The sequence below is a fragment of the Muntiacus reevesi genome, chromosome 3 (assembly GCF_963930625.1).
Source record: "Muntiacus reevesi chromosome 3, mMunRee1.1, whole genome shotgun sequence".
Classification (NCBI taxonomy): Eukaryota; Metazoa; Chordata; class Mammalia; order Artiodactyla; family Cervidae; genus Muntiacus; species Muntiacus reevesi.
In genome coordinates, this window is record NC_089251.1 from 53,031,516 (window position 1) to 53,103,604 (window position 72,089).

The 72,089-nt window shown below is 39.1% G+C and overlaps 1 pseudogene; it reads left to right on the forward strand.

The window, feature by feature from the left end:
• The first annotated feature begins 28,541 nt into the window (after positions 1-28,541).
• On the forward strand, positions 28,542-29,097 carry LOC136163984 (cytokine receptor-like factor 3 pseudogene; annotated as a pseudogene).
• Positions 29,098-72,089: the final 42,992 nt, after the last annotated feature.

Genomic DNA, 72,089 nt, shown 5'->3' on the forward strand with positions numbered 1-72,089 from the left:
GGGAAAGACTCAAGGAAGTAGAAGAAGGGGACAACAGAGGATGAGATGGCTGGATGGCATCACTGACTCAATGGACATGAGTTTGATCAAACTCCGGGAGATAGTGAAGGAAAGGGAGGCCTGATGTGCTGCAGTCCATGGAGTCACAAAGAGTCAGAGATGATTCAGCAACTGAACAACAGCAAACACAAAAGCAAGCATGAGACCTTCTTATTTTCTGTCTGAGCAAACAATAACAAGCATCTTTCATGAAAGTTTCATGCCAAGGCAAATGTGACAACATTTTGAGAGCAGGTCCAGCTATTCTTATAATTCGATCAGATACCAGAATCTTCTGTTAAACAGAGGGACATACAATCCAATGAATTCTACATTTATTTTAGGTGTCACTTCAAAAGCTACTGGGATACTGAGATTCTTATATCTAATCCCTGTAAGGGCAAAGGTGCCTGTATAATGTTTCTCATAAACCATGTGTTTGTTCATTACTCATTTCACCAGAGCAAAAATTATTTCTTACATCTCTTATGCTAATTAACAAACTGCCTAGTGCAGTGATTCTCAAATTAAATGTTCACAGAATCCACTGGGAGTCTTATTAAAATGCAGACTGATTCATTATGTCTGGGTTGAAGGCCTGAGATTGTACATTCTAACAAGCTCATAGGTGGTGCCTGTGCTACTGGTCTCTGGACCACACTTTGAACAGCAAGAGGCTAGTTCAGATTTAGATTGAAGTGTCTGCTTGAACCTCCTCTGATGTGTGAAATTCTGATTAGAATCTTTAAAATGCTCACTGATTACCTTTGAGATATTAATTTAAATAGGAAATATCAAATGTTTAACAATTATTTTGGTGGAAAGCTAATTTTACTACATATGTACATATCACAGAGCTTATAATGATGTATTTTAAAATAAGGTACAGACAATATAATAGTCTACCCAAATGGAATGGGTACAAATAAAATGTCCATTTGGAAAAAATACAGAGAGAAAGAGAGAGGTTAAAAAAAAAAAGAAAAACAGAAGAGTGCTACTAATCAGTGTAAGATATTATATAAGCAGTGCTTACATAGTTCCCCTTTTTCATGGCAACCTGAGAATTTCCAATACAGAACACAATAATTAACCATCTGTCTTCTAGCCTAACTTTCTCAAATATAATGCACTTAACACATTAGACTGTATCTTTTTCCAGTGGGAAAGATAAGCGAATTGGATGGCATTTCATAATGAAACTTATTTATTAATAGGCTTGCCCCAACAGCAATGTTCCTACTCATTGGTACTGGAACCATGAATTGACAATATTAAGCATCCATCCATCAACATTAAGGATAATACCAAAAAAATATGCATTGTTATACCATTTCTTCCTAATCAAATTTCATAAATACTATTCCAGCCAAATGAAAATATATATGCTTGTATAATATAATCTGTTAAAATATTATCATTTGTGTTAGTGAGAAAATATGTTAAGATATATTTTCTGTCATTAAGCATGGAAAGACGTAAAAAATATTATAATATGTAAATACATTCAAAGTTTTTATTAAATGGTCTCAAATTAGTAATTTCCAAAATATTCAAGGCTTTAATTCTGATTCCAAGCAATTCAGAAGCTTTACAATTTGAATATTTTTTATCAAATTGCAGTAAGATCTTTTTTGATCTACGTCCTAGAGTAATAAAAATAAAAGCAAAAATAAACAAATGGGACCTAATTAAACTTAAAAACTTTTGCACAGCAAAGGAGGCCATAATAAAAATGAAAAGACAACCCTCAGAATGGTAGAAAATATTTGCAAATGAAGCAACTGGCAAAGGATTAAGCTCTAAAATATGCAAAGAGCTCATGCAGCTCAATATCATAAAAACAAATAACCTAATCAAAAATGGGCAGAATATCTAAGTAGACGTTTCTCTAAAGAAGATATACAGATGACTAAAACACATATAAAGAGATGCTCAGCATCACTAATTATTAGAGAAATGCAAATCAAAATCACAATGAGATATCACCTCACACTACTCAGAACAACCATCATCACAAAAGTCTGCAAACAATAAATGTTGGAGAAGATATGGAGAAAAGAAAACTCTCACACTGTTGGTGAGAATGTAAATTGGTGCAGTCACTATGAGAACAGTATGGAGATTCCTTAAAAAACTAAAAATACATCTACCATGCGTGTGTGTGTGTGTGCTAAGTTGCATCAGTTGTGTCCGACTCTTTGCAACCCCATGGGCTGTGGCCCACCACACTCTGTCCATGGGATTCTCCAGACAAGAATACTGAAGTGGGTTGGCATGCTCTCCTTCTAGGCATCTTCTTGACCCAAGGATTAAACCTACATCTCTTACAACTCCAGCACTGGCAGGCAAGTTCTTTACCACTAGCACCACCTGGAAAGCCCATAACTATCTAGCCTATGTGTGTGTGTGTGTGTGTGTGTGTGTGTGTGTGTGTATGATAGACTCCATTCAGTCATGTCCGACTGTTTGAAACTCCATGGACTACACATTCCATGAAATTCTCTAGGCCAGAATACTGGAATGGGTAGCCGTTCCCTTCTCCAGGGGATCTTCCCAACCCAGGGATCAAATCCAGGTTTCCTGCATTGCAGGGGGATTCTTTACCAGCTGAGTCACTAGGGAAGTCCAAAAATACTAGAGTGGGTAGCTTATCTCTTCTCCAGTGGATCTTCCTGCCCCAGAAATTGAACCCAGGTCTCCTGCATTGCAGGTGGATTCTTTACCAGCTGAGCTACAGAGCCAGCAATTCCACTCCTAGCATTTACCCAAAGAAAACCATGATTCCAAAAGACACATATACCCCAATGTTCATTGCAGCACTATTTGCAATAGCCAGGATGTGGAAGAAAGCTAACTGTCCATCAACAGAGGAATGGATAAAGAAGTTGTGGTACATATACACAATTCAATATTACTAGCCATACTATTACTAGCCATTATTATCAATCATTCACATATACAATGGAATATTACTAGCCACAAGAGAGAATGAAATAATGCCCTTTACAGCAACATGACTGACCTAGATATTCTCACACTAAATGAAGTAAGTCAGACAGAGAAAGACTAATATCATATGATATTGCCTATAAGTGGAGTCTAAAAACAGGGTAAAAATGATCTACTACAAAACAGAAATAGAGTTATAGACATAGAAAGCAAACTATGGTTACCAAAGGGTAAGGAGAGGGAGCAGTAAATGGGGAGATTGGAATTGACATATGCACATTACCTTGTATGAAATAGACAAGGACCTACTATATAGCACAGGCAACTCTGCTCAATACTCTGCAGCAACTTAAATGGGAAAAGAATTTGAAAAAGAATAGATATGTGTATATGTATAACTGAATCACTTTGTTGTACACCAGAAACTAACATGACATTATAATTATAAATCAACTATACTCCAATAACAATTTTTAAACATACATCATTTCATTTCCATCTCTGGCTTAAAGCAGGTTGCTTATGGTCAGGACAATTATTTAGATTAAATGCTAAAAAATAATTTAAACTGATCTCCTATTAGTTGAGCACTTATATAATAACATGGGAAATAAATACTAATAAGAAGTGAACATGAAGCCCTATAAACTCATAATCAGGAAAAAATCAGAGGTGAGTAAATTATAACTGTTCATTGTAATCAAGTAAATTAAATGCCATTATGATGTAGTACCAAGTGATGTATAAGGAACAAGGAAGTTTGAGGAATAATCAACTGTTTAGAGAAAGTGGGAGAAGCTTCAGAGATGGTTCCATTTTCTGTGCCTTGAAGGAAGAGCGAGGGGAATGCAGAAAAGAGAGAACATTCTTGACAGAAAGAAAAGCCATGAACAAGAAAGTCACAAAATCATAAACATGGCAGTGTTTTCAGAAATAGTCAAGATTTGGCAAATGATAGGAATTGAAACCAGAAAGCCAAACACTGTCACAATACAAAGAACCTAACTCACCAAGTTAAGGAATGGGGACGTCACCTGGTGTATCGCTCACTGATCCTGTTTGTGTCACCAACTGTCTTACTGTATCTACGCTTTATCCACACCGTTCGCTGATCATACGGTGGTAGGCAAGGCACAAGCTAAGATGCTGGAAGGAGACTCAAGAAGCCATCGGAGCTGCAGACACGTTTATTCTCTCCTGGCTGGCAGGGCAGCCATACCACAATTCTCTCCTCTCGTGATTGACCCCACAGACGCAGATGTGACACAGCAGTAAAGCCACTGCTTTTTTGGGTGGAGCTCACAAACGCATCCCGCACACAGCTCCGTAACCAAGTTTAGTTCAGTTCAGTCAATCAGTCGTGTCCAACTCTTTGCAACCCCATGAACCACAGCAAGCCAGGCCTCCCTGTCCATCACCAACTTCTGGAGTCCACCCAAACCCATGTCCATTGAGTTGGTGGCGCCATTCAAACATCTCATCCTCTGTTGTCCCCTTCTCTTCCTGTCCTAAACCTTTTCAGCATTAGATTCTTTTCAAATGAGTCAGCACTTTGCACCAAGTGGCCAAAGTACTGGAGTTTCAGCTTCAACATCAGTCCTACCAACGAACACCCAGCACTGATCTACTTTAGGATGGACTGGTTGGATCTCCTTGCAGTCCCAGGGACTTTCGGACTTTCAAGAGTCTTCTCCAACACCACAGTTCAAAAGCACCAATTCTTCATCACTCAGCTCTCTTTATAGTCCAACTCTCACATCCATGCATGACCACTGGAAAAACCATAGCCTTGACTAGATGGACCTTTGTTGACAAAGTAATGTCTCTGCTTTTCAATATACTGCTAGATTGGTCACAACTTTCCTTCCAAGGAGTAAGCGTCTTTTAATTTCATGGCTGCAGTCACCATCTGCAATGATTTTGGAGCCCAAGAAAATAAGGTCTGTCATTGTTTCCACCATTTCCCCATCTTTTTGCCATGAAGTGATGAGATCGGATGCTATGATCTTAGTTTTCTGAATGTTGAGCTTTAAGCCAACTTTTTTACTCTCCTCTTTCACTTTCATCAAGAGGCTCTTTAGTTCTTCTTCATTTTCTGTCATAAGGGTGGTGTCATCTGCATATCTGAGGTTATTGATATTTCTCCCAGCAATTTTGATTCCAGCTTGTGCTTCTTCCAGCCCAGTGTTTCTCGTGATGTACTCTGCATATAAGTTAAATAAGCAGAATGACAATATACAGCCTTGACATACTCCTTTTCTTATTTGGAACCAGTCTGTTGTTCCATGTCCAGTTCTAACTGTTGCTTCCTGACCTGCATACAGGTTTCTCAAGAGGCAGGTCAGGTGGTCTGGTATTGCCATCTCTTTTAGAATTTTCCAGTTTGTTGTAATCCACACAGTCAAAGGCTTTGGCATAGTCAATAAAGCAGGAATAGATGTTTTCCTGGAACTCTTTTGCTTTTTCGATGATGCACATGTGCAGTGTTGTAAATAAGCTCAGTTGTTATGTAGTCATTATTTACAAAATGTGGGGTGGGAGAGCCTGAACACACCATCTTGGCTAATTTGTCTCTCCCCACACCTGGAAAACAGGATTGACCTAAAGAAAGTTTCAACAACAAAAGTGATAGTGGGAAATGTGATTTTGAGAAAGGTAAGTCTGTGATAATATGGAAATTCAATTAGTGGGAAATAGACTGAAGACAGGCAGAGCAAGCATAAAGCAAATGCAATAGCTTGAACAGGACAATGTGAGGCTGACTCTAGTTCAGATTTAGATGGTAATATTGGCATGGCAATGGACATGGATTCTAGATACCAGGAAGCAGTCTTCACAGGTATGACCACTTGAATTTGAGGTTGAGGAACTCTTTGCACTTATATAATTACAATATAGCTTTTATTGCTTAATTATGCCCTAAGATTTGATTTGAAGTATGATAATTCCAACTCATCCTTCCTTCTATCCTCCTTTTCGAGCAAGTTTGGACTAATCAGTATTGGATTAGCAAGAAGACAAAGAACAGATGAATCACACTACTACAATTACTACTGTAGCCCACCTTGCATATCTGTCATGTATAATAACTGAATTGTCCTAGGACTCAAGTATCCACCTCTCTATCCTGCTAGAAAAGTTTTGAAGATGAAATATAGCTGTTGTTAGTCCCCTCCTGAATCATTTAAGATTTTATTTAGCTGTGTGTGATTTTAACCTAAGTACTATTAATAAACCAAAGAAGGATTAATAAAAAAATAAACTAACAAAAATAGTGCTTCATGGTCTCACAGTTGCAGAGGGTCTCATTCATACTGTAGCACTTGGCATTGTGGTACAGTGGGCCCCACGCACAGAAGCTATAACATGGATGTAATGCAATGTTGTCCAATTCCTCAGGTGCAGTGTTGTGGTCCTGAGAGTCAGAGCTGATAAAATCACTTGGGTTACATCTTTCTGCTCTGTCATCTCTGGCATGTGCAGGGTGAAATCCTGCAACTCCAGGGATTATGTTCATATTCAGGTCAGAAACAACGCAAAGGAAATAGAGACCTTCTCCTCTAAAGTCTTTCACTTTGGGAAGAAAAGAGATGACCCATCCAGAAACACTTGCTTCTTTATCTCACAGTGAGAAGTGATTTGCATTGCCTTCAATAGCTGCAAAAAAGTCTGAGAAAATCAGGATAAATTTGCCCAGAGAAAACCAGGATTCTGTTAGCAAAGAACAAGGGTATAAGAATATTAGCTAGGCAACAAGAGTCCATGGTATGCAGTAACTGAATCACCGAGTAATTAAGACACTGTCTGAAGATGAATTGGGCCTGAAAATATGCATCCCACATCCAATACAGAATGTTCTCTCTGATTTATCATCTATCATGTTACATTTTATATAATTATTCCATTGTCTTTCGTTCTTACTTGAAAATAAGTTTGATGTGGACAGGAATTTCTGTCTCTTTTGTTATATTCTGTGTTTTCCAATGCTTAACAGAACAGTGACTGGTACAAAGTGAAAGTTTTAATCACTCAAGTCATGTTGGACTCTTTGCAACCCCATGAACTGCAGACCCCTCTGTCCGTGTGATTTCCCAGGCAAGTATACTGGAGTGGGTTGCCATTTCCTACTCCAGGGGATCTTCCCAACCCAGGGATCAAACCCGTGTCTCCTTTATTGTAGGCAGATTATTTACCATCTCAGCCATCAGGGTATGAAGTAGGTGCTTAATATTTGTCACATGTGTAAATGATTATTCATCCCAGTCATGGACTCAATGAATCTGAGCTCTCCCTTGGAACATGGTGGAAAGCATGGAAGAGAGTAGCTCAATATGTACTGCTGAGAGTTCCTATTTACAATCTTATTAAATTCTTTGAAACTTAAAAAAAAAAAATGGTTGAAAAACTGATCCATAATTATGGCTTCATCTTGAGCAGCTGGAAAAGGAAATGGCAACCCACTCCAGTGTTCTTGCCTGGAGAGTCCCATGGATGGAGGAACCTGGTGGGCTGTAGTCCATGAGGTCACAAAGAGTTGGACACAGCTGAGCAACCTCACTTTAGAAACTAGCACTAAAGGATTCTGTAGTAAAAAAAAAAAAGAAGAAGAAGAAGAAGAAGGTAGAACTAAAAATAATATAACTCATCCTATAACCCATGTGTGAAGCTTAGAGCAGTTCCCCATGGCAGGACTACAGCAAAAAAGATACAAGGATAGAAACTGCCACCACGAGGAACTACTGTGGGATCTTATGTTTCCAAAGGTGCCACTAGGAGGAGCAGGTATCGTGAAGTCAGGAGGGCATCTTGATTTGGAGATTTCTGAAGTTCTCTGCTAAACCCAAGTGATTACTTTCACAAGAGGGAGAACAATGGCTCTGATTTTCTACTCTACATGAGTGAGAAGATTCTAGCGACCAATATTCATTATGTTCTTTATCAAAATGAGAGAATATCACTTTTTTATTAGTAAAAGTGATCTGTGGTAAGTTGAATGAAAGTGTCATACAGATACTCTGGTATTTCACCTGAGTTGATGTTTTAGGTTTTAAAAAGAATGCATTAAAACAAGCTTGTGCTTCTTAAATTCCATTAAAAAAATAACTTTAAGCTAATCAATGGATATAGTAAAGTTGCAGGATATAAAATTAGTGCACAGAAATCCCTTGCATTCCTATACACTAACAATAAGAAAACAGAAAGAGAAATTAAGGAAACAATTCCATTCACCATTGCAACAAAAAGAATAAAATACTTAGGAATATATCTACCTAAAGAAACAAAAGACCTATATATAGAAAACTATAAAATACTGGTGAAAGAAATCAAAGAGGACACAAAATAGAGAAATATACCATGTTCATGTGTCAGAAGAATCAATGTAGTGAAAATGAGTATACTACCCAAAGCAATCTATAGATTCAATGCAATGCAATCCCTATCAAGCTACCAATGGTATTCTTCACAGAACTAGAACAAATAATTTCACAGTTTGTATGGAAATACAAAAAACCTCAAATAGCCAAAGTAATCTTGAGTAAGAAGAATGGAACTAGAAGAATCAATCTGCCTGACTTCAGGCTCTACTACAAAGCCACAGTCTTCAAGACTGTATGGTACCGGCACAAAGGCAGAAATATAGATCAGTGGAACAAAATAGAAAGCCCAGAGATAAACCACACGCCTATGGACACCTTATCTTTGACAAAGGAGGCAAGGATATACAATGGAGAAAAGACAATCTCTTTAACAAGTGGTGCTGGGAAAACTGGTCAACCACTTGTAAAAGAATGAAACTAGAACACTTTCTAACACCATACACAAAAATAGACTCAAAATGGATTAAAGATCTAAATGTAAGACCAGAAACTGTAAAACTCCTAGAGGAAAACATAGGCAAAACACTCTCCGACATAAACCACAGCAGGATCCTCTATGACCCACCTCCCAAAATATTGGAAATAAAAGCAAAAATAACCAAATGGGACCTAATTAAAATTAAGAGCTTCTGCACAACAAAGGAAACTATAAGCAAGGTGAAAAGACAGCCCTCAGAATGGGAGAAAATAATAGCAAATGAAGCAATGGACAAACAATCTCAAAAATATACAAACAACTCCTGCAGCTCAATTCCAGAAAAATAAATGACCCAATCAAAAAATGGGCCAAAGAACTAAACAGACATTTCTCCAAAGAAGACATACAGATGGCTAACAAACACACAAAAAGATGCTCAATATCACTCATTATCAGAGAAATGCAAATCAAAACCACAATGAGGTACCATTACACGCCAGTCAGGATGTCTGCTATCCAAAAGTCTACAAGTAGTAAATGCTGGAGAGGGTGTGGAGAGAAGGGAACCCTTTTACACTGTTAGTGGGAATGCAAACTAGTACAGCCACTATGGAGAACAGTGTGGAGATTCCTTAAAAAACTGGAAATAGAATTGCCATATGACCCAGCAATCCCACTCCTGGGCATACACACCAAGGAAACTGGGATGGGGAGGGAGGTTGGGGGGGGGGCGTTTAGGATAGGGAACACATGTACACCCATGGCGGATTCAAGTCAATGTATGGCAAAACCAATACGATATTGTAAAATAAATAAATAAACTTTTTTTTTTAATTTAAAGCAAAAAGAATAAATAAAAAAATTAAAAATGACTTTATAGTATAATTTTATCAGCCTATTAAGAAATTGTCAGATAATATTTTCTAAAATCAGGGTATGCTCCTAAAATGCACTTAACATTTTCTCCACAGATGTACAAGATGCATGTTTACTACTTCTAAGTTTTCAAAAATTGATAAAATAAGAAGTAATATTGTATAGATAAGAAGATAGAGTTGTCAACACTGTAGATATAAAAGTATGTATAAATGTAGATAACATAGATTTTAAATACACAAAGATATGAAATTGAAGAGATGGCATTTTACTATATAAGGAATCCTAGACTCAGAGAAAACTATGTTCAAATTCCTGAGATACCACTGTCTCACTATGTGACCTTGGGTAATGCACTGCTTATTTCTAGCATCCAGTTTCCTGATCTATGAAATAAAGATCTGAGTACTTCTAAAAGTGTTAAATGATTTAGTGGAAAAACCAAGCAAATGTGATTAGCATACTGCCTGGCAAACAGTTGTTTCCTGATACTTGTTTGTCAAATATACAAACCAAATAAATATAAAAGCTGGGGCAAGGGAGAAAAACAAATCCATCCTGACCAGCTTTTTCTATTTGAGGCGAGGAAACTTCTATGCATGAGATAGGATGGGTCATGAAAAACCTCCTGCTTGGAATAGTTTCCCCTCCTGGCCCTGTTAATGGCTTAGAAGTCCCTACATTATACTTTCAATTGAATAAAGGCAACCAAGTTGCATTTTAAATTTTATATGTTCAACATCTGTAATAGACAGAATATTGGTCTCCATGCCCTAACCTGTAAATATGTTACCTTCTATGGCAAAAGGGATTATGAAGATGTGAAGAAATTAAGGACCATGAGATGAAGAGATTAGATTTAGATTATCTTAATGGGACCAAATAATCATACAGTCCTTAATCAGAGAATTTTTTCAAGTTAGGTCAGAGAGATGAAACAGATGGAGGAGAAGGAATACAAGGCATTTAGTAAGTTCAATTTGCCACTGCTAGCTTTGAAGATGGAGGTCAAATGTAGTTAGTGTCTACAAACTGGTAATAGCCTTCAGTTGACAGCCAATAAGAAAACAGGGATCTCAGCCCTATAATCACAAGGAGTTAAATTCTGCTAAGAGTTGGAATGAACAAGAAATGGATAACTGCCCTACAGTCTCCAGAAAGGAACACAGCCCTGTTATGATTTTAGCCTAGCGAGACCCCATCAGACTTCTGAGCTATAGAACTTGGAGATAATAAGTTTGTGTTGTTTAAGTTTTACATAGTAAGGAACTCTGCCCCACCCATAAAGAAGTCTAGTCGTTGACCTTGCCTATCATGTAGAGATATTTAGGCCCCTGGAATGTCTTTCCTAATACAAGTGGCTTTATCTTACAATGTGATTTATTTGGATCACATGATATGAATATTCAGTCCTGAATATTCATTGGAAGTATTGATGCTAAAGCTGAAGCTCCTATACTTTGGCCATGTGATGAAGAGTCAACTCATTAAGAAAGACCCTGATGGCTGGGAAAGACTGAAGGCAGGAGGAGAAGGGACCACAGAGGATGAGGTGGTTGGATGTCATCACCAACTTAAGGACATGAGCTTGAGCAAGCTCCAGGAGTTGGTGATGGACAGGAAAGCCTGGTGTGCTGCAGTCCATGGGGTTGCAAAGAGTCAGACACAACTGAGCAACTGAACTGAGCACAGTATGAGTTTCAACCTCTGAAGAAACTAGAGACTAAACATGTTAGCCTGACATCAGGAAGAGGCTGGAGACTAACAGTCAGCAACCTGGACAATGTGTAATTGAGTCTTCATAAAAATTCTGGATACCAAAGGTTTATGAATATGTTTCCCTGGCTGATAATACTATGTGTGTATTGTTACACATGATAGCCTGAAAGAATTAGCATGTTGCGTGTCTCAGTGGGAGAGAAAGACCAAAAGCTCTGCATGTGGGCCCCTCTTAGACTCTGTGCTGTGTGTCTCTTTCTTTGGGTCATTTAAATCTGTATCTTTTCCCTATAATAAATTATTCAGTGAGGAGTGAGTTCGTTTAGTGAGTTCTGTGAGTCATTCTAAAGAATTATCAAACCCAAGTAACCATGATGGTGGTCATGGCTTAATTACCAAGTTGTGTCCAACTCTTGTGACCCCAAGAACTGTAGCCCACCAGTCTTCTCTTGAGGTAGAAATTACTAGGTAGTCAGTGTAGAACTCTGAGACCTCGGTCTTGTTTTCATTAAACATCCTGCTCCATTGCCCCGAATTCCTGGAATGTGTCTTTGGTCTGATAAATTTTCAGAACTCGGATCCAGGGAAGGGCAGTAATAAACTTCTGTTCCATATGCCTGAGGGAAAAATAATTGGGATCATTAATCTTAAGCTAATATACTGATCCATTGTAAAATGGCCAGGGGGCACAAAAAAGGGTGGCAACCTAATCTGAGGATCAAGAGAATCCATAAAAATGTTAAGCATCTTGACCTTTAAACTGATTGTTTAGAAATACCATGATTTGGGGACAAGAGCCAACCAAAAATGCAAAGATTGATACTGGGAAAGATATAAAACTGCTGTAACTTCCAACTTTTGGGGGACTTTTTGCCCCTTCTCAATGTCTATGCTGAGAGCTTTCTACTTTCCTCTTCTTTAATAAATCCTATTTGCTTGCTACCATTAGTGTTTGCGTGTTCATGGATTCCATTCTTTGACTCTGCAGGTAAGAACTTAGATTCCCATCTCAATCTGTCCATGGGTTTTCCCAGGCAAGAATACTGAAGTGGGTTGCCATTTCCTTCTCTAAAGGATCTTCCTAACCCAAAGATCAAAGCTGCATCTCTTATGTTTCCTGCATTGGCAACCAGATTCTTTACCAACTGAGCCATGAGGGAAGCCCATGGGGGCCCCAAAATTGGTAGCCAGATGGGAACTTCCAAACTTGTGGCTGGTGTCTGAAAAGAGGGCAGTTTTGTGGATATTGTCTAAATTTTGTAGGAAGTCATTTAAGTAGCAGTAGAAAGCTAATACAAAAACTACTAATAATAGAAAGCTTAAAAAAACAACTCACTGGGGGCACTTTGCCTTAAGAAGATGGACTTGAAATAGTACATATTAGTGGGGGTATGGAGCTAGAGAAGAGTAGATTAAAGATGAGGGAGCAAAGTGCCAGCATGAGTGTAAAGAGAAGCCCACACTGATGCTGAAGACTCAGCCTCTGCACCAGTGCTGAATCAAAGCTTGGAGACAAGCATTTTGGGTAAAGTAGAAAAGAATAGCTTTATTGCTTTGGCAGACAAAGGGGGACACAGTCTGCCCTTGAGCACCATGCGTCTCAACCTGGGAGGATTTGGTGAGGAGTTTTTTAGCAGTAGTTCAAGGGATGAGTTGCTGATAAGGATCAGGGTGTGTGCAGGGCCTGCTCTTCTTTAGTCTGGTCTCAAGTGATCTCCTGATGAGCTTCTGTGGCTCCTTTAATCTGGCCTCAAGTGGTCTCTTAATGAACTTCAAGGTTATCAAACTGACCTTCTCTTTGGAATATTTTGTATTCCGGGGTTTTAGTTCTTTAGAAGAACTTAAAGATATTATGTGTGTCCCTTGAGGTGGAACCAGGACCCTGTCTCAAGATTATTGTTTCTTGACTGCCCCTCCTTTTTTCTCTGAATCCACTTCCTTCCCTGATTAGCAGCTGTTTGAGTTTGCCCTTACAGACTCAGGGAAGATCAGGGAGCCTGGAGTCTGTTCCCTACAAAAAAGAAACAGAGAACACAGAATGGCTTCTGTTCCCCGGAGCTGCAAGGGGTCCTGCTTGGTTTCAACACTGGTTAGGTGACAGTGCAGCAGGAAGAATCATCCTAAGAATATTTAGTCAGGAAACAGAAAGGGTTAAGGGATGCTGCCCAATTATGTTAGCCATAAGAGAGTTCTTCCAGCCTGCACAGAGAGTTTATTTCTGGGACCTGCTTTTCAAGTAGGGATTTAAGAAGTCTCTCCTGGGTGCAATTACTAGTGAATAAGCCTCAAGGCCAATATAGCAAAAGGAAAGAGTGTAGCCTTTTTTTGAGGCATTCATTTGAAAATGATTTGACGGTAGGTGGGCGTTTGTTTTCTAATGTACTGGCTCTCCTATTATCCTCAGCTCAATTTGTTATGCAGTCATCAGTCCCCAGGACAGTTTTTCTGACAGGTCTGTGGCAGTCTTGGATAAATTCCGGTATCAATCGTGCAAAATCACTTCTCTCAGTTGCTATGGATTTAGATCCTCTAAAGAGTTACATTTCCATCTTATTGATTTGTATAGAATTATTTCAATCACACAGGAAAATGTTTTCTCCAAAATCTTCCTTGGCTGAGTTGAATATTCATACAATATACAAAGAGCAAGAGGTGAATTTCAAACACATTGGTAACAGGTTGCTTTACAAGTAACTAGTCAAGGAGGAAGAATTTCTGGGTTCACTCAGGAGTGGTCCAGAGCTAATCACTTCAGCATTCCAGATACAGCAGCCTTCCTTCTACTATCTCTTACCCATGACACATCCTGATGATTTCATAGCTCAGAAAGCCTTGAACGGAGAATCCTGCCTCATCACTGCCAAATTTTGTTTATGCCGCTACTTCTAAAGTGATTGACATTTACTCACAAGATCAGGCATAGATTATAAAAATCAGGAAAAATACAATGCTGGCCATTACCTGAATCATAATAGGCAAATTCAGAGACAATGACTTGTGCCAATTATACTCCAATAATTTCTAAAAATGAAAAAGCATAACTTTTAAGATTGGTGAGATCAAGTAAGACTTTGGGTTTTAGGCAGTCATCCTCTTGTATAAAGTTTTATAGATTATCAGCAGATGAATGGATAAGGAAGCTGTGGTACATATACACCATGGAATATTACTCAGCCGTTAAAAAGAATTCATTTGAATCAGTTCTAATGAGATGGATGAAACTGGAGCCCATTATACAGAGTGAAGTAAGCCAGAAAGATAAAGATCATTACAGTATACTAACACATATATACGGAATTTAGATAGATGGTGGCGATAACCCTATATGCAAAACAGAAAAAGAGACACAGAAGTACAGAACAGACTTTTGAACTCTGGGGGAGAACGTGAGGGTGGGAGGTTTCGAAAGAACAGCATGTATATTATCTATGGTGAAACGGACCACCAGCCCAGGTGGGATACATGAGTCAGGTGCTCGGGCCTGGTGCACTGGGAGGACCCTGAGGAGTCGGGTGGGGAGGGAGGTGGGAGGGGGGATCGGGATGGGGAATACGTGTAACTATATGGCTGATTCATGTCAATGTATGACAAAACCCACTGAAATGTTGTAAAGTGATTGGCCTCCAACTAATAAAATAATATTTAAAAAAAAAAAAAAAATGTTTTATAGATTATTATGGAGATTATGGGCTTCCCTGGTAGCTCAGTTATAAAGAATCTGCCTGCAGTGCAGGAGACCCTGGTTCGATCCCTGGGTTGGGAAGATCCCTTAGAGGAGAGCATGGCAACCCACTCCAGTATTCTTGTCTGGAGAATTCCATGGACAGAAGAGCCTGGCAGGCTATAGTCCTAGGGTCACACAGAATCAGACAGGACTGAAGCGACTAAGTTGCAGTAGCAGCATGGAGATATGTCTTGAATATTATTCAAGACTTGGACCTTCATCTAAATAAAAGGAGTGACAACTGGGCAAGCAGCACACCCTCAAAGTACCAAGTGGAATGTGATAAAGCTGCAGAGAGGAAAGGGGCATTTAATATCCCAATTTGAATATCCCAATTTTTGTGAATAGGACAGTGTATTGGATGTCTACATTATTCAACCTCAGATTCAGTCCAGGCCTGCTTTGGCCACAAAGCAAACCTCAGAAAATTTAAGAAAACTGAAATCACAACAAGCATCTTTTCCAACAACAATGCTATGAGATTAGAAGTCAACTGCAAAAAAAAAAAAAAAGCACAAAAATGTGAAGACTAAATAATGTGCTACTAAACAATGAATGGATCAGTGAAGAAATAAAAGAAGAAATTGCTTAAAAATTTCTGGAGAATAATTTAAATCAAAACATGATGATACAAAACCTATGGGGTGTAGCAGAAGCAGAAAAAGGTTGACTAAAAGGGCAGTTATAGTTATACAAGTTTACCCCAAGAAACAACAAAAAATATCAAATAAACAAGCCAAACTTATAGCAACTAGAAAAAGAAGAACAAACACAGCTCAAAGTTAGTTCTCCTAACTTTCAGCTCTACTATCAGAGCAGAAATAAATAAAATAGAGATTTTTAAAAGGATGAAAGAAATTAAAATCTGGTTCTATGAAAAAATAAACCTGATAAACCTTTAACCAGGCAGATTAGAAGATCTGGGAAAAATCAGGTCTCAGATCTCAGATCTCAGATCGGGGGGGGGGAGGGGGGGGAGAGAGAGGACACAAATCAATAAAATTAGAGATGAAAAAGGAGAAGTTATAACCCACACCAATAAAATGGACAGCCTAGAAGAAACAGAAAAATTTTTAGAAAGGTACAATCTTCCAAGACTGAACCAAGAAGAAACATGAACATTACAAGACTGCTTCGGGAACAACTCTATGGCTTTGAAATAGCCATCCATCCAAGCATATCCCAGAAGGGTGCGTGCTCTGAAATTGTTGTCAAAAAAAGTGTCAGTGTTAAGTCACCCAGTCTTTCTCATGCTCTCATTCTTCTAGGACTAAGCAAAGGGAAATGTAATAAAAAGGAATTTTGAAGGCAGCTGGCCCCTCCAGTTAAAATAGGGAGGATTACTAAAAATGTACTAAATCTTAGTCAATGCAAGATTCCCATGCATCAACCCAGTTCTTATTCTTTCCTATAAAGGGAGGAAGTAAGCATCGCTGGCCATAACTAAGTCCAAAATGTCTGGTGGTTTCCTAAGACCAGTACTTAAGCAAGAGAATCTCCACAACCTTTTAAGGACGGTTGAAATTTCCATCAAAAAGTTCTCACAGAAAACAGCTAGATTCCCAAAGTTCCCTAGAGATATTGAAAGGATCCCGTCATTACATCAGTTCAGTTCAGTCACTCAGTCGTGTCTGACTCTTTGTGACCCCTTGAACTGTAGCACGCCAGGCCTCCCTGCCCATCACCAACTCCCAGAGTCCACCAAACCCGTGTCCATCGAGTCGATGATGCCATCCAACCATCTCAACCCCTGTCGTCCCCTTCTCCTCCTGCCCCCAATCCCTCCCAGCATCAGGTTCTTTTCAAATGAGTCAGCTCTTTGCATCAAGTGGCCAAAGTATTGGAGTTTCAGCATCAGCATCAGTCCTTCCAATGAATATTCAGGACTGATTTCTTTTAATATGGACTTGTTGGAACTCCTTGCAGTCCAAGGGACTCTCAAGAAAATTCTCCAACACCACAGCTCAAAAGCATCAATTCTTCGGCGCTCAGCTTTCTTCACAGTCCAACTCTCACATCCATACATGACCACTGGAAAAACCATAGCCTTGACTAGATGGACCTTTGTTGACAAAGTAATGTCTCTGCTTTTCAATATGCTGTCTAGGTTGGTCATAACTTTCCTTCCAATGAGTAAGCGTCTTTTAATTTCATGGCTTCAATCACCATCTGCAGTGATTTTGGAGCCCCGAAAAATAAAGTCTGCCACTGTTTCCACTGTTTCCCCAACTATTTGCCTTGAAGTGATGGGACTGGATGCCATGGTCTTAGTTTTCTAAATGTTGAGCTTTAAGCCAACTTTTTCACTCTCCTTTTTCACCTTCATCAAGAGGCTCTTTAGTTCTTCACTTTCTGCCATAAGGGTGGTGTCATCTGCATATCTGAAGTTATTGATATTTCTCTCAGCAATCTTGATTCCAGCTTGTGCTTCCTGCAGCCCAGCCTTTCTCATGATGTACTCTGCATATAAGTTAAATAAGCAGGGTGACAATATACAGCTTTGATGTACTCCTTTTGCTATTTGGAACCAGTCTGTTGTTCCATGTCCAGTTCTAACTGTTTTTTCCTGACCTGCATACAGGTTTCTCAAGAGGCAGGTCAGATATTCTGGTATTCCCATCTCTTTCAGAATTTTCCACAGTTTATTGTGATCCATACAGTCAAAGGTTTTGGCATAGTCAATAAAGCAGAAATAGATGCTTTTCTGGAACTCTCTTGCTTTTTCAATGATCCAACAGATGTTGGCAATTTGATCTCTGGTTCCTCTGCCTTTTTTAAATCCAGCATGAATATCTGGAAGTTCACAGTTGATGTATTGCTGAAACCTGGCTTGGAGAATTTTAAGCATTACTTTACTTAATGAGATGTGTGCATTTGTGGAGTAGTTTGAGCATTCTTTGGCACTGCCTTTCTTTGGGATTGAAATAAAAACTGACCTTTTCCAGTCCTGTGACCACAGCTGAGTTTTCCAAATTTGCTGGCATTTTGAGTGCAGCACTTTCACAGAATCACTTTTCAGGATTTGAAGTAGCTCAACTGGGATTCCAACACCTCCACTAGCTTTGTTCATAGTGATGCTTCCTAAGGACCATTTGACTTCACATTCCAAGATGCCTGGCTCTAGGTGAGTATTCACACCATCATGATTATCTGGGTTGTGGAGATCTTTTTTGTACAGTTCTACAGTTCTTCTGTGTATTCTTGTATCTTCTGCTTAGTATCTTCTGCTTCTGTTAGGTCCCTACCATCTCTGTCCTTTATTGAGCCCATCTTTGCATGAAATGTTTCCTTGGTATCTCTAATTTTCTTGAAGAGATCCCTAGTCTTTCCCATTCTATGTCACTACATATCTTTACCTATTTCAACTCTAACATCCAACCAAAATGGGACCTGAGTTGGGATGGCTTATATGTGGTGCATGTCCATCATTCCCCTCTTATATTCACAACCAGCATTGCTACTCAATAGAACACACCCACTCTCGGAGCCCTTCTCAAAATATTACTCTGTCTTTTTTTTCATCTCCTGAGACTCCAGAGCAAAAGAAAATTCTGAGGGAGCAATTCACTCAGTACATTGTCTTCCATTTGAGCTATGGCTGTCTAGACTACTTTAGGAGTCCTACTGACTGTTTTTAAGAACAGTGGTTGTAAGAATGAAGGCAATTTCTAAATGAAGCCTTGCAAGTTTCCCACAAGTGGAGTAGGCTCTTGTCAGTATCAATTTCATATTTTACCAAGCAATATTTGATTAGCTGCTATCTCAGAGTCAAAGACAACTGTACTTTCTTTCTGCTGAGGATCACAAAAGTCACAGTAGTGGAGGTGAAGCATTTTATGTTTATTGGGAGAAAGTGCTAAGACACCAGTTGAAGTAAAATCTTCTTACCTATGGGTGAGAGCCTTGGGCACTCTGACGCTCACTGTCTCTGGCAACTCACTCAGCCTCATCTATCATATCCAACTCAGTAGAGTTTTTATTCCTGCCTCTAAAATTGCTCTTGAATTCATCCCTCCATTGCCCACTGCCTAATAATCCTTCTAACTAAGAGACTGTATCAAGTTCTTATTTGGTTACTCTTGGCTCCAATTTATATCGTCCTTTGCTGCCAAGTCAACCATCTTGAAGCACACTCAAAACCTCTGAAGTATGTCAGCTTTTAATTTGTATGCAAACTCCTAAACCTAGCACACAAGTTCTTGTAAATTCTGGTCATTACCTCTCAGCTCTATCTCATGCTCTCATTCTAGTTCTTACCCAAAGTTATTTACTGCCCCTGTGCATGTTGTGCCCTTGGGACTTTCCTTCTGCTATTTCCTTTCTTGCAATTCCTCCCTTCTTTCTTCCTTTCTAACACTCAAATACTATGCCTGGACCTAGATCAAACTCTGGCTTGACCATGATGTCTTCCCTGATCCTCTGACCTGAGGAAGACTGCTCACTCCTTCCCCTTTTCTCTCTTGGCAAATCGACTGCCTTGTTTCATCTAGTCCTGAATCACACTCTCCTTATTTTATCTTTCACTAGATTGTGAACTCAGAGACTATAAAATTATTATCTAGTATAACTTAATATCTATTCTTGCATGAGTACAAGCCTGGCACCTGATACAAATACAATAAATATTGCATGACTCAACCTGCTGCTCTGGCTCTCCTATTTTGTTACATGGGTGTTTATTTAAGGAGGTTTTATGGTGTGTTGGTGAAGAGTTCAGTCTTTGGGAGCCAAATTACCTGGATTTGAGTCTAGGCTCTGTCCCCTAATATCTGTGCAATCTTGGGCAAGTTACTTCATAGGGATAATAAAGACCTCACATGCTCATCACTGGGGAATTGAGATTGATGTGTATGAACTGCCATGTGAAAAACATAGCTAGTAGGAACATACTGTATAGCACAACAAACTCAGCCTGGTGTTCTATGGTGACCCAGATGGATAGGACTGATGGAGTGGGAGGAAGGTCCAAGAGCTGATTCAGGTGGCTCAGATGGTAAAGAATCTGTCTGGAATGCAGGAGACCCAGGTTCAGTCTCTCAGTCGGGAAGATCCCCTGAAGAAAGGAATAGCTACCCTCTCCAGTATTCTTGCCTGGAGAAATCTATGGACAGAGGAGCCTGGCAGGCTGCAGTCCATGCGTCACAAAGAGCCAGACATAACTGAGCAACTAACACACACACACATGCCCCAATATACTTATATATAATTCTTCATGAATTTCTTCACGGTGGTTGTTCAGTCACTCAGTCATTTTTGACTCTTTGCAACCCCGTGGACTGCAGTCCACTAGGCTTCATACAATTCTTCATATATATAATTCTTACTCATTCTCAGCCAATATGAGTAAAGCATTTAGAACAGTGCCTGCTACACAGTAAGCATTCAATAAAGGTTAGCCAGTTCACTTAGCTAAATTCTCCCTCAAGCCTGTGATCCTTGAATAACAAAGGGCAGGATGGTATGATGTGCAGAGCTTTTGTTCAGAATGAGTTCTGGAGGGAAAGGGTCTCCAGCAGAAAGGGTCTGGCCCAGATTCTGTAGTCCAGGAAAACAGTGAGCCAGGTTGAGGGATACCACTAAGGCAAGAAGGATCAGACAGCTCCTGAGTCCTGGATGAGCAGAGACCAGAGACAGGGTCAGAGTCTGCAAGGGCAGCTCCATGAACTGTATGGAAAGTGTGTAGTCCCAGGGCAGAGGTGGATTGTTGTCTGCTTCATGCTTGCTTTCCTTCCAGGAGCTGACAGACCTGAAAACTCAGGAAAAAAAGTATAGCTAGAGGAACCAAAGACCTCCATTTGGGCTCATATCTGTGGAGGTAAAAACATAGATCCACCCCATCTCAAGCAGACATAATTGGAGTATATGCAGCTCACTTATCTGCTGGTCTAATATAGATCAATGATCATCTCAATCTACATTAGGTCAATTCTTTTTTTTTAACCTCCAAAATTATAGGTCATCACTCTAGACAAGGTATGAGCTGCAAAGAATGTAATACAAAATGGCAATCCACTTCCTTTAGTGCCAAACTCATTTTCTCCTCATAAAACATTCAAGTCATTTAAAATTATTACTTTATGCCTGAGTCATAATATTGTTAAAGCTTATAAAAATCTTTTCAGTGTAATTCCCCTGACTCAACTTTCTTAAATATTCTTCCTCAGAAGTTGTACATAATTTAACCAGAAACGATTTTTTTTTTTTAACAACTGAAGTAATCAGAAAATAGATGAAGTAAGGAAAATAAAATAACTGCTAGGTGAATGCCAGGTTTGGAGTTGGGAGTTATGAGCTTCTCTCACTCACTTCTTTCCATGAGTATATGTAAAAGGACTACTTGAATATTACTCAGCCACAAAAAGGAATGCCTTTTAGTCTGTTTTAAGTAAGTGCATCTTTCTGGGGGGTGTTAATTCTAAAAGGTCTTGTAGGTCTTCATAGAACCATTCAACTTCAGCTTCTTCAGCATTACTGGTCTGGGCATAGACTTGGTTTACCATGATATTGAATGGTTTGCCTTGCAAATGAACAGAGATCATTCTGTCATTTTTGAGATTGCATCCAAATACTGCATTTCAGAATCTTTTGTTGACCATGATGGCTATTCCATTTCTTCTAAGGGATTCCTGCCCACAGTAGTGGATATAATGGTCATCTGAGTTAAATTCACCCATTCCAGTCCATCTTAGTTTGCTGATTCTTAGAATGTCAACATTCACTCTTGCATCTCCTGTTTGACCACTTCCAATTTGCCTTGATTCATAGACCTAACATTCCAGGTTCCTATGCAATATTGTTCTTTACAGCATTAGACCTTGCTTCTATCATCTGTCACATCCACAACTGGGTATTGTTTTTGCTTTGGCTCCATCCCTTCATTCTTTCTGGAGTTATTTCTCCACTGATCTCCAGTAGCATATTGGACACCTACCTACCTGGGGAGTTCCTCTTTCAGTGTCTTATCTTTTTGCCTTTGCATACTGTTCATGGGGCTCTCAAAGCAAGAATACTGAAGTGGTTTTCCATTCCCTTGTCCAGCGGACCACATTCTGTCAGACCTCTCCACCATGACCCATCCGTCTTGGGTGGCCCCACATGGCATGGCTTAGTTTCATTGAGTTAGACACGACTGTGGTCCTGTGATCAGACTGGCTAGTGTTCTGGGATTATGGTTTTAGTGTGTCTGCCCTCTGATGCCCTCTCGCAACACCTACTGTCTTACTTGGATTTCTCTTACCTTGGACGTGGGGTTTCTCTTCAGGGCTGCTCCAACAAAGCGCAGCCACTGCTCCTTACCTTGGACGAGGGGCATCTCCTCACGGCCACCCCTCCTGACCTTGAATGTGGAGTAGTTCCTTTTGGCCCTCTTGCCCCTGTAGCTGCCACTCCTTGGATGTGGGGTAGCTCCTCTCAGCTGCCACCCCTGACCTCGGATGTGGGGCAGCACATCTAGGCCACCCCCTCGACCTCGGGATTGGGTAGCTCCTCTCTGCCACTGCCCCTGACCTCAGATAAGCGGTAGCTCCTCTCAATCTCTCCTGTGCCTGTCGCCGCCCCTGACCTTGGGCAACTGATAGGTCCTCTCCGTGGCCAGTTTGCACAGTTCCTTGCAGCCCCTGTGCTACTGGAATGCAAAAGTAGGAAGTCAAGAAACACCTGGAGTAACAAGCAAATTTGGCCTTGGAGTATGGAATGAAACAGGGCAAAGGCTAATAGAGTTTTGCCAAGAGCACACACTGGTCATAGCAAACACCCTCTTCCAACAACACAAGAGGAGACTTTACACATGGACATCACTAGATGGTCAACACTGAAATCAGATTGATTATATCTTTTGCAGCCAAAGATGGAGAAGCTCTATACAGTCAGAAAAAAACAAGACAAGGAGCTGACTATGGCTCAGATCATGAACTCCTTATTGCCAAATTCAGAATTAAATTGAAGAAAGTAGGGAAAACCACTAGACCATTCAGGTATGACCTAAATCAAATCCCTTATGATTATACAGTGAAAGTGAGAAATAGATTTAAGGGACTAGATCTGACAGACAGAGAGCCTGATGAACTATGGATGGAGGTGCGTGACATTGTACAGGAGACAGGGATCAAGACCATCCCCATGGAAAAGAAATGCAAAAAAACCAAAATGGCTGTCTGAGGTGGCCTTACAAATAGCTGTGAAAAGAAGAGAAGCGAGAAGCAAAGGAGAAAAGGAAAGATATTCCCATTTGAATGCAGAGTTCCAAAGAATAGCAAGGAGAGATAAGAAAGCCTTCCTCAGCAATCAATGCAAAGAAATAGAGGAAATGGGAAAGACTAGAGATCTCTTCAAGAAAATTAGAGATACCAAGGAAACATTTCATGCAATGATGGGATTGATAAAGGACAGAAATGGTATGAACCTAACAGAAACAGAAGATATTAAGAAGAGGTGACAAGAATACACAGAAGAACTGTACAAAAAAGACCTTCATGACCCGGATAATCACTATGGTGTGATCACTCACCTAGAGTCAGACATCCTGGAATGTGAAGTCAAATGGTCCTTAGGAAGCATCACTGCAAACAAAGCTAGTGGAGGTGATGGAATCCCAGTTAAGCTATTTCAAATCCTGAAAGGTGATGCTGTGAAAGTGCTGCACTCAATATGCCTCAATATGCCTACAAATTTGGAAAACTCAGCTGTGGCCACAGGACTGGAAAAGGTCAGTTTTTATTCCAATCCCAAAGAAAGACAGTGCCAAAGAATGCTCAAACTACCACACCATTGCACTCATCTCACACTCTAGTAAAGTAATGCTTAAAATTCTTCAAGCCAGGCTTCAGCAATACATCAACCATGAATTTCCAGATGTTCGAGCTGGATTTAGAAAAGGCAATGGAACCAGAGATCAAATTGCCAACATCCACTGAATCTCGAAAAAGCAAGAGAGTTCCAGAAAAACATCTATTTCTACTTTATTGACTATGCCAAAGCCTTGACTGTGTGGATCACATTAAGCTGTGGAAAATTCTGAAAGAGATGGGAATACCAGAACACCTGATCTGACTCTTGAGAAATCTATATGCAGGTCAGGAAGCAACAGTTAGAACTGGACATGGAACAACAGACTGGTTCCAAATAGGAAAAGGAGTATGTCAAGGCTGTATACTGTCACCCTGCTTATTTAACTTATATGTAGGGTACATCATGAGAAACGCTGGGCTGGAAGAAGCACAAGCTGGAATCAATATTGCCAGGAGAAACATCAATAACCTCAGATATGCAGATGACACCACCCTTATGGTACAAAGTGAAGAGGAACTAAAAAGCCTCTTGATTAAAGTGAATGAGGAGAGTAAAAAAGTTGGCTTAAAGCTCAACATTCAGAAAACTAAGATCATAGCATCTGGTCCCATCACTTCAAGGCAAATAGTTAGGAAAACAGTGGAAACAGTGGCAGATTTTACTTTCCTGGGCTCCAAAATCACTGCAGATGTGATTGCAGCCATGAAATTAAAAGATACTAACTTCTTGGAAGGAAAGTTATGACCAACCTAGATAGCATATTAAAAAACAGAGACATTACTTTGCCAACAAAGGTCTGTCTAGCCAAGGCTATAGTTTTTCCAGTGGCTATGACTGGATGTGAGAGTTGGACTGTGAAGAAAGCTGAGTGCCAAAGAATTGATGCTTTTGAACTGTGGTGTTGGAGAAGATTCTTTAGAGTCCCTTGGACTGTAAGGATATCCAACCAGTCCATCCTAAAGGAGATCAGTCCTGGGTGTTCATTGGAAGGACTGATGTTGAAGCTGAAACTCCAATACTTTGACCACTTCATGTGAAGAGTTGACTCATTGGAAAAGATCTTGATGCTGGGAGGGATTGGGGGCAGGTGGAGAAGGGGACGACAAAGGATGAGATGACTAGATGGCATCACTGACTTGATGGACATAAGTTTGAGTAAACTCTGGGAGTTGGTGATGGACAGGGAGGCCTGGCGTGCTGCAGTACATGGGGTCGCAAAGAGTCGGACACAACTGAGTGACTGAACTGAACTGAAGTAAGTGCATGAACCTAGAGCCTATTATACAGAGTGAGGTGATTCAGAAAGGGAAATTTTAAATATCACATGGCAATGCATATATGTGGAATCTAGAAAGTTGGTGCTGTGCTGTGCTTAGGCGCTCAGTCATGTCTCACTCTTTGTGACTTCCTGGACTGTAACCCACCAGGCTCCTCTCTCCATGGGGATTCTCCAGGCAAGAATACTTGCATGTGTAGCCATGCCCTCTTCCAGGGGATCTTCCCAATCCAGGGATCAAACCCAGGTCTCTTGCATTGCAGGTGGATTCTTTACGATGTGAACCACCATGGAAGCCCAGGAATACTGGAGTGGGCAGCCTATCTCTTCTTCAGGAGATCTTCATGACCCAGGAATTGGACTGAGGTCTCCTGCACTGAAGGTAGATTCTTTGCCAGCTGAGCTACCAGGAGAGCCCAGAAAATGGTACTGATGAATGTATTTGCAGGGCAGCAGTGGTGATGTAGACATAGAGAACAGACTTGTGGGCACCTGAGGAAAGGAGAAGGTGGAACAAATTGATAGAGTAGCATTGAAACATATACATTATCATATGTAAAATAGATAGCCAGTAAGAATTTGCTGTATGATGCAGGGAGCTCAAACCTGGTTCACTATGGCAACCTAGAGAGGTGGGATAGGGTGGGAGGTAGGAGGGAAGTTCAAAGGGGGAGACATATGTTTACCTATGGCTGATTCATGATGTATGGCAGAAACCAACACAATATTGCAAAGCAATTATCCTCCAATTAAAAATATATATATATTTTTAAAGGACGACTCTATCTGGCCCTTTGTCCCCCAAGCATCCCTACCAAACATCATAGGCTGAACTATATACAACTAAATGAAAGTATTATTTTCTTTAATTCTTTCTAATCACCAACATTAGTCAACTAATCCATAATGAGTAAAAGTCATGCTGAAGGCAACTCAAACATAACATATCAAAGCAAAAACATTCTGGCTTTCTTCAGGCAATTTATCTCTCAAAGGAGCTGCTTCGGGTGCTGACTAGCTCAGTGAGGTATGAAGCAGCCAGGAACCCATACCCCCAACCACTTATCATACCAATAAAGTTGAGTGAAATCTAAGTTGAAGGAATCCCATGAGAACATGAAGCCAGCAGGAGCTGGACCAGAACTGCAGGGGCTGCAGGACGCATAAGTGCAGGGCATGGGTGATCATTTTCCTGAGAATACAGTCTATAAACCTGTCAGTTCAGTTCAGTCACTCAGTCGTGTCCAACTCTTTGCGACCCCATGAGTTGCAGCACATCAAGCCTCCCTGTCTATCACCAACTCCCAGAGTTTACCCAAACTCATGTCCATTGAGTCAGTGATGCCATCCAGCCATCTCGTCCTCTGTCGTCCCCTTCTCCTCCTGCCCCCAATCCCTCCAAGCATCAGGGTCTTTTCCAATGAGTCAACTCTTCACAGGTGGTGGCCAAAGTATTGGAGTTTCAGCTTCAACATCAGTCCTCCCAGTGAACACCCAGGACTGATCTTCTTTAGGATGGACTGGTTGGATATCCTTACAACCCAAGGGACTCTCAAGAGTCTTCTCCAACACCACAGTTCAAAAGCATCAATTCTTTGGCATTCAGCTTTCTTCACAGTCCAACTCTCACATCCAGTCATAGCCACTGGAAAAACTATAGCCTTGGCTAGACAGACATTTGTTGGCAAAGTAATGTCTCTGTTTTTTAATATGCTATCTAGGTTGGTCATAACTTTCCTTCCAAGGAGTAAGCATCTTTTAATATCATGGCTGCAATCACCATCTGCAGTGATTTTGGAGCCCCCAAAAAATAAAGTCTGACACTGTTTCCACTCAAGATTCTCTAAAAAGACTATGACTTGAAAAGGATTAAATCATCATCCCATCGATCAAAGAGACATCTTCCCAGAGCATGTCATAAAGTAGCATTTTAATGATTTAAAGCAAGCCAATAGGAAGCCCATGCTGCAGTCCTTGGGGTTGCAAAGAGTCAGACACAATTATTGACTGAATAGCAACAAGACTGAGAAATATCAATAACCTCAGATATGCAGAAGACACCACCGTAATGGCAGAAAGTGAATAGGAATTAAAGAGTCTCTTAATGAAGGTGAAAGAGGAGAATAAAAAATTTGGCTTAAAACTCAACATTCAAAAAACTAAGCTCATGGCAACTGGTTCCATCACTTCATGCCAAACAGATGGGGAAAAAATGGAAACGGTGACAGACTTTATTATCATTATTATTATTATTATTATTATTGGTCTCCAAAATCACTGCAGATGGTGATTTCAGCCATGAAATTAAAAGACACATGCTCCTTGGAAGAAAAGTTATGACCAACCTAGACAACATATTAAAAAGCAGAGACATCACTTTGCTGCCAAAGTCTATATAGTCAAAACTGCAGTTTTTCCAGTAGTCATGTACAGATGTGAAAGTCAGACCATAAAGAAGGCAGGATGCTTTTGAACTGTGGTGCTGGAGAACAGTCTTAAGAGTCCCTTGGATTGCAAGGAGATCAATCCTAAAGGAAATCAACTCTGAATAGTCATATGAAGGACTGATGCTGAAGTTGAAGCTCCAATGCTTTGGCTACCTGATGCAAAGAGCTTACTTATTAGAAAAGACTTTGATGCTGGGACAGATTGAAAGTAAGAGGAAAAGTAGACAACAGAGGATGAGATAGTTGAATGGTGTCACTGATTCAATGGACATGAGTTTGCTCAAACTCCAGGGGATGGTGAAGGACAGGGAATCCTGACGTGGTGTAGTCCATGGGGCTGCAAAGAGTTGGACATGACTGAATGACTGAACACCACCACCAACAACAACATAAGAAGCTCCAGACTGAGTGACTGGTTTCCCTTGCAAGAGGTGGACACCACTGGACATGAGGGTATGAAGCCAGTAGGTGAGTCCAGAAGCTAAAGAGTGTGGAGTTAACACTGTAGAGGACAGTCCAGAAGATAAATTGACATTCTTGGTGGTGTGTAAGAACAGAGTGAGAACCTATAGAACTTTGCCAAAAAGGCCACACACATTCTACCCGAAGTGCCTTTACTGAATGATGGCTATTTGCCTAGTTGAATGACTTAGTTTGTAACATAGTGAAAACTACATTTTTAACCATGGAACAACAGCATCTCACCCAATAGTGAAGATTTAAAAAAGAAAAGAAAACCCTGGAGGCATCACAGTACAACACTGTAAAGTAGATGAAGACTTTAGTGCCCAAGATGACAGGCTCCAGTCCCATAAATATTAATATATGAAATCATTTTGAGGATAAACATGTAACTCTGAAATTAATTTCATAGCACTGATCATGGAACTCAATTTCATTTCTCTGGAAGAGATGGCTGCCAGGAATGGAGTCCCTGAAGCACTTCCCCTCTCAAATAGGTAATCCCAGACTGATGTTTTATGAATGGGAAGTTGATCTTGAAGGACACTTTCCGAGCAGTAGAAGAAATAGAACACTCCAGAAAGATTCTGAATCCAACTCCCACTCTGCAACTTATTTCTGTGGGCAGACATTGACATTCAGACTCGAAACTGAGAGTCAATTGGAAGGGAGAGACGTTATAGGAGTATGGGCAGAGCACAGAGTGAGTAAGACTCTACAGAAGCATCAAACTGTGTGCTAGTACAAACAGTGCCATTTCTGTAAATGAAAAAGAAATGACTAATCAGTTCCCTGTTCAGTTACTCCTGAACAAGGGGTTTGATAGAGCTGTCACATTTGACATTGGAAACTATGACTCTATGAACCACCACTAAACAAAGGCAGAAACTCCAAGCTTCAAATAACTATTACCTTGAACAGAGAAGCAGCTGTTGACTGGCTACATGATTAATCATGTGGATCTGTTTACAATTGATGCTCATTTTTTTCATCCTCAATGGAAAGTGCTAGTGTTTTAGATTCTTTGGATGACTGATTTTGGTTTACAAGGTTTTAGGGCAGCTCTTCTCAACCTAGTTTACTTTTTTAATTGATTAAAATAGTTGGATTCTTCTCAGAGGGCTATTGGAAATGAAAAATATTTACTGAATTCATTTTGGAACACTTTAGCAATAAGTAATGTACATGTCATGGATGAAACCATAATGCCGTAAATTTTATTTTAGATAATATTCATTAAAATATCATATCACAATAAAAACTGAATTGTCTTTAAAGGTACCCATATATATGGAGGCTTATACTCTTCTACTGTACTTTTTTTTTTTTTCTTTTGGTTGCACCACACAGAATGTAGGATCTTAGTCCCCCAACCAGGGATCGAATTCTCACCTCCTGGAAGCACAGAGTCTTAACCACTGGACCACTGGGGAAACCCCTGTACTTCTTTCTAAAGTTTGTTGTTGGAACAGAAAAAGTCAATGAAATATTGTTCAATTAAATCTCCATCTTTTAAGGATCCAAAATCCTTTAAAACTTAGAATAAAACAACAATAATAGACCTAAAGAAAGCAGAATACTTCAGTATACATTCATCATGTGCTGTCCTTGTGAGTGTGTGGAGTGTGCTGTCCACATCCAGGTATTTTGTAAGTAGTGTTAACGTTTATCCGTGTTCAGTAATCTTTGAGTCCTACAAGCATTATAATTCTTACATATTTTTAAATGCCTGACCAAATATCTGCAATCAAAGAATTTTCTTTTGTTGTTTCCTTACAGTGTGACTCAAGACAGTCTAACGCACGCACACAGGCAGGCTAAGGCGCTTCAGTCATGTCCAACTCTGTGCGACCCTATGGACAGCAGTCCCCCAGGCTACGCCGTCCACAGGATTCTCTAGGCAAGAATACTGGAGTGGGTTGCCAGCTCCTTCTCCACAGTGGTATATTAATAAGTAAAAGTAAAAAGTCGCTCAGTTGTGCCCGACTCTTTGCAATCCCATGGACTGTAGCCTACCAGGCTCCTCAGTCCGTGGAATTTTCCAGTCAAGAGCACTGGAGTGGATTGCCATTTCCTTCTCTGAGATGGTCTAAAGGATTTTTATAAGGCAAAACTACCTATGGAAGTAGTGCACACAGCAGTGTTAGCCAGTTCATGCATATGCATTGTGAACATGTACATATCCAGCCTTAGTGACATGCTTGTACTATTTGTAGGATACAATTTGCAATCCAGTTAAATGTCAGTTTGATAAAACGATATTTAGTTGACCAACAAGCACGGTAGGAGAAAGAGAAATAGAGGAAAGATAAAGGCTCTTTTTAAAAAATATTTTATTTATATTTATTTATTTTTGGCTGTGCTGGTCTTCATTCCTGCACAGGCTTTTCTCTAGTTGTGGAGACCAGGAGCTACTCTCTAGTTGTGGTGTGCAGGCTTCTTATTGTGGTGGTTTCTTTTGTTGCAGATCACAGCTCTAGGGTTTCAATAGTTGTGGCACATGGACTCAACAGTTGCAGCTCCCAGGCTTTAGATCAAATTCCCTGTTATATAATCATAAGCTTTTCCGTTACATTTTTACACGTGTTAGTTATTTTTTCTTTTGGTTGGTGAAGGTTAAGAAAGTTTCATTAGGTTAAAAAGATGTGCTCTAATATAGCTGCCTTGTCCAGCAACGGAAACAAAATAAAAAGCTAAAATAATTTTTTTTTAAAGCTGTTTCACATGATTAGAGAACAGACTTGTGGTTGTCAAGGGAAGAGGGCTGGAGGAGACATAGATTGGGAGTTTGAGATTATTAGATGCAAACTATTACGTACAGAATAAATAAACAACAAGATCTTCCTGTATAGTACAGGGAAGCACATCCAAGTTCAGTTCAGTAGCTCAGTCGTGTCCAACTCTTTGCGACCCTATGAACTACAGCCCTCCAGGCTTCCCTGTCCATCCCCAAACTCCCGAAGCATGCTCAAACTCATGTCCATCAAGTTAGTGATGCCATCCAACCATCTCATCCTCTGTCATCCCCTTCTCCTTCTGTCTTCAATCTTTCCCAGTATTAGGGTCTTTTCCAATGAGTCAGTTCTTTGCATCAGATGGCCAAAGAAATGGAGTTTCAGCTTCAGCATCAGTCCTTCCAATGAATATTCAGGACTGATTTCCTTTAGGATGGACTACCTGGGTCTCCAAGGGACTCTCAAGAGTCTTCTCCAATACCACAGTTCAAAAGCATCAATTCTTCAGTGCTCAGCTTTCTTTATAGTCCAACTCTCAAATCCATACATGACTACTGGGAAAACCATAGTTTTGACTAGACAGACATCTGTTGGCAAAGTAATGTCTCTGCTTTTTAAAGTGCTGTCTAGGTTGGCCATAGCTTTTCTTCCAAGGAGCAAGTGTCTTTAATTTCATGGCTGCAGTCACCATCTGCAGTGATTTTGGAGTCCCCCAAAATAAAATCTGTCACTGTTTCCACTGTTTCCCCATCTACTTGCCATGAAGTGATGGGACCAGATGCCATGATCTTAGTTTCTTGACTGTTGAGTTTTAAGCCAACTTTTTCACTCTTCTCTTTCACTTTCATCAAGAGGCTCTTTAGATCTTCTTCAATTTCTGCCATAAAGGTGGTGTCGTCTGCATATCTGAGGTTACTGATATTTCTCCTGGCAATCTTGATCCCAGCTTGTGTTTCATCCAGCCCGGTGTTTCTCATGATGTGCTCTGCATATCAGTTAAATAAGCAGGGTGACGATATACAACATACCACCTTGATGCCTTTCCTTTATAAAATTTCCTTTCTAAAACTGTTCTCTTTTCCCAATTTGGAACCGTCTGTTTTTCCATGTCCAGTTCTAACTGTTACTTCTTGACCTGCATACATATTTCTCAGGAGGCAGGTAAGGTTGGCCTGGTATTCCCATCTCTTGAAGAATTTTCCACATATCCAAACTCCTGTGATAAATCATAATGGAAAGGAATATGAGAAAAAAAAATATATATATATATATGTATGTGTAGATATGTATACATAATTGAATTTCTTTGCTGTATAATAGAATTTAACACAACTATAAATCAACTATACATCAATAAAGTGATTTTTTTATAAAAATTACTTGACCTACAGACCTCCCAGCTCCCAGCCCTGTCCTGTCCCCAGTACTTTCCTGTCCCTCTAACCTCTCTTTGTGTACCTTTAAACCCAGTTGCTAATCTCTTTCTTTCTCCCCCTCCATCTGTTTCTACAAGACGTGGGTTTCTTGCAAGCTATGATCCCACCTATTCATACAAAAGGGTATTACCAAATATATTTGTGCTTGAGGAGTACTAGAGTGATCCAATCTTCAGCACTAGAAGTCTGAGTGAGACAGGAAAATATGTTAAATAATGCTGAAGAATAGGGCTGAGCACTTTGAGAACTATCAAAGTAGCATGAGTCAAGAAATGGCCTGGCCCTCAATCTTGTTTGGGAGAGTGCTAAAGTACTTGACATAGTACTTTACTGTTAAATACATGATAATGTATTTAAAGGAAACATGTGTGTTCTGAACCATAAATGCTTCAATACTCAAAATAAAAGTGGTCTAGTGATGACTATAGTTATCAAGAAAGGTTGCCTAGAATGGGTATTACAAGGTTTCAAGACCAAGCAACTCTGTATCAGAGAGAATTCTGAATAGCAAATAGAAGAATTGAAGTATTTAAGCGTGGAAAATAAGAAACCACTCTGTGGATTTTTATTTTTTCATTATTTTTAGAGCTTTGTTATGATAAAATAAAATCAGTTATTTTATATTATTCTGAAACAATGTATGAGCCAATGGATGCAGTGTTATTTTCTCAGAGTGTAGGATCATATTATACCAGAGCTGAGGCAGACTCAAAGATAGCTTGTTTATTAATTGCAAACAAGTGGCCCATGAGCAGAATATAGCCCAAAGACTTTTGTGTGGACCAAATAGTGATTTACAAATTTGATCCAATATTTAAAAATTAAGTGACTTCATATGAAAATTTGAATTTGTAAATTCATCTAAAAATATATGAGGTAAAAACTACAGCAAACTAATGGATATAACAAAAAGAAACAGACTCACAGATATAGAGAACAAACTAGTGGTTACCAGTGGGGAGAAGGGAGAAAGGAAGGGCAAAAAGGGTAGGGAATTAATAGGTACAAAATACTATGTACAAAATAAGCTATTAATATAAGTATACATTGTGCAACAAGGGAGATCTAGCCAATATTTTATAACAACTACAAATGGAGTATAAGCTTTAAAAAATGTGAATCACTATATTGTGTACCTGTAACTTATACAACAGTGTTCATCAACTGTACTTCAATTTTCAATAAGAGCAAATTTAAAAATAGATGAGATGTATTACAATCACATCTTTGCATGTAAATAATGTGCTATGGCAAAGAGTCCCTGCTTTCTTTGGATAGTAAACAATTATTCCAGGTTCACACAGTGCCCAGCTAGGAAGTCTTATTAGTCTTTAAATCTTGGAAACAAGTAAATATGAAAATTTCAGTAAGTCTACAAAGGATTATTTCACATTCTGGTAGGTTCAAGTGTGGGGCAGATGCTCTCCATCTTCTTATAAGAGCTGCACCATAAGGAACATTTAGATTCTAAGGCACTATGGGGAAAAAAGAAAGAGACTGGTTCTAATTTGCCTGATTCAGAAAATACACCTACCTAACTTCTGCTCACTGCCCATTGATCAAACTAGTATGGTTCCAACATATCCACAAGGGGGACTGGGAAATGTAGGTGAAGAAAACAAACTATTAGAAGTAAGTAAGCCACAGACATAGAAGAATATTATGTTGAATAAAACAAATTTACTCAAAATGCAGAACTGGAATCGAAGGCAGGACAGTCACCTAAATTATCCATCCAGTAGTTGGAAATATGAAGCTGCCCCTGAGAAGTGAAACCAAAATAGAAAGATATATTTGAGAGTAATTATCAATAGTTTAAAAGGGATAAGTGAAGCATGTAAGTGAGTGGGAGATATAGACAGAATAAAGCCTTAGATAAAAGTTGAATTTGATAGCTGGAAGTATATTCTGACCACTGAGGTAACAAATTCATTGAACCCTTGTGTTTTGACTAAAATGCTGAACCTATCTCAATTTCACTAAGCAGGCTTTAGACATTCACAATTCATAATGTGTCAACATGGATAATAATAACTAGGGACAAAGTAGAGTGGAAATTTAGGGACTTGGGTGACAAAAGAACTGCAGAAGTAACCAAGGATACAATTGTTGAAATTAAAATGCCAATAGTTGATACACCTGTGTTATTCCACAAACAGTAATTCTAAAACTTACTGGAACCTTATTTTAAAATAAAAGTGTATAATAATGAAGTAGGCCAGTGGAAAAAGCCCATTACATTTAGCAGAGTGGTTTAATCACCTCTTCTTCAACTTATTGGTAAAGAATGGATTCTTGTCTTGAGATTATAGGATGGCCAAACACACAATAGCTGACACTGGACAGGTGAGAATGACAGCAAATTATTATCCACATATACTCATATCCTAGGAGAAGAGGACACTGTGCACCATGCAGGCCACAGAAGCCTACAATCAGCAACAGAGTGAACCACCAGAGAGGAACAGTGGGGTGACTCCTGGTTCCCACAGGAAGGTGTAATCATCTTATCTGAATAATGCCATGGGCTAGCTGAAACTAAGCTATGTCGTGTGGGGCCACCCAAGATGGATGGGTCATGGTGGAGAGGTCTGACAGAATGTGGTCCCCTGGACAAGGGAATGGAAAACACTTCAGTATTCTTGCCTTGAGAACCCCATGAACAGTATGAAAAGGCAAAAAGATAGGACACTGAAAGATGAAATCCCCAGGTCGGTAGGTGCCCAATATGCTACTGGAGATCAGTGGAGAAATAACTCCAGAAAGAATGAAGGGATGGAACCAAAGCAAAAAAAAAACAACCCAGTTGTGGATGTGACTGGTGACAGAAGCAAGGTCCAGTGCTGTAAAGAGCAATATTGCATAGGAACCTGGAATGTCCATGAATCAAGGCAAATTGGAAGTGGTCAAACAGGAGATGGCAAGAGTGAATGTTGACATTCTAGGAATCAGCAAACTAAAATGGACTGGAATGGGTAAATTTAACTCAGATGACCATTATGTCTACTACTGTGGGTAAGAATCCCTTAGAACGAATGGAGTAGCCATTATAGTCAACAAAAGAGTCTGAAATGCAGTACTTGGATGTAATCTCCAAAACGACAGAAAGATCTCTGTTCATTTGCAAGGCAAACCATTCAATATCATGGTAATCCAAGTCTATGCCCCAAACAGCAACACTGAAGAAGCTGAAGTTGAATGGTTCTATGAAGACCTACAAGACATTTTAGAACTAACAACCAAAAAAATATGTCCTTTTCATTATAGGGGACTGGAATGCAAAAGTAGGAAGTCAAGAAACACCTGGAGTAACAGGCAAATTTGGCCTTGGAATGCAGAATGAAACAGGGCAAAGGCTAATAGAGTTTTGCCAAGAGAATGCACTGGTCATAGCAAACACCCTCTTCCAACAACACAAGAGAAGACTCTACACATAGACATCACCAGATGGTCAACACCGAAATCAGGTTGATTATATTCTTTGCAGCTAAAGATGGAGAAGATCTATACAGTCAGCAAAAACAAGATGAGGAGCTGACTGTGGCTCAGATCATGAACTCCTTATTGCCAAATTCAGACTGAAATTGAAGAAAGTAGGGAAAACCACTAGACCATTCAGGTATGACCTAAATCAAATCCCTTATGGTTATACAGTGAAAGTGAGAAATAGATTTAAGGGACTAGATCTGACAGACAGAGTGCCTGATGAACTATGGACAGAGGATTGTGACATTGTACAAGAGACAAAGATCAAGACCATCCCCAAGAAAAAGAAATGCTCAAAAGCAAAATGGCTGTCTGAGTAGGCCTTAGAAATAGCTGTGAAAATAAGAGAAGCCAAAAGCAAAGAAGAAAAGGAAAGATATACCGATTTGAATCCAGAGTTTGAAAGAATAGCAGGAGAGATAAGAAAGCCTTCCTCAGCAATCAATAAAGTGAAATAGAGGGAAACAATAATGGGAAAGACTAGAGATCTATTCAAGATAATTAGATATACCAAGAGAACATTTCATGCAATGATGGGTACAATTAAGGACAGAAATGTTATGGACATAACGAAAGCAGAAGATATTAAGAAGAGGTGGCAAGAATACACAGAAGAACTGTACAAAAAAGATCTTCATGACCTAGATAATCACGATGGCGTGATCAGTCACCTAGAACCAGACATCCTGGAATGTGAAGTCAAGTGGGCCTTAGGAAGCATCAAAATGAACAAAGCCAGTGGAAGTGATGGAATTCCAGTTGAGCTATTTCAAATCCTGAAAGGTGATGCTGTGAAAGTGCTGCACTCCATATGCCAGCAAATTTGGAAAACTCAGCAGTGACCACAGGACTGGAAAAAGTCAGTTTTCATTCCAATTCCAAGGAAAGGCAATGCCAAAGAATGCTCAAACTACTGCACATTTGCACTCATCTCACACACTAGTAAAATAATACTCAACATTCTCCAAGCCAGGCTTCAGCAATACATGAACCGTGAACTTCCAGATGTTCAAGGTGGTTTTAGAAAAAGCAGAGGAACCATAGATCAAATTGCCAACATCTGTTGGATCCCAAAAAAAAGTAAGAAAATTCCAGAAAAACACCTACTTCTATTTTATTGACTATGGCAAAGCCTTTGACTGTGTGGATCACAATAAACTGTAGAAAGTTTTGAAAGTGATGGGAATACCAGACCACCTGACCTGCCTCTTGAGAAACCTGTATGCAGGTCACGAAGCAACAGTTAGAACTGGAAATGGAGTAACAGACTGGTTCCAAATAGGAAAAGGAGTACATCAAAGCTGTATATTGTCACTCTGCTTATTTAACTTATATGCAGAGTACATCATGAGAAATGTTGGGCTGGAAGAAGCACAAGCTGGAATCAATATTGCCAGAAGAAATATCAATAACTTCAGGTATGCAGATGACACCACCCTTATTGCAGAAAGCAAAGAGGAACTAAAGAGCCTCTTGATAAAAGTGAATGAAGAGAGTGAAAACCTTGGCTCAAAATTCAGCATTCCAAAAACCAAGATCATGACATCTGGCCCCATCACTTCATGGCAAATAGATGGGGAAACAAAGGAAACAGGGATAGACTTTATTTTCTTGGGCTCCAGAATCACTGCAGATGGTAACTGCAGCCATGATATTAAAAGACACTTGCTCCATGGAAGAAAAGCTATGACCAACCTAGACAGCATATTAAAAAGCAGAGATGTTACTTTGCCAACAAAGGTCCGTCTAGTCTAAACTATGTTTTTTCCAGTAGCATTGTATGGATGTGAGATTTGGACTATAAAGAAAGCTGAGCAGCCAAGAATTGATGTTTTTGAACTGTGGTGTTGGAGAAGACTCTTGAGAGTCTCTTGGATTGCAAGGAGATCCAACCAGTCCATCCTAAAGGAGATCAGTCCTGGGTGTTCATTGGAAGAACTGATGTTGAAACTGAAACTCCAGTACTTTGGCCACCTGATGTGAAGAGCTGACTCATTTGGAAAGACCCTGATGCTGGGAAAGGTTGAAGGCAGGAGGGGAAGGGGACGACAGAGGATGAGATGGTTGGATGGCATCACCAACTCAATGGACATGAATCTGCGTATACTCCAGGAGTTGGTGATGGACAGGGAGGCCTGACATGCTGCAGTTCATGGGGTCACAATAGAGTCAGACACAACTGAGCGATTGGACTGAACTGCACTATTGGGCTATCTTGCTTCTCAGAAATAAACAGGAACTATATTTGGTTCCCATGATAAGGAGGGTTGCCTGCCTAAGAAACCTCATTCCCAGGAGCAGAGTGGGAAGGTAACTTGTGACTAGACCAGCTGAGGTACAGCTACATCAATCCAGATGTCAAAAAACACATAATATTGGGACTTATGTTAAGTCTTATTCCACAGGAAGAAACCAGAGTACTAAAATGGAAATTCAAAATTAGGAAACAAAAAGTAGATGGCAATGAGTTAAGAACAGTATCTGGAAAGGAAATGGCTGTGGCAGACACAAAAGAGCTGTTTGAAAGCTTGGTGGTCATAAAGGTAGGAAAGAAAGGTGATGGTCGAAACAAAATCTGGGTAGGAATACTTTCTTTCAGTTTGTTACAGAGTTTGTTTCACTTACTCTGTCTCAGGAAGTTGTTGATATGATTTCTATGAATTATCATATTTAAATTACATTCATAACTGTGACATGGTCAATACTGTTAAAGGGAAATAAATGCTCAAAGAAGGGTTGCAAGTATAGGGAATATTTGAGACAAATATTTACATTCAGTAATTTCATTTCATAATGTGGACAAAAGAAGAAGCTGACCTATGATTCTCCTCAACCAGGCCTCAGATGATCCCATGAGAAGCTCTGGAACTGGGATAGTCCTTCAGATTTTCCCAGATCAAAGCCAGAGGAAAGACTTTGTACTTGTGCATCAAACAATCATTGCAGATAGGCTGCCCCAGAGAAGAAATGCAACCCTGGGTGAGGCAACCCCTTCAACTGATCTCCATTCTCAGAGACTCAAAACTACAGCCATCAATATTCTCATCTCCTTGGAGTATTAGTGCTGCTGTCCTGAGCAGACACTGCTCCACAGATGCTATTTGGAGAGATTAAACAATTTATCTGAAGTCAGTTATTACTTTCTGATGCCATATTCAAGTCCAGGTCTATCTGATTCCAGATCCATGTTCTTTACCTTAACATTCTGCAAATCACTTCACTGTGATATTGTGATTTATATTAAGAAAAACGTATTTAGCTTTCATCCACAGTTCCTGGCTCATAGCTTAAAAAACCCTTGGAATTTTCAGATTTAAAAGAGTAATGGAAGTATCCTTTATTCTAATGTTTGGTCTCTAGTCCTTAATTCTTGAGATTGTTTCAAAGCTACAAAAGTGAAATGGGTGTTGTCTTATTCATAATAAACCCCTTTCTGAAACAACTGTGTTTATGTTAATAAAGTGACTTTTGGAAAGCACCTAAAGGTGGGAACTGGTTGCCAACAGAACCAACCAACAGAGGGCTGCAAATTTCAAGGGAGGGGAGAAGGGCTAGAGGTTGAATCAATCACCAGTTGTGAATCAAGATGCCTATGGAACCCACTCCAGTATTCTTGCCTGGGAAATCCTAAGGACAGAGTAGCCTGGCAGGCTACAGTCCATGGAGTCATAAAGAGTCAGACACAATTTAGCAATTAAATAGTATGTAATGAAGCTTGAATGAAAGCCAAAGGAGAGGATGCAAAGAGTTTCCAGGTTGGTGAACCAGAAGGCTTACTGGTGCCCTCATGTTGGGTCCCAAACTCCATGATAACAGAAGTTCTTTTGTTCAGGACTTCACTCTATGTATCTCTTCATCTGGCTATTGATATGGATCCTTTAATATCCTTTGTAATAAACCAGTAACCTACTGAGTAAGCAATTTTCCTGAGTTCTGTGAACTGCTCTAAAAAATTAGTTGAACTTAAATGGGGCTTCTAGGAACCTGCAGTATGTAGCCAGTGTGTCAGAAGCTCAGGCAACAACCAAAGAAGCTTGTGAATGTTGTCTGGTGCATAGTCTAGTGGTACTAAGCCCTTAACCTATGAAATCTGATGTTATCTCCAAGTGAAAGTGAAAGTGTTAGTCACTCAGTTGTGTCTGACTCCTTGTGACCTCATGGACTCTAGCCCACCAGGCTCCTCTGTCCATTGGATTTTCCAGGCAAGAATATTTGAGTGGGTTGCCGTTTTCTTCTCCAGGGGATCTTCCTGACCTGGGACTGAGCCCTGGTCTCCCACCTTGCAGGCAGATTCTTTACTGTTTGAGCCACCAGGAAAGCCTAGTGTCAAACTGAGTTGAATTGTAGGATACCTGGCTCTTGTCCAAGAGTTGCTTGGTAGTGGGGAAACCCCTCATCTTCATACTAAAACTGGAGTCAGAATGCATGTTTATGATAATGCAGCAGTAGGACTAGAAAATTCTCCGGGAAATGCAATTGCTAAGTGAACCCGCATTGCAAGATCAAAGCACAGGCCCCTCGGAAATACATTCTGGGCAGCATACACTTGGAATCATATCATGTCTCTGGCTATTGTCTCATCTCATTTCTGTTTCTTTCGTCATTGGTCACGTCCTCTGATGAGATGCCTTCTATCCAAGTAACTGCCTTCAGTCTCAGTTTGCAGGTTGATTTTGACCATCTGTTTCCTAAAATAATTCTATGATTGTGCTCACTTTGCCTTGAATAGCTGTTATGTGTGTGTGTTTGTGTGTATACATAATATATGATATATATTTAGTTATGTATAACTAAATATCTTTATATAACTATTCTAATGTCATTGACCTAGCATTTTGCAAAGCTTCCAATGTGGCCACATGCATATGCTATGACTCAAAATCTTCACTAGAACACAAAATGATGACAGAAAAACAAGGCCACAAAAATAAACAAACACACAATACAGAAAATAGTGAATAACACTCCAAATGAAGAAAGAAAACTCAGTTTCTGTCTCAGAGATCTTTGGACAACACATGGAGCCAGCTGGCCATGAATGTGTGATTGTGTCCAGCTGATGGAGTGATGTTCAATTTACCATTCAAAGTGACAAGAAAAAGTATAATAGATACCCAGCATTCTAGTCAGTAATATGGATATGTAGACGTATATGTTTGTCTGAGATCAATAATTTTATAATTAGCCTCCTGTGTATCATATCTCAGTACCATAATATGCAAAAAAAAAAGAAAAAAAGAAAGAAAGAGAATCACTGCATTTGAATAATACACATATGTTTAGCCCGTGGAGTTGCCCAATCTGCTCTAAACAAGCAATTCAACCCTGCTTTTCCTTGTACTGACTTAGCATCAACCTAGGTGAGGCAGAAAGAAAATCCTATCTCACCCCTAGCCTTCCTCAGGTAAAAATGAGAAAGTTCTTTCTATCTCAGGAAGTCAAATGCCAGCGTGAAAAGGATAAGAACAATCTCACTAGCTAGAGTTCTGGGAAACTCAAACTTCTTTGAACAGAGCAATCTCTTGAGTCTAATTATTTTAGCACTTTGTAATCTCATAATGTCACCTTCGGTGTTTCACCCACTGTCCACTTTTGCAGATTATGTAACAAAGGGACAGAAAAGTTAGTTGGCTTTTCAAGATCAGGAAAACAGATCAAGGAGTTAGATTCACAATTTTCTCATTTCCAGGAATTGAGCTTCTACTGCTACGCTGGGTCTGTCCTGGATATTCTGCTTACAGTCCAAAGACTTCTGCAAAGCCTTCCCTGTATACAACGACTTTTATAGCACTGTTGCAATCATTTTTTGCTTATTGGGTTTCTCTGTAAATTTCAGTAAATTCAGTAGAAGCTGAATTTACATTAGTCCTTTGATTCTAGTTGTTGAGTTCATTTATCCATGGTGTTAAGGGTACTGATAAAAATCTATCTTCCAAAACCCCAGAACTGAAGCCAGACATTGATCTTTGGTGAATTGTCCAAGGCAAATGCTCCTTGGAAAGTCTTATCAGCTAACTACCTGACAGAGCACATGGACCTGTCCAAAGCCATGAGACACCAAGACATCAAATCACAAGACTTGGTTCAATGGGCTGAATGGTGATAATATGTTGGATGAGACTTCCTTAAACAAGTCTAGGAAGCAACCAAGTCCCAATAAAAGGCCAAATGTACAGATCTAATTCGTCTAAAACTATTAAATGGATTACCAGCTAACTCAGTTCAAATTAATTGAAATTATGATTTGCAATAATCAAATCCCTTATGATTATACAGTGGGAGTGACAAATAGATACAAGGGACTAGATTTGATAGAATGCCTGAAGAACTATGGACAGAGGTTTGTGACACTGTACAGGAGGCAGTGATCAAGACCATCCCCAAGAAAAGAAATGCAAAAAGGCAAAATGGTTGTCCAAGAGGGCCTTACAAATAGCTGAGAAAAGAAGAGAAGTGAAAGGCAAAGGGGAAATGAAAAGATATACCCATTTAAATGTAGAGTTACAAAGAAGAGCAAGGAGAGATCAGAAAGCCTTCTTCAGAGATCAATGCAAAGAAATAGAGGAAAACAATAAAATGGGAAAGACTAGAGATGTATTTAAAAGAATTAGAGACACCAAGGGAACATTTCATGCAAAGATGGTTTCAATAAAGGACAGAACTGGTATGGACTTAACAGAAGCAGAAGATATTAAGAGATGGCAAGAACACACTGAAGAACTGCACAGAAAAGATCTTCATGACCCAGATAATCACAATGGTATGATCACTCACCTAGAGCCAGACATCCTGAAATGCAGTCAAGTGGGCCTTAGGAAGCATCACTACAAACAAATCTAGTGGATGTGATGGAATTCCAGTTGAGCTCTTTCAAATCTGAAAAGATGATGCTGTGAAAGTGTTGCACTCAATATGCCAGCAAATTTGGAAAATTCAGCAGTGGTCACAGGACCGGAAAAGGTCAGGTTTTATTCCAATCCCAAAGAAAGGCAATGCCAAAGAATGTTCAAACTACCACGCAATTGCACTCATTTCACACACTAGCAAAGTAATGCTCAGGATTCTCCAAGCCAGGCTTCTACACTACAGGAACCATGAACTTCCAGATGATCAAGCTGGATTTAGAAAAGGCAGAGGAACCAGAGATCAAATTATCAACCTCTATCAGATCATCAAAAAAAGCAAGGGAGTTCCATAAAAATATCTACTTCTGCTTTATTGACTATGCCAAACTCTTTGACTGTGTAGATCACAACAAACTTCAGAAAATTCTGAAAGAGATGGGAATACCAGACCACCTTACCTGCCTCCTGAGAAATCTGTATGCAGGTCAAGAAACAAGAGTTACAAATGGATATGGAACAACAGACTGGTCCCAAATCAAGAAAGGAGTACGTAAAGGTTGTATATTGTCACCCTTCTTATTTAACTTATATGCAGAGTACATCATGCAAAATGCTGGGCTGAATGAAGCACAAGCTAGAATCAAAATTGCTGAGAGAATTAACAATAACTTCAGATATGCAGATGAACCACCCTTATGACAGAAAGCAAAGAAGAACTAAAGAGCCTCTTGATGAAAGTGAAAGAGGAGAGTGAAAAAGTTGACTTAAAACTCAGCGTTCAGAACACTAAGATCGTGGCATCCGATCTCATCACTTCATGGCAAGTAGATGGGGAAACAATGGAAACCATGACAGACTTTATTTTTCTTTCTTTTTTTCTTTTTTTTTTTTTTTTGGCTCCAACTTTACTGCAGATGGTGACTACAGCTATGAATTTAAAAGATGCTTGCTCCTTGGAAGAAAAGCTATGATCAATCTAGACAGTATATTAAAAAGCAGAGACATTACCTTGCCAACAAAAGTCCATCTAGTCAAAGGTATAGTTTTTCCAGTAGTCATGCATGGATGTGAGAGTTGGACTACAAAGAAAGGTGAGCACTGAAGAATTTATGCTTTTTAACTGTGGTATTGGAGAAGACTCTAAAGAGTCCCTTGAACAGCAAGGAGATCCAACCGGTCCATCCTAAAGGAAATCAGTCATTAAAGGACTGATGCTGAAGCTAAAATTCCAATACTTTGGCCATCTGATGTGAAGAACTGACTCATTTGAAAAGTCCCTGATGCTGGGAAAGATTGAAGGCGGGATGACAGAGGATGAGATGGTTGGATGGCACTACCAGCTTGATGGACATGAGTTTGAGCAAGCTCCAGGAGTTGATGATCAACAGAGTAGCCTGGCATGCTGCAGTCCATGGGGCCACAGAGTCGAACACGACTGAGAGACGGAACTGAATTGACTGATGATTTGACTGAATATTCCTAACTTAACTAACAATACTTTTTTGCAACATAGTAATGATAACTCTGTAATAGAATTCACTTCACTGTCAAGCAGTTCACAGTGCAATTGACACCCCCATCAAACACCCTGAAACTTCACATAGTTCATAAGTTCCAAGAGTGATCTTCATACTTTACATTTTACATGCTTTCACTGTATCTCCAATGCAAAAAAACAAACAGACAAAAAAAAAGATTGTCCATTGACTGTCATTTATGGAATTATTTAATCTCAAATTATATTGTCTTTTCTGCTTTTGAATGTGTTACCACCTTGCCAGGTAAGAATATCCCAACCCCACCCCACATGGGGCAGAAGCAAGTTGATGATGTGTTCAGGGAATTAACATCTTACAGAAAGATTCTTAAGACTGATCCTTCAATTGCTGAAGAACTACTTTGGAGTGTTCTATGAAATCTTGACAGAGTGGTGAGACAGGCTCGGCATTGTGCATTTGCCTGCACTGGTGTTTAATCTTGGTTAAGTGAAAGGTCTTCAGTGCTCAGCTGACATCCCTAAAGTAGCACAAAAACAAATGCTCACTTCAAGATGCTCAATTCTGAGATACGGGGCCTTTGGCTAGCTGAGAGTAGACGGTCTTATCTTCTTGAGAGTGTTATCTTTCATTTTACAATAAATCTAGAAAACTTGTCCATTTTGTTTTGGCTAAGGTTGAGATGTCTATCTCAGACTCAGAGGGGACTTATCTTGAAAGAGTCAAACAAAAGATCTCAGGTGTCACATGTGGAAAGAGTTGTGAACACATCTTCTTTATCTCCTGATTTGAAGAAGGGGAGAGGGGAAGGAAGCTGGAGCTCTTTTCATAGGTGCAAAAGGTGAGAAAAAAGTTTCCATCATTGAAAGAATGAAAGCCATAGCTTTGCAATGAACAGCAAAGAGTTCAGAGTTCAGAAACTTTGGCGTCAATGCTGGTACAACTGAATGATGTTAGCCTTGTGTAAATGCTTCCTCAAGAGTGACCACAAGATGCCTATCATGGTTTATGAAAATTTTCAGTGGATTCTTTTTTCATTTAAGATAGTGGTTAGAAAATGTCCAAAAGTTTCTTGTGGTAAAGTCACAGGCACTAACCTGGTCACAAGTATACAAATGTGTAAGCATGTATATGTCTTTAACATCTGTGTTGATCAACCTCAACTTAAAACACTCCAGACCCAAGACGAGTTCCCCCATCACTGAGTACCAGGAGGAAAGGAGCCCAGTGCAGGAGACCAGGATTAGAAGCTTCGATCAGAGTGAATCCTGTGCAACATTATTCCCCTCCATGCCTCTCTAGTCATTTTCTTTGCTGACCTCAGTCAGTCTAAAAGACACAGCAGAAAAAATGTTTACCTGTTTAACAACAGTGAAAACAGAACCTCAGAAGAGTTCATGCTCGCCCAGTATATCAGGAGTTGGTTCTGTTTTCTTTCATTGCTCAGTGACTCCTCTCTAGGGCCCATGTTACTTTTTCTTTTCTTTCTCAACCTTGCCCTAAAGATGTGTTCTCAGGATGCAGAACAGACCATTCACTGGGAAAGTCATGCATATGATTATTTAACAACAAAAACAATAATAATAACAATAAATCCTTAAGGCATCCCTGGTGGCTCAGATGGTAAATGCAGGAGACTGAGTTCAATCCCTGGGTTAGGAAGATTCACCTGGAGAAGGGAATGGCTACCCACTCCAATTTTCTTGCCTGGAGAAGTCCATGGGCAGAGGAGCCTTGCAGGTCAGGCCACAGTCCATGGGGTCATAAAAAGTCAGACACAACTGAATAACTAACACTTTCACTAAATCCTTAAGCCTTACCTAAATGTTAAGATCTATGCAAGAACATCTGTAAAATCTGCCTTTTTTTCCCTCCTTTTGTGTATTGACTTTGCTATTTCTCATTGCTGTTTACAGCATGCCGATTTTGAAAACTAAATTGAAATGTTTTAAATCCTTTGTAATTCTGATTAAATCTCTTTTATATAAAAAGGCAATTGATTTGTATTTTCTTAAGAAAATGTACATCTATAGAAGGAGATAACATGCAGCAATGTCTTATTTTTATAAATTATCCAGATTAATAACTCAAAAATATTTTTCCTGTCTTATCTGCCTGAAATAATGTTCTAAATCATTTCTGAGTCTTTGAGAGATTTAAAAATGACTTAAAAATTCTAATTTACTTTTTTTTAGCTGCTGAGTATATCATTCACCTCAACTGTCGGAAAAAAAAAAAAAAAAAGAACAATAGATGAATATCTCCATCTAGAGCCTGTTTGGGAAAAATGTAATTGCTCAGAAGAAGTCATTCTGTATTCTGATGATGAGCTGCAATACAACAGCTCATCAGTATGTTAGGAAAAAACATGAAGGACGTGATTGACCTCAGATTGGAATGGACACAGTTTGATCGGGTTTATATTCCCTGGGATGCTGGTTCAGTTTTTATTCCTGTGTCCTAAGATTGCTGGACACAGAGTAATTCAATGCTTTATAGCTCAAATGAACCAGAGTTCTAACTTCTCTCTGTGCCTGATATCAACCCTGCATAAGCGGCAACTAAATTATCTGGAGTCTGTGTGTAAATTCCATAGTAACAAAGGCAACAAAAGCAGACGGTGCATTGGAAAGAAAAGAAGTGGCACTTAAACCAGATTTGGTAGTTCAAGGAGAATCTCTGGGGTAAGTTGATTTATAAATTAGTCATGAAAAAATATTTTTATTTTTAATAATTTCATTTAATTTGCCTTTGTGTACATTTTGAGTATTAGTTATAAATATTCACCCACACCATTCCATCTTCTCCTGCACCTTACTCTATCAATTATTCATTCTCTATCTACTTTTGTTTATGTCTACTTTTTCCATTTCTATGAGCATCTTCCCCTTGACTTATGGCCCATTCTCAGTTCTTTCACTTATTCGTCAGTCTTTTGTGATATTCTTTAATACATCTTCCTTCCAATAACTCTTCCCTTGCTTTTCATGGCACTAAACTGTTTTTGCTGTTGTTCAGTCACTAAGTCGTGTCCAACTCTGCAGTTCCAGGGATTGCAGCATGCCAGGCTTCCCTATCCTTCATTATCTCCCAGAGTTTGCTCAAACTCATGTCCGTTGAGTCAGTGATGCCATCCAACAATCTCATCCTCTATCATCCCCTTCTCCTCCTGCCTTCAATCTTTCCCAGCATCAGGATCTTTTCCAGTGAGTGAGTTCTTTGCATCAGGTAGCCAAAGTATTGGCACTTCATCTTCAGCATCAGTCCTTCCAATGAGAATTCAGGGTTGATTTCCTTTAGGACTGATTGTAGCAGGTGCTGTTAACATTCCATCCACATCTCTTAAGCATCTCTTAAGTATCCCCATCTCTTAATATTTACATGCATGACAGCGCAGACTTGACATGGCAACCACCAACACATGACACTCTTTTGCCTGACCACCAGAATCTACTCTTACTAAGCATATGACAAGCCAGCAGTGCCAGGGAATTACCCCTTGAAAATGTCCCTAGACAATGACTAATAGCAATTGGTATATAAATATTTGGGTTCATTCACCCCTCAACCAAAACAATTCTGCCACACAGGTCTACACTGGGCCCAAGAGCTTCACAGTGAAATTAAGCTTCAGTTTCTCATAAAAACAAATTTTATTGGCTTTCTTCTCTTCTCTGTCTCACCTCTTACACTCCTCTACTGCTACATCCAAGGATCATTTACCAGCTAAATTCCTCCTACTCAAACCTTGTCTTGGAGTGTTTTTATGGAATCCAAACAAAGTCAGAATTTTAGTTTTACAATTACTTCCCGATTTTTTCTTTTCAGGACTTTTTTTCCCTCTCCCTGAAGTTCTTTAACTGTTGGGGATTTTTAAGTTTATTCCCTGGTAGAGCTCATCCACATGCCTATTTGCATTTACCATCTGTATGCTGATAATTCTCAAATCAATTATCTAGCTGTAGTAACACAGCTAGATAAGATTTTCAAAGATTTACTTTCACCAGGCTGTTTCTGTCCCCCAAAATACTGTGAACTCCTTGAAGACTGGCCTATCTCTTTTTATTTATTTACTGCCAGTCTTTAAAATAGTATCTGACATGCCGTGGATATTGAATAAATGGTTTTGAATTAATTAGAACATGAAAGTATAGGGAAAATGTCAATTTATTGCACAAAGGCAAGTACTAGAATCATTTGGCAACTATACAGTAGCAAAATAAAGTCTGTTTGGTCAATTAATACAAAAATACATTCAAATCGGTGAAGAAAGAAAAAAAATTCTAATTATTCAGAGCAGGGTAACATAAATAGCCAGCTGATTGAACTTCCCATGTTCTGACTGAATTTACTGGCAAATTCAACAATTTGGGTATTAAGTGCTAAAAATCAATATTTAATATCTGTAGCTTTTGTTCCGCTTTCAGTTAATCAGCTATTAAAAAAACTTATCTTACTCAACTGAGGTCAATTTGTCTAGTTTTCAGGATATCTATTAACCACCAGAACTAAATTTCTTATATTTAAAATATATGAGAGCACCAGTAAGACCTCTTCTTTCCATTCAGAAAATGGAAGGCTGCCAGATAGAGTACCAGATCAACTGCTGACATTTAAATACCTATTTGCTTAATTCCAACTGAGTATTTCATGTGTAAGAATTAAGATTGTAAGCAATAAATTAGGCACATTTTTGTTGAGAATCCTTTAAGGAATCATCTTTTATAATAGCAGAATGTTACTGTTAATTGCAATTTAAGTCAATTGCCTTATTCCAGAGGTGAGGCAGCAGAGATCCACATACATGAAACAGCCTTTCTAGAAAACAGTGCAGGTGATGGGCTGCAGGAGGCTGAGACCAAGGCATTACACTGTGGGTTATATCCAGGGTTTCCTCTACCCCACTGGTATATTGCTTCAAAACTGTAATGTCAAAGATAACACAATGGCTTTTCACCCATTGAATTTATGGTGCAATACTTGTTAGAATTATAAAAGCAAACAGATGGAAGAGACTTTAGAGATTATTACATATACTCTTATTTCTGACAAATATGTCAACTCTGGGCTTCCCAGGTGGCACTAGTGATTTAAAAAAAAACCTGCTTGCCAATGCAAGAGACATAAGAGATGAGAGTTTGATCCCTAGATTGGAAGGATCCCCTAGAAGAGAACATGGCAATTCACTTCAGTATTCTTGCCTGGAGAATCCCACGGACAGAGGAGACAGGAGGGCTATGGTCCATAGGATCGCAAACAGTTGGACATGCATGGAGAAGCTTAGCATGCACGCACATATCTACTCTATAACATTTAAAAACTGAGTTTCAATAATTTAGTTTATAGCCTGACTTGCAAAACTTTTGGGCTCCTTCTGGTTTCACAAGAAAAATAGCTGAACAAAATGAAAATCAACAACTCTTCTTAGATCCATCAGAGTGTTGAGATCACAGGTCAAACCACCACCCTGAAGTTGGAGAGACAGATAATCATAGTTTACCAAGAGTAGAAGCTTCTGCTCTAGCCTGTGAGGAACACTTAAAGGGTAACTGAATAGCTGCTGGAGATGAAATGTTGACTAAAATGAGAGATAAAACTCATAGGTGGGGAACTTCCCTGGCAGTCCAGTGACTAAGACTTTGCCTTCCATTGCACTGGATTGAGTTCAATCCCTGGTCTAGGAGCTAAGATGCCTCACAGTCAAAAAACCAAACATAAAACAGAAACAATATTGTAACAAATTCAATAAAGACTTAAAAAGTGGTCCACATTAAAAAAAAAAAAAAAAACAGGAAGATAAATCTCGTGAGTTCACCCATACTTTCGTAAGACTTACCTCAAAAAATTTCACTGCATTTTCACTGTGAAAATCAAAGGAGAAAATCTTGCATTTCTCTGGTAGAAGGAGGAGTAAAGTAGAAAACTTTAAATAAGCTCTGGATTTAGAAAAGGCAGAGGAACCAGAGATCAAATTGCCAACATCTGTTGGATCATAGAAAAAATAAGAGAGTTTCAGAAAACACTATTTCTGCCTTATTGACTACATCAAAGCCCAAAACCTTTGACCATGTGGATCACAACAAACTGGAAATTTCTTTCAGAGATGGTAATACCAGACCACCTTACCTGCCTCCTGAGAAATCTGTACGCAGGTCAAGAAACAACAGGTAAAACTAGATATGGAACAATGGACTGGTTCCAAAGTGTAAAAGGAGTACATGAAGGTTGTATATTGTCACCCTACTTATTTAACTTATATGTAGAGTACATCATGTGAAATGCTGGACTGAATGAAGCATAAGCTGGAATCAAGATAGCTGGAAGAAATATCAATAACCTCAGATATGCAGATGACACCAGCCTTATTGCAGAAAGCAAAGAGGAACTAAAGAGTCTCTTGATAAAAGTGAAAGAAGAGAGTGAAAAAGTTGGCTCAAAATTCAACATTCGAAAAACCAAGATGATGGCATCTGGTCCCATCACTTCTTGGCAAATAGATGGGGAAACAAAGGAAACAGGGACAAACTTTATTTTCTTGGACTCCAGAATCACTGCAGATGGTTACTGCAGCCATGATATTAAAAGACACTTGCTCCTTGGAAGAAAAGCTATGACCAACCTAGACAGCATATTAAAAAGCAGAGATGTTACTTTGCCAACAAAGGTCCATCTAGTCAAAACTATGTTTTTTCCAGTAGCATTGTATGGATGTGAGATTTGGACTATAAAGAAAGCTGAGCAGCCAAGAATTGATGTTTTTGAACTGTGGTGTTGGAGAAGACTCTTGAGAGTCTCTTGGACTGTAAGGAGATCCAACCAGTCCATTCTAAAGGAAATCAGTCCTGAATATCCATTGGAAGGACAGATGCTGAAGCTGAAACTCCAATACTTTGGCTACCTGATGCGAAGAACTGACTCATTTGAAAAGACCCTGATGCTGGGAAAGATTGAAGGCGGGAGGAGAAGGGAATGACAGAGGATGAGATGATTGGATGGCTTCACCAACTCAATGGACATGAGTTTGAGCAAGCTTCAGGAGTTAGGGATGCACAAGGAGACCTGGCACGCTGCAGTCCATGGGATCACAAAGAGTAGGAGACAACTGAGTCATTGAACTGACTAAAGTTCAGATTGCTTTGTTCTCCTTAATGACTGCCTGTCCCCAAGGGAAATTGTTTGACCAGAGCTTAACCAACTAGGATTTTACTAGAGTTTAACTGATATGTAGAACCCAACTCTAGCCTCCTTTAGATTTTGTCTCACCTAAAGAAAGATGTCTAAGCTGAGAAGCACTTGTGAAAGTAACAGCCCAGGGACACAGTCTGGCTAAAATACTGAGATTTAATCATAAGAATACAGAATATTCCCCCTCCCCATACCATCACACCAATAGGTGTCCTGTGTAACAGAGGGTTACAGTGGAAAGAATGGCGAGACTCAGGCATTTAAGAATTCTCTAGGGAAATATAGGACAATAGGGAAGATGAAAACAAGGATATTAGAGGAAATTTTAGCGTCTGACACCACATCTACAGCAAACAGTAAATACAGCCTTAGTCTTAACCAGGTAACCATAAATATTCACACACAAATAAAAGATATTTGCTTCAGATTCTTTGCCCCAGTATGTAGTATTTGACTTTTAACAAAAAGTCACAAGGCATGCTGAGAAACAAAACCTAGTCTGGAGAGATATAACAAGCATCATAACTAGACTCAGGTATGGCAGAGATTTTGGAATTGTAAGACAAAGCATTTAAAATGACAATAATTAATATGCTAACCAACTTTAGTAAAAAAAATGGATATTGTATAAGAATAGATGGATAATGTAAGCAGAAAGATGGAAATTCTATGGAAGAATGAAAGGAAATGTAGAATTAAAAACACTGTAGTAGAAATGAAGAATGCCTTTGATGGACTCATTAGGCTGAAAATGTCCAAAAAAGAATCAGTGATCCTGGATAAATGTCAATAGAAACTTTCCAAACTGAATAGAAAAGAGAAAAAAGAATGAGGAAAAGTGGAAAAATAGCCAAGAACTGGGGTAGTAATAAAAGATGTAATATATATGTAATGAGAATATCATAAACAGCAGATCAGAAGAAGTATTTTGACTAGCAATGGCTAAGAATTTTGCAAAGCTGGTAACAGATGCCAAATCATGGGTTCAGAAAACTCAGAGATCAAGTAGGATAAATACCACAAAATCTATAATGAGGTTTATTATATTACAATTGCAATAGAGGAACTATTGATGGAAGTGTGGGACCGAAAATATGCTTATCACTTCCGTTCAGTTCAGTCGCTCAGTCGTGTCCGACTCTTTGCGACCCCATGAATCGAAGCATGCCAGGCCTCCTTGTCCATCACCAACACCTGGAGTCTACTCAAACTCATGTCCATCAAGTCGGTGATGCCATCCCGCCATCTCATCCTCTGTTGTCCCTTTCTCCTCCTGCCCCCAATCCCTCCAAGCATCAGGGTCTTTTCCAATGAGTCAACTCTTCACATGAAGTGGCCAAACTATTGGAGTTTCAGCTTCAACACCAGTCCTTCCAATGAACACCCAGGACTGATCTCCTTTAGAATGGACTGGTTGGATCTCCTTGCAGTTCAAGGGACTCTCAAGAGTCTCCTCCAACACCACAGTTCAAAAGCATCAATTCTTCGCCACTCAGCTTTCTTCACCATCCAACTCTCACATCCATATATGACCACTGGAAAAACCATAGCCTTGATTAGACAGACCTTTGTTGGCAAAGTGATGTCTCTACTTTTTAATATGCTATCTAGGTTGGTCATAACTTTCCTTCCAAGGAGAAAGCGTCTTTTAATTTCATGGCTGCAATCACCATCTGCAGTGATTTTGGAGACCCAAAAAATAAAGTCTGACACTGTTTCCATTGTTTCCCCATCTATTTGCCATGAAGTGATGGACCAGATGCCATGATCTTAGTTTTCTGAATGTTGAGCTTTAAGCCAACTGTTTTACTCTCCTCTTTCACTTTCATCAAGGGGCTTTTTAGTTCCTCTTCACTTTCTGTCATAAGGCTGGTGTCATCTGCATATCTGAGGTTATTGATATTTCTCCCAGCAATCTTGATTCCAGCTTGTGCTTCTTCCAGCCCAGCATTTCTCATGATGTACTCTGCATATAAGTTAAATAAGCAGGGTGACGATATATAGCGTTGACGTACTCCTTTTCCTATATGGAACCAGTCTGTTGTTCCAGGTATAGAGGAACACAAAAATTACATCAGATTTCCTGTTATAAACCAGGCTAGCAAGAAGAGAGTAGAGTGAAATATTTATAGTATTAAAGGGGACAAAACCCTAGAGTGATGAATCCAGTGAAATTATCCTTTAAAAGTTAAGGAAGAATAACAAACAAGAAAAAGTGAGAGAATTTGTTGGCAGTAGGGCTGTCTTACAGAAATATTAAAAGAAGTTCTTCAGACACAAAAATAAATATATATAGTTAAGAAATGTGGACCTGCATAAAGAAAGAAAGAGCATTGAATAAGAAAGGAATACATGAAGTCAAAATTAAAAAATCATTTTTCTTACCTTTAATTGATTTAATAGTTTGCTGAAAATAATAGCAATAATGTGTTTAGTGATTATAGCTTATGGATAGATAAATACAACAATGAAATAAGGAACAAGGGCTTCCTAAAACAAAGAAGTCCTTGTTTTAAGGTGCCTGTACTATCCATGAAGTGGTATTGCATTATTTGAAAGACGATTTAGGTTAATTGCAAGTGTACATAGCAAACTCTAGGGCAACCACTGAGATCTCTTTATTTTTTTTTTTCTTTTTAAACAGTTTTTATTGAAGTACAGCACATATTGAAAGTATAAAATTAGACAGACTTTTACTTTCATATATACCAGTAAAAACCATCATTGAAGCCCAGGTGACTAACAACACACCTTCCCCTCCAGATCCTCCTCAGGGTCTCCTGGTCTTCCTTCCCTCTGTCCTCCTCTGATCCCCTTTGGGTCACTGCAGATTCGCCAGCATTCCCTAGAGTTTTATGTATAAAAAGAATTATAATCGATATGCTAAGAGAAGAAAGTAGAATCATATAAATTTAAAATCAGAGAAGACAGGAGAAATGAATGATGAAAAGAAAAACAAGGAGTAATGAATTGAAACTATTAGGAATACAGTACATATTAATCCAACTGTATCAAAAATCAAGTTAAAAGTGAATAAATACAGAGATTGCCAGTGTATATTAAAAAAGACGAGATTCCATGATTGGCTGTCCATAAAAAAATCCACTTTAAATCTAAAGACACAGATAGATTGAAAGTAAAGTGATGGATAAAAATAAGCATTCTTAGCAATCATCAAAAGAAGCTGGTTTAGCTAAATTAATTTCATACAAAGAAGACTTCTGAGCAAGAGACAAAGAAGGACATTACATAATGATGAAGGAGTCAGTTCACCAAGAAGATTTATAATCTATAATGTGTGTGCATGTTATACACGTTGTGTGTACACGTTATACGTGTATACATATATGTATATATGTATATGTATACATATAATGCATATACATTTATAGGTGTATGCACTTAAAATCAGAGCATCAAAATACTTAAGGTAAAAACTTATGGAACTCAACGAAAAATACATGAACCTAAAATCATAACTGGAGACAGATCCAGAAGGCACAAAAATTGTAAAGATAAAGTTGAACTGACTAGCATCATCATTTAATTACATCTAATTGGCATTTATAAAATGCCTCATCCAATACATTGTTCTCAAATTCCCATGAAGCATTAACCAAGATAAACCATGGACCATAAAACACACCTTAACATATTTGTAATAGTAGAATTCATAAGACCACAATAGAATTAAACCAGAAAACAATAATAGAAAAGTTGGAAAAGTTCCAAAATATTTGTAAATTAAACAATGCATTTCATAGTACATGAATCAAAGAATATCTCAAGAAATTTTTAAGTACTTCAAACTAAATGAAAATACAAGTTATCAAATACATAGGTAGTGGTGAAAGCAGTTCTTAGAGGGAAATGTATACCACTGAATGCATATTTTAGAAGAAATATCTAAAATGAATAATCTAAACTTCCATTTTGTACTTAGTCTCTCAGTCATGTCCGACTCCCTTTGACTTTGGATTGTAGCCCAGACTCCTCTGTCCATGGTATTTCTCTGGCAAGAATCCTTGAGTAAGCTGCATGTCTTCCTTCAGGATATCTAGCCGAACCAGAGATCAAAACCAAGCCTCCTGTGTCTCCTGCATTGCAGGAGGATTCTTTACTCACTGAGCCATCAGGAAATATTCCATTTTAGGAAACTGTAAAAAACAAACAAAGTCAAATTATATTTGAAGTGAGCAAAAATAATAATAATAATAATAGAGCATAAATAAATGAAGTTGAAAACCTTGACATGTTCTTATAAAAGAGGGAAAGATGAGTTTTGTAGACACACAGAGGAGAAAGCATGGAGTGAAGCAATGTGACCATAAGCCAAAGAATGATAGCAGCCACCAGAGACTGGAAGAGGCAAGAAACAGATTCTCCCTAGAGCATCAAGAAGGAATGCACCCCTGTTGACAACTTGATTTTGGACCTTGGTGTTCCAGAACTGTGAGAGAATAAATGTATGTTGTTTTAAGCCACCAACTTTGTGCCAGTTTGTTACAGTAGCCACAGAAAACTGATAAAATATTCAACACCTAGTTTCTTTGGCACAATTCCCAAAGAAAATACCATGCGATTAGCCAAATACTATTCAATGGTATCAAGATAACAGAAACTCATTTTAGGCTGAATTGTCAACCTACATGACAAATACTGGCCTGTCAGGAGATTTCAGAAATCTTAAGTAATTTTCTCATAATGAGTATTTGTTGTTATTGTTGTTAATGATAAACTTCGATAAATGCCTATGTTTCTTTTTAATAGTTATATTGATTATACTAAATTGGCTCTTGGAAATGCCATCTGCTTATTTGAGTCTAGTCAAACTGTATGTACCATTGATGGTAGACTTGAGTATGAACAAAAGAAAGGCAAACAAGGGAGAATTACATCAGTAGTAAGGTATTGTCAGCCAACTGAGATAAAAAGACTGATATATAGCTCTGTGTTAGTACATGTGTACCTGACTCCTGATTATATCTCCCCTCTCTGAACTCTCTCTTTGTTATAGGAGAAAATCAGAAAACTCTATCCCTTTCCTTCTCCATCATTAAAACTTACATGATGCTGAGTATCAAGTCATATCACTTTGTTCTTATTGAAATTCTCTCACACTTCAAGACCTGACTCAAAACAACAGGTATTATGATATCCATAAGGGTTTCAGTACTTCTTAGTTTATGTTAATGTATTACTTTTTTAGAAAGGAGTTCATCCTGTCTTGAAGTGTATTTATTTAATGTTTATTCATTTATTTTTCACATCAGCAATAACTTTCAATCTGGATAAGGGATAAGAGCCTACAGAATCTTGTTCTGTAGGAAAGACTTGCTTGTATTTCTGTGCCTCCACTTTGCTAAAATTCTGATGATCAATGGGGAGTCAAGTTTCAGTTTGATGTGAAACTCCCCTCCTGTCCCACACCTCACCTTCAACTTTATCTCCTAGCATCTGAATCTTTTGCCTGAATAAAAACAGGCATTCAACAAATGCCGACTGTATTGAATTAATCTACTCTGATGGATTTTGTGCTACACACTATTTTTGCCCCAATAGATACTGAGGAAATAAACTATGAAGACTGTTGACATTAGAGTTTAGATTTTAAAGTATTTTTGAGATCATTGATCCCTTCAGAAATTCTATGAAAGCTGTGGATTCATACTTTTAAATAAACATATACACTAAGTTTGTCTGTAAATTCAAGGGATCCACAGCTTCTGAAACTCATTCTTTAACACTCTAAAGATTCAATAGCTTCAAGTAATAAGCCCTAGGTTAAAGCATAATACAGAAGATAGTATTACATGGAGGACACTCAACAATATTTGCTTAATGAAAAATGCCATACAAGCATACACACTAATCTCTTAAGTTGCCTGCAGCTATCCCTAGACTTTAAGTTGAAATCATGTATTTGCCTATAACCAGTGCCTTTTTATCTCTACTTGTGACAAATAACAGAGTAAACATATTTATAAAAATAATACAATAGGGGGGGAAAGGAAAAGACATAAGAAACAAATCAGAGCTGAACCAATGTCATTTCTTTAGGAAAAAACAAATTTCAAAATGACTAGTCTTATTGCCCTAAAAACACAAACCCTCAATCATTCTGCCCCAAGTTCCCAAGGAAAATTTTTTAAAAAAGAAAAATTGTCCAGGTAAAGTTATTTCATTTACTTACTTTAGGTACTTTCTTCAAATAGTATCAGACTTTCCTGGCTACTTAGACAAGGCCCCATAAGCTCATTTATTTGGCTCAAAATAAATGAGCCTAGAAATGGAATAGAACACACCAAATTCTCAATCCTCTTATCTAGACTTAGCAACTAAGTGCTGGGGAAAAAAAAAATTCCAGGATAAAGAATGGAGAAAAGAGAAAATCTTGTCTAAAGACTTGACCTATAGAATTGAGCTGCTTTTCATGTTTCCTTCCCCTGGAAGGTACTATGATTCTCATTGGCTCTATAAACACAGTCTTTTAAGCTAAAAGAAACTCTGAAACCTTTTCCTACCCATTTGTAGAGAAGAAATAAAAGACATCAGAGACATGAATTCCAAAATGTTCCAAAGAAGGACATTCAACCTAAGGGCTCAGAAAATTAATTATTTCCTTCAACACATGGTTAACTTTAGCACTGCCCAATGGTGCAGTAATGATCCTTAGACTTGTCCTTAAGAGAGGAGATTAGAGAAAAACCTTGAACCTACTGATTGCCAGTCATCTACCCAGTACAATTTGCTCAGAAAAGAGCTGAAACAGAAATCCAGATATTTGGATAACCATCCAGTGTTATTTTTATCCCATTATAAATTTGAGGCTTCATCTGTTATTATAAGAGATGAAATACATATTCATTGTGGGTATAATAATCATTCTGGGGTGGGGGGAACTTTATCTTCAGTCAGATATTCCTTAATATTATAATTCATTCCTTTGTAATTCACAAATATTTGCCTTTCACCTCGAAGTTGCACTTTTTTAGCATTGTATTTTTCCACTGTTAGAAGTAAATTTCTATAGGACAGCATTTATATTTGCTTCATCTTGATGCTGAAAATTTGGCCTCTTTACTGTTGCTGAATTAAATCTTGAGGACAGAGTTTTGGGTGAAGTAGAAAATAATGACTTTATTGATTTGCCAGGCAAAGGGGGACAGAGTGTGCTTATGCCCCCTCAAAACGGTGTGTCCCAACCTGGAGGGATTTGGTAAGGAATTTTATAGCAATGGTTCAAGGATGGGGTTACTGAAAAGGAACAGAGAGTGTGCAGGGCCTGCACTCCTTTAACCTAGCCTACGGTGGTCTCTTGATGAGCTTCTCTGAATTGAAGAATGCTAACATCTTCATTTGTTGGTGGGCGTCCCTGGTGGCTCAGAGGTTAAAGCATCTGCCTGCAATGCGGGAGACCTGGGTTCAATCCCTGGGTTGGGAAGATCCCATGGAGAAGAAAATGGCAACCCACTCCAGTATTCTTGCCTGGAAAATCCCATGGAGAAGCAGAAATAGGACTCTGCCCTAAGGCTGCACTATCATTTCTTGACTGCTCCTCCCTTGTCTCTGCATTGCTTCCCTGATTAGCAACTATTTGAATAGGTCCTTTGGAACTCAGGGACAGTCATAGAGCTTGGACCCTATTTTCTACAAACAAGCAACAAGGGACACAGAAAACTTTCCTGCCCAGGAATCCCATAGGGTCCTGCTCAGTTTCAATCTTAGAATATCTAGAACAGTTTCACACACTCTAGGAACTTAGCAAAAGACTGTTAAATTAGAATGAAAACACAGGAGTAAGAAACTTCAACAAAACAAAATATTTTCCTCGGTATTTCACAAGCCCACTTAATTGGTTTAACTATTCACTTTCAGAGGAGTAATATAGAAATATATCAATGTATTTTATGCCACACACAGATTGAAAAACTGTTTTCCAAGGCAGTTAAAATATTATAGATTATACATTGCTTAAGCATCAAATGTTTAACATCCAGATTTTAGACAAATTTTTTGTATAAGAACAGTTAGTGGCATGTGTATTTCTCAAAGCCAGTAGGAAAAAGAAACAAAAAACAAACAAAAACAACAAAAGCTAGCTTCTGATCCTGCAAGAACATCTCGGTCAGAACACAGAGATCTTTCATGATCTTGGATATAGTTTCACGTTTTAACACATGCTCTTGGTAAAAATATCAAACAAGACAAAAGTACACAACATTCTCCAACACCATTCCCTAGGGGAAAACACGCATAAACCTGTTAGATTGTAACTTTTCTTGTTTCTCCTGTAGAAGTTATTCATATCTAAAACACAAAAAACAACCTGGGAGTTAATCCTGACATTTCTTCCCCAGCCCCAGTCAGAGGCAAGATTTACCTGGGAGTCTCACATCTCCTTCTGGCCATAATCTCCAAGTAAACCGAGGTTCAACCACGGCCAGTCATTCAACATTGAATAAATCACAATTAATGATATTGTAAATTAGTCACTGTGCTGAAGAAAATGCTGTCATTGTAGAAACATACATTGAGTTCCTTTCCTTGTTCACTGAATAAGGCTGGACATATATGCATGTGTGTAAAAGATAAATTGACTCAAGAAAGATTTCTATTTCTGAGTGATCCACCTTCCAGACACTGGCTGTGTCTGTCTGTTTGGAACCCTCTAGCCTCCTACCCTTTCTAACTTCCATAAGAGCAATTCTTTGCCAGCCTTGATAGCTGATACATGTCAAATTCCTCTGCTTGCCTGAGCAACCCTTATAAAGAAATTTGAATGTCCAAACTACATGATGGCTGCTCTTGCTTGTAAACACAATGGTTTGCTGAAAAGATGAATGACTGGGTTGTCAGTGGAGGTAGTCATCTGAGTCTACTCTCACAGACCATGACCTCTACAGGCTATCTTCCCTTTCTCAGAAGTAAGTCCGCCTCACACATATATTTGCCTACGTTTTCTACTTAGGAAGTATAAAGGTTTGGCAAAAAGACAGTGTGGCTTCCCTTTAGCTGGCCACAAAGGAAAAACTGCTACAGTCACTGCACATGGCCCACAGGGTATTTTCTTTGGCAGTTGATTTTATTGTTTTACTCCAACACATATCTAAATGAGATCAGTTTCCCCACTCAGACCTTTTTGCTAACACCAGCCTTGACATATATAAAATCTGGCTTTAGCAATGGCTGTAAATGATTAATATGCTTTTCTTTCCTAGCTATCTGAATAAGGCACTGTGATGGGTTTGTTGGGCTATTTAAGCATTTTTTTACACAGTGACTAAATGCTATATTACCCATTTTAAAACCACTTCAGTGCCCATAAAGGCTGTTGTAGAAATCAGTATTGCTAATCTCACAGGATTGTTGACCCCTTTGTGGATTCACCAAAGCAAACATCTGTTGCATGGAAGGGAAAATCAACAATGTTATCTGGAATCAGACAGTTTTTTTGCATCATTTTACTTTTCCTCTACCCCAATTTAAAATTTAAATGACTAGAAGTCAGAGAATGCAGACACTTGTCACCAGAGGCAACTTGCCACTTTCCAAGAGCCCATCTGCTCCACTAACTACTCTGATCAGCCACTACATACAAATTCTTATCCAAAAATAGCTTTTAAATTGATCTGAGTTATCTCCACTTTGTTAAGGCAGTTTTCCCAAGCAGTCACCCTTCTGAATATATCAGTAATTGATATATCATAGCCATTTCCCACACCTCCCAGGACTTGTGGGCTTTTAGCCCATTGTCATTAGACTAAGAACTGCCTAAAAGTGTGAAAGTCACTCAGTCATGTCTGACTCTTTGCCATCCCATGGACTGCAGCCTGCCAGGCTCCTCTATCTGTGGAATTTCCCAAGCAAGAATACTGGAGTGGGTTGCCACTTCCTTCTCCAGGTGATCTTCCTGACCCAGGGATTGAACCCTGGTCTCCCTCATTGCAGGGGTCTGAGCATCTCCTGCTTTACCATCTGAGCCAACAGGGAAGTCCAAGGCTTACCTATCCAGTTTCAAATATCATTAGAATGTGGTTATCATCCTGAAGCCAGAGCTAAATGGGGGAAGGAAATATGTAGACATCTGTACATCCGATGCCAGCCAAGTAGAACCCTTCGTCAAGCTTCACAGTTCAAGGAAATACAAACACTATAAGCAGAATGAGAGGGTCCAAAAAGAAAGACCTCTCATAAGCTACCCAATTTTATGAAGTGGATTTGAGAAATCACAGCTGGCTTACTCAGTCCCTGTGAGCTCTGTTCCTCTTCACTCAACCATTATTATATTCACACACCATTTTCCAGTTTGGCTGATGTACTAATATCAAGAAATGTTGCACTCAGGGTACTGGTGGGTGAGAGAAGACCCAGGCTTCCTGGCCATGAGGATTCCTGTTGATGTTGAAATCTCTCTTGGCTTTATATCTTTAAATATTATTAGTGCCCTTTATGATGTCCCACCAATTTTAGGCATGTGTAACCTTTCTCCTTCCTCCGAGGCACACAAAAAAAATGGGGGAGGAAAGCTATGCTGTTTAATATTAAATTCTAATGTTTCCAGCCTCATTGTATTAGAGGATCCTTTTTATATGCAAAACCACTTTGTAAAATTGAGAAGAGTGTCTTCTTTGAGGAGCTCTCAATTCTTCCTTTGTTCTATGTTTTGGAGCCTCTGGTTCTAACTAATTAGATCATTTGGAACCACCACGGAGCCTTATTGTTGACAGGTCACCCTCTATTCTATATTCATTGACAGATTAACCTTTACTTGAGAAAGAGGAAGCTATGAACATTAGCATTAACATCAAGATTCATAATTAAGTTGATGATAAAAACCTTCTCTTTAGATCTTCAGATCACGTCCATTTAGTTTGTACAAATACAGCTGTGACATTTCAGTTTTCATCTTCACCTTGCTCTTTGAATTTGATAAGACTTTACCATGTTTAAAACAGCCGGCCAGTGCTCCCCCACCACACCTCATTAAACATGTGTGACCTAGGGTAAAGGCAACTCTTTGAATAAATGGTATGGTTTAAGTAAAAGCAAAAGGGAACATTTGTTCTTCCCACTCACTAAACATGCTTTGTAAACTTCTTCTCTAGCCATAGCTGGGAATATCAGCTAGGACTTAGAGTCTTTCTTTCTTTTTCTTTTTTTTTTTTTTTTTTTTTTTTTTGAGTAAAGCACATGTCAGAACCAGATCATTTACAATTATTGGTTAGTAACACATTATTTTTCATGTGTGTGTGCTAAGATGCTCAGTCATGTCCAATTCTTTGTGACCTCATGGACTGTAACCTGCCAGGCTGCTGTGTCCATGGGATTTCCCAGGCAAAAATACTAGAGCAGGTTGCCATTTCCTACTCCAAGCAATCTTCCTGACCCAGGGGTCAAACCCATGTCTTTTACATTTCTTGCATTGGCAGGTGTATTCTTTACCCCTAGCACCACCTTATTGCTTCATGTGTGTGCCTTTTTATTGTGTTATATTACATACTATTTATATTAATAAGACAATAAACCTCCACAGTTCAGCCAACCCCAGGAGGAGAATGTTGCCAGTAACATTTCTATCTAACACATCCCCCTGCCTTGCTACTTGACCACAGAGCTTCAGTTCAGTTCAGTCTCTCAGTTGTGTCTGACTCTTTGAGACCGCATGAACCGCAGCACGCCAGGCCTCCCTGTACATCACCAACTCCCAGAGTTTACTCAAACTCATGTCCATCAAGCTGGAGGCTGTTTCAGGACCCAAAGTCAGAGGTAGCAAAGGAGGATGGGCATAATCTTATGATGTTGATACAACTGTAATCAATATGGTTCCCTTTTATTGGTCTTTTAAAAATAATCCCATAGGGAGTTCCCATGGTTTTATCAGAGATTCTTCTGCTGGAAAACACTTCCTGAAAATCCCTTAATACTGACAGTTCTTTTGTGACCCCTTCTCATCCCACAGACTTCGCACTAAGGCTACTTCTGTGAGCATCTCTTTGCCTCTCTGGGTTGTCAGTTTGGCAAGATCCTTTTTAAGAGGACTTAGAGTAAGCTGTGAGCCGGCCTCCAAAACAACTTGGTTTTGCTTTTGAAGAGAATGCAGCCACCTATTCCAAAGGCAGTTATATTCCTTTTCTCTCCTGCTTCAGGCCCACCTGAAAACCTCCTGCTCTGAGAACTCTCAAAGTGGAGTTGAACAGCACTTCAGTGTGCTCCAAATTTGAGAAATGCATATCAAGTTCCCTGAGCTATTTTATTGGTGCTCCTTTTACTTGACTTAGTATAAGAGTCCATCACCCTCTCTTACGCCACTAAGAGAAGAGGGAAACAGCTTCAGTACCCTAACAGCTCTCTCCATAAAAAGTCTCTTCCAAATAGAATAGAAATCTCACGTAAACTGTGAGTGTTTGGCTTACACAGGCAGGACTAGTTGTACATCTGTTGGCATGTCCCTCATATGTATTCTAGCCCCTTATTTTAGTATATACAGATATTTGGCACCCATTCTATCATTCATACACATTAAGATCTCTACTGAAATTCCAATTTCAATGATATTCATTTGAATATCCTGCTATACTAGCAACCTAAAAGGCCTTTCACCAAATTAAAGAGTTTAAATTCTAATTTGACTTCTTCCATATCCACTGGAAATTTTAAAAAAGTTTTAAGACTCCAAGCTTTGATTTCAAGGGTCCACAGTCCCTGCCCAGTGGATGAGGATCGTTCAGGAAGAAAGGAGTGTCTTTTGCCTGTATCTGGAAAGGACACAGAAATCAATTAGATGTGGAGAATCACCAATCAAAAAGGAAGACTAGATGGGTTACTGAGGAGCCCTAAAGTCTCATAAAACAGAGAAGCAGTGAAAGATTTGCAGAAGCAGATAAAGAATTCCAGTGCATGGTGCCAAGGAAGAGAAAAAGCAGGAATAGGAATGTAAGAAGAAATTTGAGAGTCATCCCTAAGCAAGCACTCAGTCTTTGCCTACTTTTGAATGTCTGAGGTTAAAAAGCCAAAGATGGAGCAAACAGCACTTACCTAGAAAGCCCAGTTATAGTAACTAGTTTGTTCCCTTGTGCTCTAAATCTTCAGTTTTCCCCAGTTGCAAGAAATGTGATTTTGCCCTACAAGCTTGAGTTCCTCTCTTTACTAAGTGTTCTTTCAATAAGCCCATATCTTCTTGGCTGAAGTCTCACTTGGCTCTCCCATTAAGTTGAGACACTTGAGTCCATAGGGAATTATGTTCAGCCAGCTGGATTCCAACCACCATTTGTCATGATGCTATGTTCTGTCTGACTTCCAAGCTCTCTCTCTATCTTGGGCCCACCATTTTCCTTCTAAAATTAACAAGATAGTTTCCCTTCTCCTGATCATCCTTCTGTTGTTCACTTACCCTTGTTTCTGAATCTAGTTGGTCAAAACATTCTAGTGATTCCATAAAAGCCATCATGCCAGTCAAGCCTTAATAGCATAACATCATGAAGTATGAATTCCACCTTTATTAATCCATTTATTAATCCCTTAATGCCACAAACATTTATTGAGCATATACTATGTACCAGGCACTTTTGTGGGTAATGGAAATGCATCAGTGGAATAAAGCAAAATCTTTGTTCTCGTGAAGATTGTATAGTAGTAGGGGATACATCCAGAACAAAGCAAATAAATAAACAATATATCTAAAAGTGTTAAATGCTATGAAGAAATATAAAGGAGGTGTGGAAAGGGAGTTCTGGAGAGGTCCCAGGAAGGCTTCAGGATACACACAATAAAGGAATTACATATGTATAGATTTGTGAAAGGTTACTGGGAACTTTGTTTCTATAACACAGCTTTGTTTCTTTGTCTCTTACATCATTTTAAGAAAGTAGCAGGCATCTCTATTAAGACATATGTGTACAACTGCCATTTCCTATTGCTGTGAGTCTAGGGAAATAAAAATAGTTATAGGCTCACAGACATAGGAAAAAAACTTACGGTTACCAAAGGAGAAAGGGGAGGAAGGATGAATTAGGAGTTTGGGATAAATATATACATTCTACTATATATTCTGTAAAAATATTATGTTGGTGCAAAAGTGATTGTGATTTTATATTGTTGAACTTTGCTGTTTGATATTAGAATACATTCTTAAATAAATGCAGTTATGTTATACATCATTTTAGCAAACCTAAGCGATTTTTTAATTCAAGGTCAAAATAGATTTTAAAGCAGTAAAGGCAACTTGCAATATTAACAATGCATTTGGCCTGGGAACTGCTAATGAACCTACAGTGTACCAGTGGTTCAAGAAGCTTTGCAAAGGAGTTGAGAGCCTTGAAAATGAGGAGCATAGTGACTGGCCAATGGAAGGTGACAATGATCAATTGAGAGCAGTCATCAAAGCTGATCCTCTTACACCTACACAAGAAGTTGCCAAAGAACCCGGTATTGACCATTCTGTAGTCATTCAGCATTTGAAGCAAATTGGAAAAGTGAAAAAGCTCAATAAGTGGGTGCCTCATGAGCTGACCACAAGTGGAAAAAAAAAAAAAAAAAACATCATTTTGAAGTGTCATTTTCTCATATTTTATGCAACAAAAACAAATCATTTCTTGACTGGATTGTGACATTTAATGAATAGTGGATTTCACGATAACCAGCAATGATCAGTTCAGTGGCTGGACTGAGAAGAAATACTCCAAAGCACTTCCCACAGCCAAACTTGTGCCAAAACATGTCATGGTAACTGCTTGGTGGTGTGCTGCCTGTCTGATTCACTACAGCTTTCTGAATCCTGGAGAAACCATTACTTCTGAGTAGTCTACTCAGCTAATCAATGAGATGAGCTGAAAACTATAAGTCCTGCAGTTGACATTGGTCAACAGAATGTACCCAATTCTTTACAACACCCAACTACACATCACACAATCAAAAATTGAACAAATTTTTGCCTTATATGAAGTTTTGCTTTATCTGTCATATTCACCTGACCTCTAGCCAGTCAACTACCAATTCTTCATGCATCTCAACAACTTTTTGCAGTGAAAATGTTTCCACAACCAGCAGGATGCAGAAAATGCTTTCCAAGAGGTCATTGACCCCCTAAGCACAGATTTTTATGTTACAGAAATTAAAAAAGAAAAAAAAAAAAACTTATTTCTCATTGGCAAAAATGTGTTGATCATAAAGCTTCCACAATTTCTTTTGTACCAGCATAATAGTTAACCAATAAAGACCCACTATGCATGCATGCTCAGTTGCTCCAGTTGTGTCCGACTATCTGCAACACCATAGGCCGTAACCTGTCAGGCTTCTCTGTTCATAGTATTCTTCAACAAGAATACTGGAGTGGGTTGCCATGCCCTCCTCCAGGAAATATATATATTTCAGATTCTTTGCTGTTCACCTGAAGTTAATACAACATTGTATATCAACTGTGCTTCAATTTTTTAAAAACTGTCTCCTGCTCTGACCCTCATCTCCCCTTCTATTACCCCAAACACTTTCAATGTGCCCTCTCAAATATATTACCCATTATCCAAAAAGATCTACTTTATCTCTAAATGCTTTCTTCACCTCTTGTTCTAACTGAAACCCACCTTGCCTTGAGGACCTTCTTACCCAACAACCCCTAGATAGTGACTGTTTCCTTCTCATAATTTCCTAGCACAGAGCCAGAGGAAGTTAAGTTGTTCAAGTTCTTTGCCATTACAAAACCAAGGCCTGGCACACAGTACAAACTCTGTAAAAACTGGTTTTGAATGAATGCCTTACATTCCTTCTCTTTAGATCTGAAGGGATTTGGTGCCTATAAACCAGCCCCTTGTTTACAACTGATGGGACTGAGTGATACAGCTCCCCAGAGCTGTGGCAAGATTTCTCTCTGGCAATTTAGGAGAAGCACATATTTGCAATGTGGAGCCAACATGGAAGGTCTTGCAAACTCTTGTAGATTATCATTTGGAGGCAGTTGAGTGAGAAGGCAGATGAATGAGAGGACAGGTACTCTGTGGAGAAAAAAGAGACAGAAGGAAATTAGGGACAACAGACCATGTTGGTAAGAAAGAGGGAAAATGTGAAGACTTGACTACTGTCCATTTTGCAGGACTAGCTGTGATTCCTACAACTTAGTTCCTTGAGTTCCTATTCTCATATTCTGAAAATACATGGATACTCTTCAACTCCTTTCTTTTCACCATCTCAAATGGTTTTTGTTCTGGGTAACTGAACTGTGCCTGCTTGTGTGTTGGCTCTTCACACCAGCATATATAACAGACTTCTATTGACTCAACAGAATGCTTCAGTTTTCTCAAGCCTTTCATCATCTTGTAATAATAATGTCATCTATGGCACCTAAGCATCTATTTTTTCTCTAGAGAACCTGCTCTTTCAGCAAACTTTGTCTCTATAGAACCAAATAGTAAATTTTTTTAATTAAGGCATTTCAGGCCCTCTGTCTGTTCCAACTGGGTTCTGCAATTGTAGCATGAAAGCATCCATAGATAATGTGTAAACAAATGGGATTGACTGTGTTCCAATTAAACCTTATTTATAAACATTGAAATTTAATTTCATATCATTTTCATGCATCATAAAACATTATTCTTTATTCTCAACCACTTAAAGTATACAAAAAGAGGGGGGAAAGTCTTTTAGCTCAAAAGACATACAAAAATAAGTGAAAAGTTGGACTTTGACCATGAACTTTAGTCTGCCAAATCTTGTAATAGAGTGTGCGTTACCTGATTTTGTGATTATGTCTTACCTCCTTGTAATTTCAACCCTCAGGCTTCCCTGGTGGCTCAGACAGTAAAGAGTCTTCCTGCAATGAGGGAGACCTGGGTTCAATCCCTGGGTTGGGAAGATGCCCTGGAGGAGGGTATGGCAACCCATTCCAGTACTCTTGCCTGGAGAATCCCCATGGCCAAAGGAGCCTGGGCTATAGTCTAAATTTCAACCTCATAAGTCTTCCCTTCGTATCCTTCAAAAGATTTTGTGGAATAAGTTTCAGAAATATTTGGGTGGTAACCAAGCATTGTGGATAAGACTATGTGCTTAGAAACAGGCTAAGTTCAGAGGTTGACTCTGCTATTAATTAGCTCTGTCATCTAGGGCAAGACAGTAAAGCTCTTTATATATCTTCAGGTTTGTTTTGTTTTTTTTTTTTTTCATCAGTAAAATGTGGATAATAACAGCACCCATCTTATAGGATAATTGTGAGGTTTAAATATAATAATGTTTATTGGAATATTGACCAAGCACCAACAGTTATAAGTTGCTAGTACTGGTATTGGGCTTCCTGGTGGCTCAGACAGTAAGGAATCCACCTGCCATGCAGGAGACCTGGGTTCGATCCCTGGGTTGGGAAGATCCCCTGGAGGAGAGCATGGCAACCCACTCCAGTATTCTTGCCTGGAGAATCCCTCTGGACAGAAGAGTCTGGTGGGCTACAGTCCATGGGTCACAAAGAGTCAGACATGACTGAGGGACTAAGAAGAGCATAGTACTGATATTAAGCAGTTTACATTTCTTTACCTATCAACTTTTCCCCCCAATATTCTTTTTTTTTTTTTAACATTTTAAAAATATCTATTTATTTTTGACTCACGGGCTTCAGAATGCAGGCTCAGTATTTGTGGCACCCAGGCTTAGTTGCCCCATGGCATGTGGGGATCTTCCCAGACCAGGGACTAAATCAGTGTCCCCTACATTGCAAGGCAAACTCTTAACCCACTGGATCACCAGGGAACCCTCTTCTCTAACATTCTTATTTCTTCACTAATTCTAGGGCCTCCATTCCAGAAACACCTCTTTCATAGTATATGAATAGGTAGCGTGTCACAGAAAGTGCCTCCTGGTCAAGACTGGGAACTTCTAGACTAAATAATGTTGAATCATACCCTGCTCTGTGTTTTGGGTTTGGTGGGGGGAAACATGTAAGAATTTTTCAGTTACCAAAATAATGTTTTTTAATTCAACAAGAGGGGTATCTCAGAAGATACCCCTTGTTTGGGAACTGCTAACCCAGTGGTTTATGGCCAATTCTCATCACTTCAGTAGTGCAGTATTATTCCACTGGCATGCCTCTCCTGGGCATTTGACATAGTTTCCTGTTCCCTATTTCCTGAAGTTCATATCTCTCTTACCTGGGCTCTATCGGAGCATACCCTTCTCATTTTTCCCATGTTCACCTTTGCTCTTCAACTCCTTTTACTGAGTTTTCTACTTCTGCCCACACTTGAAGATCTTTTTCATCTTTTCTTCAATACTTTCATTCAGTCTCAGAATTTTAACCTTTACTAAAGATTCACACATCTGTATCTCTGGTACAGACCTTTCTCTTGGTCTTAAACTACATATCTAGATGCCTGCTAAAATATAATCATACATTCAAAGCTGAACTCGCTATCTCTTCTTTTAAAGATTTTTTTTTTTTGGAAGATTTTTTTAAGATTTTTTTTTTTTTTAATATGGACCATTTTAAAGTCTCTACTGAATTTGTTACTATATTGTTTCTGTTTTCTGTTTTTTTGACCACCAGGCATGTGAGATCTTAGCTCCTTGACTGGGGATTGAACTGGCATTCCCTGCATTGGGAGGTGAAGTCTTAAGCACCGAACTGCCAGGAAAGACCTGAACTCACTCTCTTTGATGAAGGACCTGACAATCTATCTTTGTTAATAATGTTACTTATCCATGAAGCAGAACTCTGATAGAAATCCCTAGACTTTCCCTTTTAAATCAACCCCAATATTTCATCAAATATAATTTCTGCTCATCCTTTTTTTTCTAAATTTATTTATTTTTAATTGAAGGGTAATTGCTTTACAATATTGTCTTGATTTCTGCCATACATCAACATGAATCTGCCATAGGTATACATATGTCCCCTCTCTCTTGAACTTCCTTCTCTTCCCTCTAGGCTGTCACAGAGCACCAGGCTGAGTTCCCTCTGCTATACAGCAGCTTCTCATTAGCTATCTATTTTGTGCATGGTAATGTATATATTTCAATAGTATTCTCTCAATATGTCCCACCCTCTCCTTCCCCATACTGTGTCCATAAATCTTTTTGCTATGTCTGAGTCTCTATTCCTTCCCTGAAAATAGGTTCATCAGTGCTATGTTTCTAGATTCTCTTTCTATCATTTATTGGTTTCTTTGTGCTTCCCTCTTCTTTATCTTTATACCACTTTTCACCTGTTTCTTACCTCCAGTTTCATAGCCTTGGTATCTATCTCTTATTCTATGCATCAATTGATCTTTATAAATGCAAATCGGATCTTGTTACCTCTTCAGCAGCTCCAGATTGGCTATTTTCATGCAGTCAACATGGTACACAAAGTCCTTAATTATTTCACTCCCAATCTATCACTACATGCTAATCACTCAACACAGTCCTCCACATACCCTGTATGGTTTCTATAACACACCATTGCTCCATCCCATTTTCTAGAATGACCATCTAAGCTGTCCCCAAAATAGTTCTCAGTTTGTGTTCTCTCAGAAAAGGATTCTTATTGTAAGAAAATATTATAAAAGCTTTTGAAGTAAAAAAAAAAAAAAAAAAAAGTGAGTACACTGTCTAGCATATCCTCCCAAGTTATCTCCAACTTTCACTGTCTTTGAGATTTAATTTGTAGAAAACTGTTGGTCATGCAAATGTTTTTTGTGCACACTTATGGCATGTAGATTGTGTTCAGTGGCTTGCAACTGATTATTGTCTTGTAGATATTGATCGATATTGCCCATTTTGCATAGATGCATAAATTCATATCACAGCATACCTAGACAGCATATTAAAAAGCAGACACATTACTTTGCCAACAAAGGTCCATCTAGTCAAAGCTATGGTTTTTCTGGTGGTCATGTGTGGATATGAGAGTTGGACTATAAAGAAAGCTGAGTGCTGAAGAATTGATGCTTTTGAACTGTGGTGTTGGAGAAGACTCTTAAGAGTCCCTTGGACTGCAAGGAGATCCAACCAGTCCCTCCTAAAGGAGATCAGTCCTGGGTATTCATTGGAAGGACTGATGCTGAAGCTGAAACTCCAATACTTTGGCCACCTCATGCGAAGAGCTGACTCATTGGAAAAGACCCTGATGCTGGGAAGGATTGAGGGCAGGAGGAGAAGGGGACGACAGAGGATGAGATGGTTGGATGGCACCATCGACTCGATGGACATGAGTTTGGGTGAACTCCGGGAGTTGATGATGGACAGGAAGGCCTGGAGTGCTGCGATTCATGGGGTCGCAACAAGTCGGACACAACTGAGTGACTGAATTGAACTGATCTTTACCTGGCATCCACATATAATGTAGTTAAATTCTGTTTTGAAGTAGGTTGTCATATTTAGCAAATCAAAATAACAAGGTGCCCAGTTATATCTCAATTTCAAGTAATAACTATTTGGGGGTATAAGCAGAGTCCCATGCAATACCTGGGATGTGTCTATACCAAAAAAAGTTATATATTGTTTATCTGAAATTCAACTTTACCTGGACATTCTGTATTTTATCTGGAAATTCTACCTTTGATTTGGTTGTGATTTCTTTTTTAGCCCTGATGTGTGGCTTACAGAATCTCAGTTCCCCGACCAGGCATCAAACCTGTGTCCCCTGCAGTGAAAGCCCTGAAACCTAACCACTGGACCACCAGGGAATTCCTCCAGTTGTGACTTCTTACCAGTTCCCTCATTTCCCTCATTAATTAATAAATTAGATTTTTTGTTATGTATTCATTTTACAAGTGTATGACAGTTTTGCGCTGTGCTGTCGCTTCAGTCATGTCTGACTCTGCGCGACCCTATGCACTGTAGCCCACCAGGTTCCTCTGTCCATGGGATTC